At 44.0% G+C, this 72,089-nt stretch overlaps 1 pseudogene; it reads left to right on the top strand.

Annotated features, from left to right (window-relative positions):
* Nucleotides 1-13,633: 13,633 nt before the first annotated feature.
* Nucleotides 13,634-48,887, top strand: LOC121583531 (annotated as a pseudogene).
* The last annotated feature ends 23,202 nt before the right edge of the window (nt 48,888-72,089 follow it).

The raw sequence follows: 72,089 nt of genomic DNA on the forward strand, positions 1-72,089 counted from the left end.
GTTTTGTTGTTGTGTTGTGTTTAGCCTGAGGACTTCACGTTACGTTGTTTTGTTGTTTTGTGTTTAGCCTGAGGACTTCACGTTATATCGTTTTGTTGTTTTGTGTTTAGCCTGAGGACTTCACGTTACGTTGTTTTGTGTTTAGCCTGAGGACTTCACCTTAAGTTGTTTTGGGTTTAGCCTGAGGACTTCACGTTACGTTGTTTTGTGTTTAGCCTGAGGACTTCACGTTACGTTGTTTTGTGTTTAGCCTGAGGACTTCACGTTACGTTGTGTTGTGTTTAGCCTGAGGACTTCACGTTACGTTGTTTTGTTGTTTTGTGTTTAGCCTGAGGACTTCACGTTACGTTGTTGTGTTGTGTTGTGTTTAGCCTGAGGACTTCACATTACGTTGTTTTGTTGTTTTGTGTTTAGCCTGAGGACTTCACGCTACGTTGTTTTGTTGTTTTGTGTTTAGCCTGAGGACTTCACGTTACGTTGTTGTGTTGTGTTGTGTTTAGCCTGAGGACTTCACGTTACGTTGTTTTGTTGTTGTGTTGTGTTTAGCCTGAGGACTTCACGTTACGTTGTTTTGTTGTTTTGTGTTTAGCCTGAGGACTTCACGTTATATCGTTTTGTTGTTTTGTGTTTAGTCTGAGGACTTCACGTTACGTTGTTTTGTTGTTGTGTTGTGTTTAGCCTGAGGACTTCACGTTACGTTGTTTTGTTGTTTTGTGTTTAGCCTGAGGACTTCACATTACGTTGTTGTGTTGTTTTGTGTTTAGCCTGAGGACTTCAAGTTACGTTGTTGTGTTGTGTTGTGTTTAGCCTGAGGACTTCACCTTACGTTGTTTTGTGTTTAGCCTGAGGACTTCACGTTACGTTGTTTTGTTGTGTTGTGTTGTGTTTAGCCTGAGGACTTCACGTTACGTTGTTTTGTGTTTAGCCTGAGGACTTCACGTTACGTTGTTTTGTGTTTAGCCTGAGGACTTCACACTACGTTGTTTTGTGTTTAGCCTGAGGACTTCACGTTACGTTGTTTTGTTGTTTTGTGTTTAGCCTGAGGACTACACGTTATGTTGTTTTGTTGTTTTGTGTTTAGCCTGAGGACTTCACGTTACATTGTTTTGTGTTTAGCCTGAGGACTTCATGTTACGTTGTTTTGTTGTTTTGTGTTTAGCCTGAGGACTTCACGTTACGTTGTTTTGTTGTTTTTTGTTCAGCCTGAGGACTTCACGTTACGTTGTTTTGTGTTTAGCCTGAGGACTTCACGTTACGTTGTTTAGTTGTTTTGTGTTTAGCCTGAGGACTTCACGTTACGTTGTTGTGTTTAGCCTGAGGACTTCACGTTACGTTGTTGTGTTTAGCCTGAGGACTTCACGTTACGTTGTTTTGTTGTGTTGTGTTGTGTTTAGCCTGAGGACTTCACGTTACGTTGTTTTGTGTTTAGCCTGAGGACTTCACGTTACGTTGTTTTGTTGTTTTGTGTTTAGCCTGAGGACTTCACGTTATGTTGTTTTGTGTTTAGCCTGAGGACTTCACGATACGTTGTTTTGTGTTTAGCCTGAGGACTTCACGTTACGTTGTGTTGTGTTTAGCCTGAGGACTTCACGTTACGTTATTTTGTTGTTTTGTGTTTAGCCTGAGGACTTCACGTTACGTTGTTTTGTGTTTAGCCTAAGGACTTCATGTTACGTTGTTTTGTTGTTTTGTGTTTAGCCTGAGGACTTCACATTACGTTGTTTTGTTGTTTTGTGTTTAGCCTGAGGACTTCACGTTACGTTGCTTTGTGTTTAGCCTGAGGACTTCACATTACGTTGTTTTGTTGTTTTGTGTTTAGCCTGAGGACTTCACGTTACGTTGTTTTGTGTTTAGCCTGAGGACTTCACCTTAAGTTGTTTTGGGTTTAGCCTGAGGACTTCACGTTACGTTGTGTTGTGTTTAGCCTGAGGACTTCACGTTACGTTGTTTTGTTTTTTTGTGTTTAGCCTTAGGACTTCACGTTACGTTGTTTTGTGTTTAGCCTGAGGACTTCACGCTACGTTGTTTTGTTGTTTTGTGTTTAGCCTGAGGACTTCACGTTACGTTGTTGTGTTGTGTTGTGTTTAGCCTGAGGACTTCACGTTACGTTGTTTTGTTGTTGTGTTGTGTTTAGCCTGAGGACTTCACGTTACGTTGTTTTGTTGTTTTGTGTTTAGCCTGAGGACTTCACGTTATATCGTTTTGTTGTTTTGTGTTTAGCCTGAGGACTTCACGTTATGTTGTTGTGTTGTTTTGTGTTTAGCCTGAGGACTTCACGTTACGTTGTTGTGTTGTGTTGTGTTTAGCCTGAGGACTTCACGTTACGTTGTTTTGTTGTTGTGTTGTGTTTAGCCTGAGGACTTCACGTTACGTTGTTTTGTTGTTTTGTGTTTAGCCTGAGGACTTCACATTACGTTGTTGTGTTGTTTTGTGTTTAGCCTGAGGACTTCAAGTTACGTTGTTGTGTTGTGTTGTGTTTAGCCTGAGGACTTCACGTTACGTTTTTTTGTGTTTAGCCTGAGGACTTCACGTTACGTTGTTTTGTTGTGTTGTGTTGTGTTTAGCCTGAGGACTTCACGTTACGTTGTTTTGTGTTTAGCCTGAGGACTTCACGTTACGTTGTTTTGTGTTTAGCCTGAGGACTTCACGCTACGTTGTTTTGTGTTTAGCCTGAGGACTTCACGTTACGTTGTTTTGTGTTTAGCATAAGGACTTCATGTTACGTTGTTTTGTTGTTTTGTGTTTAGCCTGAGGACTTCACATTACGTTGTTTTGTTGTTTTGTGTTTAGCCTGAGGACTTCACGTTACGTTGTTTTGTGTTTAGCCTGAGGACTTCACATTACGTTGTTTTGTTGTTTTGTGTTTAGCCTGAGGACTTCACGTTACGTTGTTTTGTGTTTAGCCTGAGGACTTCACCTTAAGTTGTTTTGGGTTTAGCCTGAGGACTTCACGTTACGTTGTTTTGTGTTTAGCCTGAGGACTTCACATTACGTTGTTTTGTGTTTAGCCTGAGGACTTCACGTTACGTTGTGTTGTGTTTAGCCTGAGGACTTCACGTTACATTGTTTTGTTGTTTTGTGTTTAGCCTGAGGACTTCACGTTATATCGTTTTGTTGTTTTGTGTTTAGCCTGAGGACTTCACGTTACGTTGTTTTGTGTTTAGCCTGAGGACTTCACCTTAAGTTGTTTTGGGTTTAGCCTGAGGACTTCACGTTACGTTGTTTTGTGTTTAGCCTGAGGACTTCACGTTACGTTGTTTTGTGTTTAGCCTGAGGACTTCACGTTACGTTGTGTTGTGTTTAGCCTGAGGACTTCACGTTACGTTGTTTTGTTGTTTTGTGTTTAGCCTTAGGACTTCACGTTACGTTGTTTTGTGTTTAGCCTGAGGACTTCACGCTACGTTGTTTTGTTGTTTTGTGTTTAGCCTGAGGACTTCACGTTACGTTGTTGTGTTGTGTTGTGTTTAGCCTGAGGACTTCACGTTACGTTGTTTTGTTGTTGTGTTGTGTTTAGCCTGAGGACTTCACGTTACGTTGTTTTGTTGTTTTGTGTTTAGCCTGAGGACTTCACGTTATATCGTTTTGTTGTTTTGTGTTTAGCCTGAGGACTTCACGTTATGTTGTTGTGTTGTTTTGTGTTTAGCCTGAGGACTTCACGTTACGTTGTTGTGTTGTGTTGTGTTTAGCCTGAGGACTTCACGTTACGTTGTTTTGTTGTTGTGTTGTGTTTAGCCTGAGGACTTCACGTTACGTTGTTTTGTTGTTTTGTGTTTAGCCTGAGGACTTCACATTACGTTGTTGTGTTGTTTTGTGTTTAGCCTGAGGACTTCAAGTTACGTTGTTGTGTTGTGTTGTGTTTAGCCTGAGGACTTCACGTTACGTTTTTTTGTGTTTAGCCTGAGGACTTCACGTTACGTTGTTTTGTTGTGTTGTGTTGTGTTTAGCCTGAGGACTTCACGTTACGTTGTTTTGTGTTTAGCCTGAGGACTTCACGTTACGTTGTTTTGTGTTTAGCCTGAGGACTTCACGCTACGTTGTTTTGTGTTTAGCCTGAGGACTTCACGTTACGTTGTTTTGTGTTTAGCATAAGGACTTCATGTTACTTTGGTTTGTTGTTTTGTGTTTAGCCTGAGGACTTCACATTACGTTGTTTTGTTGTTTTGTGTTTAGCCTGAGGACTTCACGTTACGTTGTTTTGTGTTTAGCCTGAGGACTTCACATTACGTTGTTTTGTTGTTTTGTGTTTAGCCTGAGGACTTCACGTTACGTTGTTTTGTGTTTAGCCTGAGGACTTCACCTTAAGTTGTTTTGGGTTTAGCCTGAGGACTTCACGTTACGTTGTTTTGTGTTTAGCCTGAGGACTTCACTTTACGTTGTTTTGTGTTTAGCCTGAGGACTTCACGTTACGTTGTGTTGTGTTTAGCCTGAGGACTTCACGTTACGTTGTTTTGTTGTTTTGTGTTTAGCCTGAGGACTTCAAGTTACGTTGCTTTGTGTTTAGCCTGAGGACTTCACGTTACGTTGTTTTGTTGTTTTGTGTTTAGCCTGCGGACTTCACGTTACGTTGTTGTGTTGTGTTTAGCCTGAGGACTTCACGTTACGTTGTTTTGTGTTTAGCCTGAGGACTTCACATTACGTTGTTTTGTTGTTTTGTGTTTAGCCTGAGGACTTCACGTTACGTTGTTTTGTGTTTAGCCTGAGGACTTCACCTTAAGTTGTTTTGGGTTTAGCCTGAGGACTTCACGTTACGCTGTTTTGTGTTTAGCCTGAGGACTTCACGTTACGTTGTTTTGTGTTTAGCCTGAGGACTTCACGTTACGTTGTGTTGTGTTTAGCCTGAGGACTTCACGTTACGTTGTTTTGTTGTTTTGTGTTTAGCCTGAGGACTTCACGTATTGTTGCTTTGTGTTAAGCCTGAGGACTTCACGTTACGTTGTTTTGTTGTTTTGTGTTTAGCCTGCGGACTTCACGTTACGTTGTTGTGTTGTGTTTAGCCTGAGGACTTCACGTTACGTTGTTTTGTTGTTGTGTTGTGTTTAGCCTGAGGACTTCACGTTACGTTTTTTTGTTGTTTTGTGTTTATTCTGAGGACTTCACGTTATATCGTTTTGTTGTTTTGTGTTTAGCCTGAGGACTTCACGTTACGTTGTTTTGTGTTTAGCCTGAGGACTTCACCTTAAGTTGTTTTGGGTTTAGCCTGAGGACTTCACGTTACGTTGTTTTGTGTTTAGCCTGAGGACTTCACGTTACGTTGTTTTGTGTTTAGCCTGAGGACTTCACGTTACGTTGTGTTGTGTTTAGCCTGAGGACTTCACGTTACGTTGTTTTGTTGTTTTGTGTTTAGCCTGAGGACTTCACGCTACGTTGTTTTGTTGTTTTGTGTTTAGCCTGAGGACTTCACGTTACGTTGTTGTGTTGTGTTGTGTTTAGCCTGAGGACTTCACGTTACGTTGTTTTGTTGTTGTGTTGTGTTTAGCCTGAGGACTTCACGTTACGTTGTTTTGTTGTTTTGTGTTTAGCCTGAGGACTTCACGTTACGTTGTTGTGTTGTGTTGTGTTTAGCCTGAGGACTTCACGTTACGTTGTTGTGTTGTGTTGTGTTTAGCCTGAGGACTTCACGTTACGTTGTTTTGTTGTTGTGTTGTGTTTAGCCTGAGGACTTCACGTTACGTTGTTTTGTTGTTTTGTGTTTAGCCTGAGGACTTCACATTACGTTGTTGTGTTGTTTTGTGTTTAGCCTGAGGACTTCAAGTTACGTTGTTGTGTTGTGTTGTGTTTAGCCTGAGGACTTCACGTTACGTTGTTTTGTGTTTAGCCTGAGGACTTCACGTTACGTTGTTTTGTTGTGTTGTGTTGTGTTTAGCCTGAGGACTTCACGTTACGTTGTTTTGTGTTTAGCCTGAGGACTTCACATTACGTTGTTTTGTGTTTAGCCTGAGGACTTCACGCTACGTTGTTTTGTGTTTAGCCTGAGGACTTCACGTTACGTTGTTTTGTGTTTAGCCTGAGGACTACACGTTATGTTGTTTTGTTGTTTTGTGTTTAGCCTGAGGACTTCACGTTACATTGTTTTGTGTTTAGCCTGAGGACTTCATGTTATGTTGTTTTGTTGTTTTGTGTTTAGCCTGAGGACTTCACGTTACGTTGTTTTGTTGTTTTTTGTTTAGCCTGAGGACTTCACATTACGTTGTTTTGTGTTTAGCCTGGGGACTTCACATTACGATGTTTTGTGTTTAGCCTGAGGACTTCACGTTACGTTGTTTTGTGTTTAGCCTGAGGACTTCACGTTACGTTGTTTTGTGTTCAGCCTGAGGACTTCACGTTACTTTGTGTTGTGTTTAGCCTGAGGACTTCACGTTACGTTGTTTTGTTGTTTTGTGTTTAGCCTGAGGACTTCACGTTACGTTGTTTTGTGTTTAGCCTGAGGACTTCACGTTACGTTGTTTTGTTGTTTTGTGTTTAGCCTGAGGACTTCACGTTACGTTGTTGTGTTGTGTTGTGTTTAGCCTGAGGACTTCACGTTACGTTGTTTTGTTGTTTTGTGTTTAGCCTGAGGACTTCACGTTACATTGTTTTGTGTTTAGCCTGAGGACTTCACGTTACGTTGTTTTGTTGTTTTGTGTTTAGCCTGAGGACTTCACGTTACATTGTTTTGTGTTTAGCCTGAGGACTTCACGTTACGTTGTTGTGTTGTTTTGTGTTTAGCCTGAGGACTTCACGTTAGGTTGTTGTGTTGTGTTTAGCCTGAGGACTTCACGTTACTGTCACGCCCTGGCTCTGGGGACTCTGAAATGTTGAGCCAGGGTGTGGATTTTCTATGTTTAGTTTCACGGGGTAGCTTCTATGTTGTGTTTTCTATGTTTTGGGTTTTGTTCTAGATCATATAGATCTATGTTGGTCAGGGTGGTTCCCAATCAGAGGCAGCTGTTGCTCGTTGTCTCTGATTGGGAGCCATACTCAAAGTAGGCTGTTTTCAGCTATTCTTTGTGGGATCTTGTTCGTATTTGGTTTTGTGTTAAACCGTAGACATCACGTTATCGTCGGTTGTTTTGATCGTGTGATCATTCATTAAATAAATATGTTCACCCTCAACGCTGCGCCTTGGTCCGCTTCATCATGTGTCAACGATCGTGACAGAAGATCCCACCTCGACTGGATCAAGCAGCGTGACGAGGAGAGAGGATGGACGTGGGAGGAGATGAGTGCGAGTCTGGCAAGAGGGATGGAGGCTTTGGCCACGGGTAGGAGTGAAGCCCATACATTTTTTAGGGGGGGGCTAACGCCGTGGACGACGGGGCAGCAGGAGGACGCCAGGTTACGGGAGTCACTGGTCACCAGGGGGAAGGAGGTTGTAGAGGCACGGCGAGAGGTACTGGCGTGTGTTGCCAGTCCGGTCCGGCCTGTTCCTGATCCCCACGTAGGGCCAGTGGTGTGTGTTCCCAGTACGGTCCGGCCTGTTCCTGCCACTCGCACCAAGTCTACGGTGCGCGTCGCCAGCCCAGTCCGGCCCATTCCTGCTCCCCGCACCAAGTCAGGGGGTGCGCTCGACAGCCCGGCTCGGCCCGTTCCTGCTCCCCGCACCAAGTCAGGGGTGCGCTCGACAGCCCGGCTCGGCCCGTTCCTGCTCCCCGCACCAAGTCAGTGGTGCGCTCGTCAGCCCGGCTCGGCCCGCTCCTGCTCCCCACACCAAGCCAGTGGTGTGCGTCGTCCAGTCCGGCACGGCCCGTGCCTGTTCCACCGGTGGCTGGTCCGGCACCGGTCAGATGCTTCACGTCGGAGCTAGAGCAATCCGCTCCACCAGTGTTCAGTCCAGCTCCGGCCAGCAGGGCCAGACCGGACCAGGGGTAATGTGGGGGGTTAGAGAGGGAGTGGGGATCATGCCCAGAGCCGGATCCTCCGCCAAGGCGGAGTGCCCACCCGGTCCCTCCCCTGTGGTGTTCTGTTGGCGCGGTCGGAGTCCGCGCCTTTGGGGGGGGGGTACTGTCACGCCCTGGCTCTGGGGACTCTGAAATGTTGAGCCAGGGTGTGGATTTTCTATGTTTAGTTTCACGGGGTAGCTTCTATGTTGTGTTTTCTATGTTTTGGGTTTTGTTCTAGATCATATAGATCTATGTTGGTCAGGGTGGTTCCCAATCAGAGGCAGCTGTTGCTCGTTGTCTCTGATTGGGAGCCATACTTAGGTAGGCTGTTTTCAGCTATTCTTTGTGGGATCTTGTTCGTATTTGGTTTTGTGTTAAACCGTAGACATCACGTTATCGTCGGTTGTTTTGATCGTGTGATCATTCATTAAATAAATATGTTCACCCTCAACGCTGCGCCTTGGTCCGCTTCATCATGTGTCAACGATCGTGACAGAAGATCCCACCTCGACTGGATCAAGCAGCGTGACGAGGAGAGAGGATGGACGTGGGAGGAGATGAGTGCGAGTCTGGCAAGAGGGATGGAGGCTTTGGCCACGGGTAGGAGTGAAGCCCATACATTTTTTAGGGGGGGGCTAACGCCGTGGACGACGGGGCAGCAGGAGGACGCCAGGTTACGGGAGTCACTGGTCACCAGGGGGAAGGAGGTTGTAGAGGCACGGCGAGAGGTACTGGCGTGTGTTGCCAGTCCGGTCCGGCCTGTTCCTGATCCCCACGTAGGGCCAGTGGTGTGTGTTCCCAGTACGGTCCGGCCTGTTCCTGCCACTCGCACCAAGTCTACGGTGCGCGTCGCCAGCCCAGTCCGGCCCATTCCTGCTCCCCGCACCAAGTCAGGGGGTGCGCTCGACAGCCCGGCTCGGCCCGTTCCTGCTCCCCGCACCAAGTCAGGGGTGCGCTTCGACAGCCCGGCTCGGCCCGTTCCTGCTCCCCGCACCAAGTCAGTGGTGCGCTTCGTCAGCCCGGCTCGGCCCGCTCCTGCTCCCCACACCAAGCCAGTGGTGTGCGTCGTCAGTCCGGCACGGCCCGTGCCTGTTCCACCGGTGGCTGGTCCGGCACCGGTCAGATGCTTCACGTCGGAGCTAGAGCAATCCGCTCCACCAGTGTTCAGTCCAGCTCCGGCCAGCAGGGCCAGACCGGACCAGGGGTAATGTGGGGGGTTAGAGAGGGAGTGGGGATCATGCCTAGAGCCGGATCCTCCGCCAAGGCGGAGTGCCCACCCGGTCCCTCCCCTGTGGTGTTCTGTTGGCGCGGTCGGAGTCCGCGCCTTTGGGGGGGGGGGTACTGTCACGCCCTGGCTCTGGGGACTCTGAAATGTTGAGCCAGGGTGTGGATTTTCTATGTTTAGTTTCACGGGGTAGCTTCTATGTTGTGTTTTCTATGTTTTGGGTTTTGTTCTAGATCATATAGATCTATGTTGGTCAGGGTGGTTCCCAATCAGAGGCAGCTGTTGCTCGTTGTCTCTGATTGGGAGCCATACTTAGGTAGGCTGTTTTCAGCTATTCTTTGTGGGATCTTGTTCGTATTTGGTTTTGTGTTAAACCGTAGACATCACGTTATCGTCCGTTGTTTTGATCGTGTGATCATTCATTAAATAAATATGTTCACCCTCAACGCTGCGCCTTGGTCCGCTTCATCATGTGTCAACGATCGTGACAGTTACGTTGCTTTGTTGTGTTGTGTTTAGCCTGAGGACTTCACGTTACGTTGTTTTGTTGTTTTGTTTGTGTGTTTATTTTTGGATAATTAACATGTATGCATTTCACGCTGCGCCTTGGTCTGCATCGCAGTGCTAACTGTGCCACTAGAGATCCTGGTTCGAATCCAGGCTCTGTCGCAGCTGGCCGCGACCGGGAGACTCATGGGCGGCACACAATTGGCCCAGCGTCGTCCAGGGTAGGGGAGGGAATGGCCGGCAGGGATGTAGCTCAGTTGATAGAGCATGGCGTTTGCAACGCCAGGGTTGTGGGTTCGATTCCCACGGGGGGCCAGTATAAAAAAATAAAATAAAAAATGTATTCACTAACTGTAAGTCGCTCTGGATAAGAGCGTCTACTAAAATGTAAATGTAAATGTAAATGTAAATGTCTGACCCGTCCTTCAACGTGCGTGACATCTCCAGCTCTGTTGTGTATAATTTATTGTCAGAGATGCATGGGAAAGGCCTTTTGCTCAATATTTAATGTTCTCAGTTTCTCAGTAGTATTAGTAGTCCTAATTTCAGCTGACAAGTAATGAAATAACTTTGACTTATATGGGGGTTGTGTAGGGCATGTCGCTTGCCAGATGTAAACAAGCATAACATTAATCATATCATTGTTTAAGCATTTGTACAAGATGTACTTACAGTTCCAGTCAATACTTGGCTTGCCTTATGATCATGTTTAGTAAGAAACTACCTAAAGGCCACTCGTCTCCAGTGCCAAGAGTGTCTGTACTGGGAATTTGTTTTTATTAATAGTAATAGCTTTCCTATTGGGGTTCTACACTAAAGGACCTGCCTGCTGTGGCTGCACAGGAGAGAGAGACAGTCCAGCTGGCATCTTCAGTGGTCCTTAAACAAGCAGCTATATTCAGCAGGGAAATTATTTCACACCAGAGTTTATGACCACTGGAAAGAGCCATCTCATCTTCAATACAGTCATTCAGTCTAGGTTCAATCACACTATCCAGAGAACTGACCAGTGATGTATAATCAAGCCACATGGGGAGAGAGACTGAGAGAGGGAGGGAGGGACAGAGAGAGAAATTAACACAAAGACAGACACAAATGAGGAAGAGTAGGGTGAAGAGAACATATTATTTTGGTGAGCAGTTGTACTGGAGGGAGATGGACAGGGGTGGTGTGTATCAGTGGAATGCACCTTGTGTGTTTGTGTGTATCTGCCTTTTTTAATTTCCTGACCAACTCTTGAGACTTCACCTTAAAATAAAGACCATCAAGGTGACGTCCAGGTGGTTTCATACACAAACTGCCAACTCACCTCAGAGAGATGTAATGTGAAAACTACAACATGCAGATTATCTTCAGAGGTGCATACGCGTATATGTGTGAGAAAGACTGACATCAGCAGCTACCATTTGTCCAATTTGTTTACATTACATTACTGAATAGCATTCAATCAAATAATTTTCACTCATTGTTAATTTGCCACACCCAGTCTGATAAATGAGAAAACAATAAAACACAAAATCTATCAAAAAACACTCAGGTTATTATTTCGCTGGTCAATGACGGCAGGTTTAGTACCTAAATAACTACACCAGAACGTTAGTCAGCATTTTAACAATTCATCTCTGATGTAGGCTATAGTTCGGTTTCAGCATCTCAGTGGGCCTTTTCACATTAAACATCAGTCCAGGACTCAGAGCCCCAGTGAGAAACCAGAACCTCCAAATGGTGTCCACTGATGTCCACCTCCAAATGATGTCCACACTCTTACTGTTGAGAGTATGAATAGTAGAATACACAAGGTGCAATTTCAAAATTTGGTAGTACATCAGCAGTTTTCCAATTGCTATGTCAGTCACTGACAGACAGCCATGAAGCACGACTAGAAATAAACTAAAGTTCTCTTGAGTCATGTTTTGGGTCCATATAAAAAAAAAGATTGACGCAAGGGGTCGTGAGGTAGGGTGAGGTGTCGCAAGGGTTGCGAGGAGCCCCCAAAAGGCTAGAGTGAATGCATGTCTACATTGCCATTCTTTCATGTTTTATTGTCATTTGCACAAGTACAGTGAAATGCCTTTCTTGCAATCTCTTTCCCAACAATGCAGTAATCAATATCAGTAGTAATATAAAATAAAGTAAAGTAGAACAAAAACACAAGAGAAATAGAAATAATAAGAAGACGAGAAAGTAATTAAGCTTAATACAGGGTCATTTCAAGGGTCAGTGCCAATACCATATTTACAATGTGCAGGGATACTGGAGTGGTAGGGGTAGATATGACTAGGCATCAGGATATCAACAGAGTAGCAGCAGCGTATATGATGACTGTATGTGAGTGTGTGTGCGTGGTGTAGAGTCAGCATGAATATGTACAGATGTAGGATCTTAATTTGAGCCAGATTGCAACAGCAGGAAAATAATCCTGCAGCAACAGGAAATGTTAATTATTATGTGGATTATAAATAATGGACATTTTTGTAGGGGTTGATACATTTTTCATTTGGCAAATCAAGTCTGACATTTCAACGTGCAAATTACAAACTTTAGAAGCCTTTTTAAAACGCAAATACACTACACGTTTGCATTTCCTGCTGTGCAGGAAAATTCTCAGCAACAAAAGAGTGATGAAATTAAGATCCATAGACTGTTCTCTCTGATACTGCATGGCAAGCGGTACCAGTGCACCAAGTCTGGAACCAACAGGACCCTGAACAGCTCCTACCCCCAAGCCATACGACTGCTAAACAAGGCTGCTAAATAGCTAATCAAATGGCTACCTGAACTACCTGCATTGATGCTTTTTTGAACTAACTCTCTTGCACTTACTCACTGGACTCTACGCACACACACTCTACCCACACACACACACACACACACACACACACACACACACACGCAAATTGATGACACTCACACACATACTTTCACACTCACCACATACGCTGCTGCAACTGCTGTTAATCTTACTGTTCTTAGTAAACTGATGGAGAGAATTGTGTTTGAACAAATACAATGCAATTTTTTAAAAGAACAAGTTAACTACTTACTTTCAGCATGCATATAGGAAAGAGCACTTAACCTCTACGGGATCGGTGTCCCGTATACGGGACGGTTGAGCTAACGTGTGCTAATGTGAATAGCATGACTGTTGTAAGTAACAGCAAACTTTCCAGGACATAGACATGTCTTATATGGGTAGAAAGCTTACATTTTTGTTAATCTAACTGCACTGTCCAATTTACAGTAGCTATTACAGTGAAAAGATACCATGCTATTGTTTGAGGAGATTGCACAACAACCAAAAACTTATCACGGCAACTGGTTTGATACAATCACCTCTGAAGATAAATAAAGTACTTACATACAGTTCTCTTGCTCTGATTTATCATCCTGAGGGTCCCAGAGATAAAATGTAGCATAGTTTTGTTTGATAAAACCCATTTTTATATTCAAATGTAGGAACTGGGTTCCACAGTTTGAACCCTTGCTGTCTCTGGCTCCACACCCACCCGGCAATCTAGATGTGTGAAAGTGAGTGTATAAGCTAATGATCCATCATGTATGACATTCCTGGGAGTGTGTAAACTTACATTTTGTATTACCATATCATTTTTGTATGTTCTCTATAGTTATGTAGTTGAAAATGTTTCAATTGACCAATTCGGCACATTTGGGCAGACTTGATACAAAATACTCCAGTATTGCAACGCTTCACTGGATCAATCTGAAACTTTGCACACACACTGCTGTCATCTAGTGGCCAAAATCTAAATTGTGCCTAAACTGCAATATTATATTGTGGCCTTTCTCTTGCATTTCAAAGATGAAATAAAAAATAAATAAATAGCATGTTTTTTTGTTTGTATTATCTTTTACCAGATCTAATGTGTTATATTCTCCTACATGAATTTCACATTTCCACGAACTTCAAAGTGCTTCCATTCAAATGGTGTTAATTTCCCAGCCATCTTGTGGCAGTATTTAGGGAATTGTTCGCACCAAGTCTCGTAGAATCGGAGGTCAATCCCGCTGAAGTGGCGCCATCATGCCCAGACAACTGCAAGAAGGCTTTGGCTGTGTCGTAACGAATCGGTTTGACCAGCTATTGGATGATGAATCAGATCCGTTCGAGGTGTTAAAGGCGGTGGAGAACAACAAGAAAGAGGCGGCCGCAGCTGGTATCACCAAATCTGCAGCCCAAGCTGCTAAGCAGCCCAAGAAAGAGTCACAGAAGGACAGGAAGAATCCGCTCCTTGACAAGAAAGATGAAACTCAGGCTCCAGTACCTCTGAAGAAAGAAGTTATCAGGCAGGTGGGCTGGAGGCTGGACTAGCAGGGCCAGCCTGGCACCCAGGGCGGGCAGGGCGAAGGGCAGCCCTCCGGCGACAGGAGGCCGGACAACAGGAGACCCCCACGCGAGCGTCGCTTCGACAAATCCCTTCGAGGACAAACCCGATGGCGGAGAGAGAGGTGAGTTCTCTGCAGACAAGCCTCTAGGAGACCGGCCCCCCAGAGGGCGTGGTGGCACCCTGGTGGGCGTGGAGGACGGGGACGGGGCATGGGCCGGGGCAACGGCTTCGACAGACACAGCGGCGGCGACAAACCTCAGAAATCTGAGGAGAAGCGCGGCGGGAGTGGCACTCACAACCGGGAGAACCCCAAGGACGAAACGAGTGGTGATGCTGAACAGACTACTGCCCCTGAGGAAACCCCTGAGGGAGAGGAACACCCTCCTGCTGACTCTGAGAATAAGGAGAACGAAGTAGAGGAACCTAAGGAGGAGGGCCCCAAGGAGATGACCCTGGACGAATGGAAGGCCATGCAGGACAAGGGCCGTGCCAAGGTGGAGTTCAACATCCGCAAGCCCAATGAGGGCGCCGACAGCAAGTGGAACAAGGGCTACGTGCTGCACAAGTCCAAGAGCGAAGATGTCAGCGACGAAAAGCCTAAAGACAGACCAGCTGTGATTGATACTCCAGAGATTGAAGCAGATATGACCCCCTGTTCAAGGGAAACCCATGCGATTATTGTGGATAGTCAGATTAATATAATAGTTTGATTATATGGTGGTCCTCTGTAGCTCAGCTGGTAGAGCACGGCGCTTGTAATGCCAAGGTAGTGGGTTCGATCCCTGGGACCACCCATACACAAAAAAAATGTATGCACGCATGACTGTAAGTCGCTTTGGATAAAAGCGTCTGCTAAATGGCATATTATTATTATTATTTAAAATGTTTACATGCTTTGCAAGAAAAACAATTTCCTTAATAATCCTGTTTACATGGACACATCTGAAATCAGGCTACCTGATTGCACTGTGATAAATGCAGAAAATCGCCAATCAAAATAGATGCTCTACCATGTTATTTTTGGGAAGTATATTTGATTTTGAGTTCTGAGATTTAAAGTTTGTATTTGAAAACTCTTTCTAAGATGCATACATTCAGTTGTTCCGAACTCACTTCACTCACGCTAAAGAGGGAGGCTTGCGCTACCGGTGCTCGCAAGTGCAGATCAAATACACAGCTGGAACACCAATAAAGGTGTTAACATGTCCTAATAATTTGAAAGATTGCTCAGAAAACCTGGTGTTTTAATCGGCGTATGCTTACTAAACGCCGACAAAGATAAGCAGAGTAAGGTGATTACATGACTATTGCATAATCTGCCTACTGCCATAATCAGTTTAATATTGAATTAATCCTGTGTATGTAAACACACTCAATGTCACATTAATACAAAAGTCAGATGCATTGCACCATCACACGATAGCTTATGTAAATATCCAGTGCTCGTCAAATCTTCTGTATAGACCTGGGTCTATAATCTTAAAGGGCCCAGTAATTCCCAACTTATGTAGGCAAGGCCCAGACCTGAGTTCAAATACTATTTGAAATCTTACAAATACTTTGAATGTTTGCTTTAGCCTGCCTGTAGTGCCAGGTGGGCTGGATTTCAACTTCTGGGACTTTTATATTTGTTCCATTGCAAGAGGCAAGCTCAATCAAGCACAGCTAAAGCACTTCAAATTATTTCAAATAGTATTTGAACTCTGTCAATTATCCCTCTGTTATTCTTAGATGCTGAATGGCTGTGGCAGGTCTTGACAGGATTGGAGTGTGAAGAGCAAGATACACCAACTGTTAAGATTGAGTGTGAGCAATTCTGTGTCCATTGTCCCTCTACTGTGGGAGGTATAATGTTTAGTTTTTAAGGGTGCTGCTGGCTTTGATGGTGATGTATGTTTGCCTTTATGTGTGTGCATACAGTGTAGACGCACTGAGCACAACCACATAAACATTCCTTCTACCCAACAGTAGCCTGAATTCAGTCTTTAACATGGGAGGAAGAGCTCCACCCTCAAATCTTAAGTAGAAAGTTCCAGATTTTTAAGAATATGTAGCCTACATACTAATTTAGCACAAATAAATATAGAGCCTTCATTTCATTTCTGTCGAAGGGTTGTGATGAAAGAGAGAAAGAGAAGTGGATACTTTTCATTCTCAGAAATATGACAGTAGTAGCATTTGAATTAAATTCGGTACAACACATGCACACACACACACACACACACACTCCCTCTGTTTATTTTAGGGCCGAGCAACGAAGGTGGAATTTCACACCACACGACCCAGCCAATGCTCACATACCTACAGTATATACATAAATACACATACAGTACACCTATACAGTACACTTACTAACGCACGCAGACACCCCTCCCCCACACACATTTGTACACGCACACACACACACACTATATATACCCACACACACATAATATGCACACACATGCAAACTGATGACACACACACACACACACACACACACCCACACATAAACACACACTTAACATTACCATTCTCAATTCCAATACTAGTTTAATTCTGTGTATTCTGTCTGGAGTTTACTCTGACAGTATTTTTAACCTCTACGGGATCAGTGTCCCGTATACGGGATGTTTGAGCTAACGTGCGCTAATGTGATTAGCATGACTGTTGTAAGTAATAGCAAACTTTCCAGGACATAGACATGTCTTATATGGAAAGAAAGCTTAAATTCTTGTTAATCGAACTGCACTGTCCAATTTACAGTAGCAATTACAGTGAAAAAATACCATGCTAATGTTTGAGGAGAGTGCCCAACAACAACAAACTTATCATGGCAACTGGTTTGATACATTCACCTCTGAAGCTAAATAATGTACTTACATTCAGTAATCTTGCTCTGATTTGTCATCCTGAGGGTCCCAGAGATAAAATGTAGCTTAGTTTTGTTTGATAAAATCAATTTTTATATTCAAATGTAGGAACTGGGTTCTACAGTTTCAACTCTTGCAGTCTCTGGCTCACACCATATCATTTTTGTATGTTCTCTATAGTTATGTACTTGAAAATGCATCAATTGACCAATTCGGCACATTTGGGCAGACTTTATACAAAATAGTGCTTCACTGGATCAATCTGAAACTTTGCACACGCAAAAATAAATAGAAAACTAGATGGCAGCAGTGACTAGATGTTTTATTTTATTTTTTATTATCTTTTACCAGATCTAATGTGTTATATTCTCCTACATTAATTTCACATTTCCATAAACTTCAAAGTGTTTCCTTTCAAATGGTATCAAGAATATGCATATCCTTGCTTCAGGTTCTGAGCTACAGGCAGTTAGATTTGGGTATGTCATTTTAGGCGAAAATTGAAAAAAAGGGTCCGATCCTTAGTCTGTTGTCCTCTGTAGCTGAGTTGGTAGAGCATGGTGCTTGCAACTCCAGGATAGAGGGTTCGACTGTAAGTTGATTTGGATAAAAGCATCTGCTAAATGGCATACACAGTATATACACACACATACACACAGTCTTTCTCTCTCATTGTGGCAGCTAGAGTGTTCAGTGATACTTTTCTATAGCTATATTTGATATGTGCTGTTGCAGGGACTTGAATGGTCTATGTAAGATTTTCTTGTGTACAACCACAATGCAAATCACAACTTTACTACCATGCTCACATAGTGAGGTGCCCCATGAATTTACTGTAAAATAACACGTTTGATCTTGCAAATGAACATCAGGTAGAAATATCTGGTCCTTATGCCATCCACAAGTGAGGGAATGAGCCTCATTATGCATAAGGTGCTTAGATGTTTGTGAATTGGAACGCAAACAGATGAGAATATAAACAGCCCTAGCTCAGGTAGAGGAAGGAGTTAAAAGGCTCACCTACAGTTAAATTAAGCCTTTTGATGGCTGTTTTCTGTGAAACAAGTCTCAGTTGTGCCTTAGTGAGTGCCCTTTATAAGCCTGAGCTCTTACCCTACACAGGAGTGCTGTTCTATGGAGGAGGCAAACAGGTAAATCTCAGAAGTCAGTCTGTCTCTCGGACCTGTTTGGATTTGTGCAGGAAGTTTAGCAAGCGAATATAGGTGTGACTGTACTATGATATTAATGAGTTTTGCAGAAAGGCCCCATTCAAAATGGGCCCTGAAGAGAAAAAACCCACTGCTCCTCTGGGATTTTAGTTGGGCTAGCATCCTGCCCAGCCCTCTGAAATAAGGAATGGAATCAGATTTGATAAATTACTTTCTTATCTTCCCATTTCAGCTGCAGCAGAACGGGACAAAGAACTGTGGCAATTTGTTTGTTGCAACAAGTTCTGCTGTGAGCGGAAATAAAACTATGAATATACTGTATATAGAGAAAAATACATCTCCTCAGAAGGATAGACTCTAAACTAAGCAGCCAGGGGCGTTTAACAGGGTCTGGCTTTAGACAAGCCTGTTATTACTGGGTGGTTTACAGGGACAAGTGTGGTGGTTGGGTTCCAGCGGGGAGGATACATGAGACTGAAGGCAGAGGAGGACTGAATCGATGTTGGGAAATGACAGTGGTCTCCGCCTGTTTTCTGGCACCAAAAATACAGCTTAGGATGGCTAAGCATTGGGTTTGGGAACATATATATATAAACTTAATTATTGTATATACTTAAAGAAAAAAATAGAAGGCCTGTCATTATCCATCTTTCTCTCTAAAGTATTAGACTTTCAGTAGGCCTAACTGGCTCCGCATTTTATTGGTTCTTATTGTGGAAACATAACGCAGTTATTTTGAATGATAGCTCAGTGGACCAGAGGAGGCTGGTGGGAGGAGCTATAGCAGGACTGGCTCATTATAATGGTTGAAATGGAATAAATGGAATGTGTCAAACACATCAAACATATGGAAACCATGTTTGACTTTATTTATTTTTATTTCACCTTTATTTAACCAGGTAAGCCAGTTGAGAACAAGTTCTCATTTACAACTCCGTTCCATTAATTCCATTCCTGCCATTACTATGAGCCCGTCCTCCTATAGCTCCTCCCACCAGCCTCCACTGCAGTGGACCCTGTAAATCATGCTTAACTGGGGGTGGGTGGAGTCTCAAATAACTGTTGCGAGTTAGAATAGTAGAATACACAAGGTGCAATTTACAAATTTGGTTGTGCATGAGCAGTTTTTCTGTTGTTACACAATTAGCCCATGTCAGCATTCTTTTTTTTAGATTGGTAAGTTAGTCTAGCGGCCATCTATCTAAACTTGTAGTAATCATGGTTGAATTATCTAACGGGGGGCCCCCATCGATTTTGTTAGCCAGTCTCACTCATATTAAAACTGAAATCATTTCTCTCACCCTATGTCAAAATCTGTTGAATTGCACAAAATGTGTTATAACATATGGGGGGTGCAACTCATGATGAGTTCACCATTTTTGTGGCCCCCACCCCCATCAAAGTTGCCCATCCCTGATATAGACTGTGGACTCAATAACCTTTTAACTCTAAATAACATGAACTTTCTGCATACTACCACTAGAGGTTGCATACTACCACTAGAGGTTTCCGCATACTACCACTGCGGTCACTGTAACAAACTGGATTGTGCATTTTAAGCTTACAGTAACAAGTGCTTATGATAGCGAAAGGAATGTGTTACCATGAGAAACGCCTAACGCTCCACAGTATGTATCCCTATATTTTCTTTCACACATTTTTGGTAGTATATTTAACTCAAGTGACACACATAGGTTGCAAATAGAAGATTCAGAGGTAGTTTTTGAGTTTTCGAGATGGAGGTTTCATTGTTTGGTTGCTGGGTTTGGGAATTCTGTGGTGGGATTGTTGGTTTGTTGGTTGAGGACAGGCAAGCCGAACTTGGCCCTCCTTAGGCTAACACCTCCTCCCAGGTGTTTTGGGTAATGATGTGGGCAGCTAGCGGCCTCAGCTGCCAAACTCTCTCAGAGACTCCATTTACCTGTGTCCAGAAAAAACGGAGGCAAGAGGAGGAGACAGAGCGTGTTATGTGAAGGGGGAGTGAGAGGAGATACAGTAGGTAGTGGAACCAGCAGGAGAGAGGTATAGTGAGCTGCCAAGAATATAGGGAGATAATTAGAGGTATAGTGATTGGAAGGGTAATAGAGAGCGGTGTTGGAAAAAGTACCCAATTGTCATACTTGTATAAAAGTAAAGATACCTTAATAGAAAACGACTCAAGAAAAAGTTAAAATATACTTAAGTATCAAAAGTAAAAGTAAAAATATAAATCATTTCATGTTCCTTATATTAACCAAACCAGATGGAAAGCCAGGGGCACACTCCAACACATAATTTACAAACAAAGCATTTGTGTTTAGTGAGTCCGCCAGATCAGAGGCAGTAGGGATGACATGGGATGTTCTCTTGATAAGTGCGTGAATTGGACCATTTTCCTGTCCTGCTAAGCATTCGAAATGTAACAAGTACTTTTGGTTGTCAGGGAAAATGTGGGTAAAAAGTACATTATTTTCTTTAGGAAAGTAGTGGAGTAAAAGTAAAAGTAGTCAAAAATATAAATAGTAAAGTACAGATACCCCCAAAAACGGCTTAAGTAGTACTTTAAATTATTTTTACTTAAGTATTTTACACCACTGATAGAGAGGCAGCAAAAGACAGTGAGAGAAGAGAAAGGACATTCATAGCAAGTGAGAGGAAGTAAAAGAGCGAGAGAAGCAGTGGATGAGAGAAGGAGACATGAAAGAGATGGAAGGACAGCCACAGAGAGAGAAAGAGCACAAGAATCTGTCCCCTTTCCTTCCCTCCTCCACACCTTACGAGCTGACCATGAATCCAGCTTTTGTGATGTAACTGGTGTTGACCCTTGGAGGGGCCGAGGGTGTTTACCTGAACACGCAAGGAGCTCAGAGCGTTTCACAGGCTCTTGTGCTGTGAGAGGGCCAATGTTCAGGGCCACTAGAAATGATCCCGACTACTCACGCCTCCCTCCTCCCTCAGAAATACCAGCGGCAAATAGAGCCTGTATTCACCACAGTACTCTCTATGGTCACATAGCCCAGCACTGCAGATTCACATGGGTACAGCGCTGTAGGACTAGAGTGAAAGATATGGCCACTTTAACATAGCTGTGCTTATACTGTTAGAAAAGCTTGGTCAATCGATCAATAATATAATACTACTCTTAGTAAAAATGTTAATCTTTAATTTACTATCTGTAGAAACTATGAGAATAGAAAGGTTCAGAACGTTTGTGAAACATCACAGCACAGTTGAAAATATATATTGCAAGTAGAAATCAAAACTGGATGGTTTTCAGAGATACAGCTCTGGAAAAAATTAAGAGACCACTGCAAATGTTTCTTAAATCAGCATCTCTACATGTATGACAGCCATTCCATTCCAGTGTCTGTTGAATTCCAACACAGTCACACCTCATTCTACTGAATTAGGTTCTGATTAGGTGATCACCTGAACCAAATCTTATTTAACGAGGAAAAGTATAAAAAACGCTGCTGTGGTGTCACGAGAATGTCTATCTCTAATTCAACCTAAGCTTGAATCATTACCAGGGGTTGTAAGGCCCTGGTTTTAATCATAAATGATTCAAGGTCCACAACCAGCAAGAATGATCTGTATTTTTATTCATGGAGAGCTCTTGCGCCAAAAACCCATACATACTGTTTTATACCCCTTGACACACAAAGGCACTTTGCTCCGCCCACCTTTAGGAGGCTTTTTTTAACCCGTTTTCTCAGTCCACTTCACCATGGAATGTTTAGTCCCGCCCCCCTCTGTTAGTGGGTTGCCACTACATTATAACTCTAACACCGTTCACACATTTATACTGTATTTGGGGTGAAATCCTTTAGTCATTATTCTTAAAATACAAATTAATCCAACATGTGGTCATCACTATCCTCTTGCAATAGGACCAGCTGGATGGCAACAACAGTGCTAATAGTACCTGAAAAGTAATATGAATAAAAAAAGTACTATTGACCATGCCAAAAGAGCTGAAAAGGAACGTTTTGAGTGAGGAAAAGAAGGGTTCAATTCTGGCTTTACTGGCAGAGGATACAGTGAGCGTCAGGTTGCTTCCATCCTTAAAATTTCAAAGATGGCGGTTCATAAGAACAAGGTCAAGCAGCAGACATTGGGGACAACAAAGCTACAGACCGGCAGAGGGCGAAAACGACTCTCTACTGACCGGGATGACCGCCAACTCATTCGAATGTCACTCAACAACCGTAGGATGACATCAAGTGACCTACAAAAAGAATGGCAAACAGCAGCTGGGGTGAAGTGCACGGCGAGGACGGTTCGGAACAGGCTCCTAGGGGCAGGGCTGAAGTCGTGCAAAGCTAGAAAAAAGCCCTTCATCAATGAGAAGCAGAGAAGAGCCAGGCTGAGGTTTGCAAAAGACCATAAGGATTGGACTGTAGAGGACTGGAGTAAGGTCATCTTCTCTGATGAGTCCAATTTTCAGCTTTGCCCAACACCTGGTTGTCTAATGGTTAGATGGAGACCTGGAGAGGCCTACAAGCCACAGTGTCTCGCACCCACTGTGAAATTTGGTGGAGGATCGGTGATGATCTGGGGGTGCTTCAGCAAGGCTGGAATCGGGCAGATTTGTCTTTGTGAAGGACGCATGAATCAAGCCACGTACAAGGTTGTCCTGGAAGAAAACGTGCTTCCTTTTGCTCTGACATTGTTCCCCAACTCTGAGGATTGGTTTTTCCAGCAGGACAATGCGTCATGCCACACAGCCAGGTCAATCAAGGTGTGGATGGAGGACCACCAGATCAAGACCCTGCCATGGCCAGCCCAATCTCCAGACCTGGACCCCATTGAAAACTTCTGGAACGTGATCAAGAAGAAGATGGATGGTCACAAGCCATCAAACAAAGCCGAGTTGCTAGAATTTTTGCGCCAGGAGTGGCATAAAGTCACCCAACATCAATGTGAAAAACTGGTGGAAAACACGCCAAGACACATGAAAGCTGTGATTGAAAATCAGGGTTATTATACCAAATATTGATTTCTGAACTCTTCCTAAGTTAAAACATTAGTATTGTGTTGTTTAAAAATGAACATGAACTTATTTTCTTTGCATTATTCGAGGTCTAACAACACTTTTTTCGTTATTTTGACCAGTTTTCATTTTCTGCAAATAAATGCTCTAAATGACAATATTTTTATTTGGAATTTGGGAGAAATATTGTCAGTAGTTTATAGAATAAAACAAAAATGTTAATTTCACCCAAACACATACCTATAAATAGTAAAACCAGAGAAACATATATTTTTGTAGCGGTCTCTTAATTTTTTCCAGAGCAGTAGATGGGAGGGGTTGATGGTAGCTGAAGGGTGGGACTAAAAAAGATAACTAATGTAAAATGTAGCGTGTCCGTAAAATGTATATAGTATGTATAAGCTGGAAGTAGAAGTCTAAGTATTGTTTTCCATTAGTTTACTCCATTTAGGGGAGGGGTGGTAGGGTTAGGGGAAAATAATGAAGAAGGAATTAAAAATAATAATAATACATATACAGTAGTGCATTCGGAAAGTATTCAGACCCTTTTACTTTTTCCACATTTTGTTAGGTTACAGCATTATTCTAAAATGGATTAAATAAAAAAATGTCCTCATCAATCTAAACACAATACCCCATTATGACAAAGTGAAAACAGGTTTTTAGACATTTTTGCAAATTTACAAAAAAAAACAGAAATACCTTATTTACATAAGTATTCAGACCCTTTGCTATGAGACTCGAAATTAAGCTCAGGCGCATCCTGTTTCCATTGATCATCCTTGAGATGTTTCTACATCTTGATTGGAGTCCACCTGTGGTAAATTCAATTAATTGGACATGATTAGGAAAGGCACACACCTGTCTATATAAGGTTCCACAGTTGACAGTTCATGTCAGAGTAAAAACCAAGCCATGAAGTCGAAGGAATTGTCCGTAGAGCACCGAGACAGGAAAATGTGTGCAGCATTGAAGGTCCCCAAGAACACAGTGGCCTCCATCATTCTTAAATGGAAGAAGTTAGGAACCACCAAGACTCTTCCTAGAACTGGCCGCCCGGCCAAACTGAGCAATCGGGGGAGAAGGGCCTTGGTCAGGGAGGTGACCAAGAACCCGATGGCCACTCTGACAGAACTCCAGAGTTCCTCTGTGAAGATGGGAGAACCTTCCAGAAGGACAACCATCTCTGCAGCACTCCACCAATCAGGCCTTTATGGTAGAGTGGCCAGACGGAAGCCACTCCTCAGTAAAAGGCACATGACAGCCCGCTTGGAGCTTGCCAAAAGGCACCTAAAGGACTCTCAGACCATGAGAAACAAAATTCTCTGGTCGGATGAAACCAAGATTGAACTCTTTGGCCTGAATGCCAAGTGTCATGTCTGGAGGAAACCTGGCACCATCTCTAGTGTGAAGCATTGTGGTGGCAGCATCATGCTGTGGGGATGTTTTTCGGCAGCAGGGACTGGGAGACCAGTCAGGATAGAGGGAAAGATGAATGGAGCAAAGTACAGAGAGATCCTTGATGAAAACCTGCTCCAGAGTGCTCAGGACCTCAGACTGGGGTGAAAGTTCCCCTTCCAACAGGACAACGACCCTAAGCACACAGCCAAGACAATGCAGGAGTGGCTTCGGGACATGTCTCTGAATGTCCTTGAGTGGCGCAGCCAGTGCCCGGACTCGAACCTGATCGAACATCTCTGGAGAGACCTGAAAATAGCTGTGCAGCGATACTTCCCCTTTAACCTGACAGAGGTTGAGAGGATCTGCAGAGAAGAATGGGAGAAACTCCCCTAATACAGCTGTGCCAAGCTTGTAGCGTCATACCCAAGAAGACCTTAGGCTGTAATCATTGCCAAAGGTGCTTCTACAAACTACTGAGTAAATGGACTGAATACTTTTGTAAATGTTATATTTCAGTTTTTTTTATTTTTAATATATTTGCAAAAAATTGGGTCATCATGGGGCATTGTGTGTAGATTGATGAGGAAAAAAACTATTTATTCCATTTTAGAATAAGGCTGTAACGTAACAAAATGTTGAAAAAGTCAAGGGGTCTGAATACTTTCCAAATACTATATGCATATACACGGTACCAGTCAAAAGTTTGGAAACACCTACTCTTTCAAGGGTTTTTCTTAATTTGTAAAATTTTTTCTACATTGTAGAATAATAGTGAAGACGCATATGGAATCATGTAGTAACCATAAAAGTGTTAAACAAATCATAATATATTTTATATTTGAGATTCTTCAATGTAGCCACCCTTTGCCTTGATGACAGCTTTGCACACTCTTGGCATTCTCTCAACCAGCTTCACCTGGAATGCTTTTCCAACAGTCTTGAAGTTGTTCCCACATATGCTGAGCACTTGTTGGCTGCTTTTCCTTCAATCTGCGGTCCAACTCATCCCAAAACGTCTCAATTGGGTTGAGGTCAGGTGATTGTGGAGGCCAGATCATCTGATGCGGCACTCCATCACTCGCCTTCTTGGTCAAATAGCCCTTACACAGCCTGGAGGTGTGTTGGGTCATTGTCCTGTTGAAAAACAAATGATAGTCCCACTAAGCCCAAACGAGATGGGATGGCGTATCGCTGCAGAATGCTGTGGTAGCCATGCTGGTTAAGTGTGCCTTGAATTCTAAATAAATCACAGACAGTGTCACCAGCAAAGCACACCCACACAATCACACCTCCTCCGCCATGCTTCATGGTGGGAACCACACATGCGGAGAGCATCCGTTCACCTACTCTACGTCTCACAAAGACATGGCAGTTGGAATCAGAAATCTCAAATTTGGACTCATCAGACAAAAGGATAGATCTCTACCGGTCTAATGTCCATTGCTCGTGTTTCTTGGCCCAAGCAAGTCTTTTCTTATTATTGGTGTCCTTTAGTAGTGTTTTCTTTGCAGCAAATAGACCATGGAGGCCTGATTCACGCAGTGTCCTCTGAACAGTTGATGTTGAGATGTGTCTGTTACTTGAACTCTGTGAAGCATTTATTTGGTCTGCAATTTCTGAGGCTGGTAACTCTAATGAACTTATCCTCTGCAGCAGAGGTAACTCTGAGTCTTCCTTTCCTGTGGTGGTAATCATGAGAGCCAGTTTCATCATAGTTCTTGATGGTTTTTGCGACTGCACTTGAAGAAACGTTCAAAGTTCTTGATATTTTCCGGATTTACTGTCTTAAAGTAATGATGGACTGCCGTTTCTCTTTGCTTATTTGAGCTGTTCTTGCCATAATATTGCATTGGTCTTTTTCCAGAATAGGGATATCTCCTGTATACCACCTCTACCTTGTCACAACACAACTAATTGGCTCAAACGCATTCCGAAGGAAAGAAATTCCACAAATTAACTTATAAGAAGGCACATCTGTTAATTGAAATGCATTCCAGGTGACTACCTCATGAAGCTGGTTGAGAGAATGCCAAGAGTGTGCAAAGCTGTCATCAAGGCAAATGGTGGATACTTTGAAGAATATAAAATATATTTTCATTTGTTTAACAATTTTTTGGTTACTACATGATTCCATATGTGTTATTTAATAGTTTTGAGGTCTTCATTATTATTTTACAATGTAGAAAATAGTAAAAAATTAAGAAAAACCCTGGAATGAGTAGGTGTTTCCAAACTTTTGACTGGTACTATATATATATATACACTACCGTTCAAAAGTTTGGTGTCACTTAGAAATGTCAGTGTTTTCGAAAGAAAAGCAATGTTTTTGTCCATTAAAATAACATCAAATTGATCAGAAATACAGTGTAGACATTGTTAATGTTGTAAATGGTTATTGTAGCTGGATACGGATGTTTTTTAATGGAATATCTACATAGGCATACAGAGGCCCATTAACAGTAACCATCAGTCCTGTCACGGATGCCGCCGAGGCTGCTCCTCCTCCTTGCTCGGGCAGGCTTCGGCGTTCGTCGTCCCCGGAGTACTAGCTGCTACCGTTTGATGTTTTAAATGTTTGTTTTGTCATGTCTAGTTAGTGCACCTGTTTCGTATTCTGTATTGATTATGTCACCTATAAGTTCCCCTATGTTATGTTTGTATTTTGTGTGTTATTGTCCGCCTGTCATGTATGTATAGGTTCTGTGACCTTGGCTTTTCGTGTGATTTACGCACTCGCGTATTTGTTGCGCCTCTTGTGTTTTTGGAGGCTGTTATTTTGTGTGTACCTAAAGAGGTGTTTAGTAAAGTCGTCTTGACTATTCCTCTGTGTCCTGCGCTTGACTCCACCACCGCATCCACATCAGCATCCTGACAGAATAACACACCACCTATGGAGTCAGCAGGAGCAGCGGCGGTGACGGAGTCACTGGAGGATCGGGTCAGCAGCCAGGACGCCATGATCCAGCGACTCGGCTCCGCCATGCAAGGCGTCATGGACACACTGCGCCGATGGGAAAGAGAAGGCCTGCCCACACCTCCTCCTACCTTACCACCACCATCGGTCAGCCCCATCATACCAGCTCCGGAGTCCAGTGGGATTCGGCTCTCGCTCCCGAGGGCATATGATGGCACCGCAGCCGGGTGTCAGGGGTTCCTCCTTCAGGTGGAGCTCTACCTGGCAACCATGCACCCGGCGCCCTCAGGATACGAGAGCGTTTCCGCCCTCATCTCCTGTCTCTCCGGCAAGGCGTTGGAGTGGGCCAATGCCGAATGGAGGGGAATAGACGCCGCCACCATCAGCTACGCGGAGAGACAGGAGATGAGGGCGGAAACGCTCTCGTATCCTGAGGGCGCCGGGTGTATGGTTGCCAGGTAGAGCTCCACCTGAAGGAGGAACCCCTGTTCCACCTCCGACAGGGGAAGAGGAGCGCACAGGAGTTCGCCCTGGACTTCCGGACTCTAGCGGCAGATGCGGGGTGGAATGAGAGGGCCCTCATCGACCACTATCGGTGCAGCCTGCGAGAGGACGTTCGACGAGAGTTGGCCTGCAGGGACACCAATCTAACCTTCGACCAGTTGGTGGACATGTCAATCCGTCTGGATACCCTGCTGGCTACCCGCGGACGTCCGGAGTTGGGGCCGTCCATTCCATCCCCCAGCACCTCCGAGCCGAGCCCTATGGAGCTCGGGGGTGCTGGCGCTAGAGCGAGGAGGAGAGAGATCCGGAGGGAGGTCGTCTCCTACACCAACTATGGCCGTAGAGGACACACTGCGGTTCGGTGCAGGGGAGGGCCTCCAGGGGATTGAGGCAACAGGTCACGCACTGGGGAGTCATTCCAGGTGAGTAGGCACCCAACTCGCCCAGAGCTCTCTGTTGTTCATCTGTGTATACCTGTAGTATTTCCCCAGGTTGCAGCTCATTCCCAGCATAAGGCGCTAGTCGATTCAGGCGCAGATGGGAATTTTATAGATCGTAATTTTTGTGTTAAGTTAGGGATTCCCCTCCTACCAGTAGATGTGCCTTTCCCTATTCATGCCCTAGATAGCCGTCCGTTGGGATCTGGTTTGATTAGGGAGGTCACAGCACCACTAAAGATGAAGGCGCAGGGGGGTCATGAGGAGATCATTCAGTTATATCTGATCGACTCTCCTGCGTATCCCGTGGTGCTGGGGCTTCCTTGGTTAATCGCCCATGACCCCACCATTTCGTGGCAACAGAGGGCTCTCAAGGAGTGGTCTGACCAGTGTGTTGGGCGATGTCTAGGTGTTTCCGTAGGGGCGACCACGGTGGAAAGTCCGAACCAGTTGCCCGCACTGCACATTCCTCCTGAGTATGAGGATTTGGCACTCGTGTTCAGCAAGACTAGGGCGACGCGATTGCCACCTCATAGACAGGGGGATTGTGCGATAGACCTCCAGGCAGGCGCTGCACTTCCGCAGAGTCATGTGTATCCTCTGTCTCAAGAGGAGAAGGTGGCTATGGAGACATACATAGCCGAGTCTCTGAGACAGGGATACATACGGCCCTCCACTTCCCCTGCATCCTCGAGTTTCTTTTTTGTGAAGAAGAAGGATGGAGGGTTGCGCCCGTGTATTGATTACCGAAGTCTCAATCAGATCACTGTGAAATACAGTTATCCACTCCCTCTGATTGCGAGTATGACGGAATCATTACATGGAGCGCGTTTCTTCACAAAACTGGATCTCAGGAGCGCCTTCAACTTGGTGCGCATTAGGGAGGGAGATGAATGGAAGACAGCATTTAGTACCACCTCGGGTCACTATGAGTATCTCGTCATGACATACGGGTTAATGAATGCTCCTTCAGTCTTCCAATCCTTTGTGGACGAGATCTTCCGGGATTTGCATGGGCAGGGTGTAGTAGTGTATATTGACGACATACTAGTTTACTCTTCTACACGAGCCGAGCATGTAGCCCTGGTGCGTCGAGTATTGGGTAGGCTGTTGGAGCATGACTTGTATGTCAAGGCAGAGAAATGTCTGTTTTTCCAGGAGTCCATCTCCTTCCTGGGCCATCGATTGTCCGCGTCAGGGGTGGAGATGGAGATTGACCGCGTTTCAGCCGTGCGTAATTGGCAGACTCCAACCACGGTTAAGGAAGTGCAGCGTTTTTTGGGTTTTGCCAATTACTACCGGAGGTTTATCCGGGGTTTTGGACAGGTAGCAGCTCCCAACACCTCCCTGCTGAAGGGGGGCCCGGTGCGTTTGCAGTGGTCAGCTGAGGCGGACAGGGCGTTTGGTAAACTGAAGGACCTGTTCACCTCTGCTCCGGTGCTGGCGCATCCGGATCCCGCTTTAGCGTTCCAGGTGGAGGTGGACGCGTCAGAGGCCGGTATTGGGGCTGTACTGTCTCAACGCTCAGGCACGCCCCCTAAACTCCGGCCCTGCGCTTTTTACTCTAAGAAGCTCAGCCCGGCGGAACGTAATTATGACGTGGGGGACAGGGAGCTGCTAGCCATGGTTCAAGCCCTAAAGGTGTGGAGGCATTGGCTTGAGGGGGCTAAACACCCTTTCCTCATTCTGACTGACCATCGTAACCTGGAGTACATCCGGGCAGCTAGGAGACTGAACCCTCGTCAGGCTAGGTGGGCCATGTTTCTTGCCCGGTTTGTATTTAAGCTCACGTATATATACCAGGGTCACAGAACGTGAAGGCAGACGATATGACACAGAGGAGAGGTCCATTGAGCCCACTCCCATACTTCCGGAGTCTTGTCTGGTGGCACCGGTGGTGTGGGAGTTCGATGCGGAGATCGAGCGGGCGTTACGTACAGACCCTACTCCTCCTGAGTGTCCAGAGGGGCGGAAGTACGTGCCGCTCGAGATCCGTGATCGACTGATATATTGGACTCACACGTCACCCTCCTCTGGTCATCTGGGTATAGGTCGAACGGTGCACTGCCTTAGCGGGAAGTACTGGTGGCCCACCTTGGCCAAGGACGTGAGGGTTTACGTTTCTTCCTGTTCGGCGTGCGCTCAGTGTAAGGCGCATAGACACCTGCCCAGAGGGAAGTTACAACCTCTACCCGTTCCACAACGGCTGTGGTCTCACCTATCGGTGGACTTTCTCACGGACCTTCCCCCCTCCCAGGGGAATACCACGATCTTGGTCGTTGTGGATCGGTTTTCTAAGGCCTGCCGTCTCATTCCAATGCCAGGTCTCCCTACTGCCCTACAAATTGCTGAGGCCCTGTTTACACACGTCTTCCGGCACTACGGGGTGCCTGAGGATATAGTGTCTGATCGGGGACCCCAGTTCACCTCTAGAGTCTGGAGGGCGTTTATGGAACGTTTGGGGGTCTCGATTAGCCTTACCTCGGGTTTTCACCCTGAGAGTAATGGGCAGGAGGAGAGAGTAAACCAGGATGTGGGTAGGTTTCTGAGGTCCTATTGCCAGGACCGGCAGGAGGAGTGGTCGGGGTATATCCCCTGGGCAGAGATAGCCCAAAACTCACTTCGCCACTCCTCCACTAATCTTACTCCTTTTCAGTGTGTGTTGGGGTATCAGCCGGTCCTGGCACCCTGGCATCAGAGCCAGATCGAGGCTCCTGCGGTGGATGAGTGGTTTCGGCGCTCGGAGGAGACTAGGAACGCTGCACATGTCCATCTGCAGCGGGCTATCAGTAGGCATAAGGTGAGCGCCGATCGCCACCGCAGTTAGGGTCCAGTTTATGCACCTGGAGATCGAGTCTGGCTCTCGACTCGAAACCTGCCCCTTCGCCTGCCCTGCCGGAAGCTGGGTCGGCAGTTTGTGGGGCCATTTAAAGTCCTGAGGAGATTGAACAAGGTATGTTATAGGTTACAACTGCCCATAAATTACCGCATTAACCCCTCATTCCATGTGTCTCTCCTCAGGCCGGTGGTAGCTGGTCCACTCCAGGAGAATGAGATACAAGAGGCTCCTCCGCCCCCACTGGACATCGAGGGGGCTCCGGCATACTCAGTCCGTTCCATCGTGGATTCGAGACGTCGGATGGGGGGTCTGCAGTATCTCGTGGAGTGGGAGGGGTACGGTGCTGTGTCCCTAGTAGGGACATCCTAGATCCCTCCCTCTTGACGGAGTTCCACCGGAGTCATCCGACTCGCCCTGCTCCGCGTCCTCCTGGCCGTCCCCGAGGCCAGGGTCGGCGCACGGGGTACTGTCACGGATTCTGCCGAGGCTGCTCCTCCTCCTTGCTGGGGCAGGCTTCGGCGTTCGTCGTCCCCGGAGTACTAGCTACTGCCGATCGATGTTTCGGTGTTTGTCTTGTTTTGTCTTGAGTAGTTACACCTGTTGTCTATTATGTTTGATTGTATATCCTATAATTACCCTTGTCTCACGTTTGGTATTTGTGTGTTATTGTTTTGTGTCTAGGCGGTATCGGCATCGCTTTTGTATTATTACGTGTATGGTGTTTTTTCCCTCCTGGTTCAGAGTTTTTGTTTTGTTCTTTACATTTAGTAAAGTACGTCTGCTAGTATCTCTGTGTCCTACGCTTGACTTCACTCACCGCATACACGTCGCTCCTGACACTTTGTTGGCAATGACACAGGTCAAACGTTTTCTGTAAGTCTTCACAAGGTTTTCACACACTGTTGCTGGTATTTTAGCCCATTCCTCCATGCAGATCTCCTCTAGAGCAGTGATGTTTTGGGGCTGTCGCTGGGCAACACGGACTTTCAACTCCCTCCAAAGATGTTCTATGGTGTTGAGATCTGGAGACTGGCTTGGCCACTCCAGGACCTTGAAATGCTTCTTACGAAGCCACTCCTTCGTTGCCCGGGCGGTGTGTTTGGGATCATTGTCATGCTGAAAGACCCAGCCACGTTTCATCTTCAATGCCCTTGCTGATGGAAGGAGGTTTTCACTCAAAATCTCACGATACATGGCCCCATTCATTCTTTCCTTTACACGGATCAGTCGTCCTGGTCCCTTTGCAGAAAAACAGCCCCAAAGCATGATGTTTCCATGCTTCACAGTAGGTATGGTGTTCTTTGGATGCAACTCAGCATTCTTTGTCCTCCAAACACGACGAGTTGAGTTTTTACCAAAAAGTTCTATTTTGGTTTCATCTGACCATATGACATTCTCCCTATCCTCTTCTGGATCATCCAAATGCACTCTAGCAAACTTCAGACGGGCCTGGACATGTACTGGCTTAAGCAGGGGGACATGTCTGGCACTGCAGGATTTGAGTCCCTGGCGGCGTAGTGTGTTACTGATGGTAGGCTTTGTTACTTTGGTCCCAGCTCTCTGCAGGTCATTCACTAGGTCCCCCCGTGTGGTTCTGGGATTTCTGCTCATCATTCTTGTGATCATTTTGACCCCACGGAGTGAGATCTTGCGTGGAACCCCAGATCGAGGGAGATTATCAGTGGTCTTGTATGTCTTCCATTTCCTAATAATGGCTCCCACAGTTGATTTCTTCAAACCAAGCTGCTTACCTATTGCAGATTCAGTCTTCCCAGCCTGGTGCAGGTCTACAATTTTGTTTCTGGTGTCCTTTGACAGCTCTTTGGTCTTGGCCATAGTGGAGTTTGGAGTGTGACTGTTTGAGGTTGTGGACAGGTGTCTTTTATACTGATAACAAGTTCAAACAGGTGCCATTAATACAGGTAACGAGTGGAGGACAGAGGAGCCTCTTAAAGAATAAGTTACAGGTCTGTGAGAGCCAGAAATCGTGCTTGTTTGTAGGTGACCAAATACTTATTTTCCACCATAATTTGCAAATAAATTCATAAAAAATCCTACAATGTGATTTTCTGGATTCTTTTTCCTCAATTTGTCTGTCATAGTTGACGTGTACCTATGATGAAAATTACAGGCCTCTCTCATCTTTTTAAGTGGGAGAACTTGCACAATTGGTGGCTGACTAAATACTTTTTTCCCCCACTGTATTTGGTAGTAGAGTAGTGGCCTGAGGGCACATACTTAATGTGTTGGGAAAAGTGCTATGAAATGTAATGCCATGTAATATTTGTAGTTGTATGTAACTGCCTTAATGTTGCATGACCCCAGGAAGAGTAGCTGCTGCCTTGGCAACAGATAATGGGGATCCTTAATGAATACAAATACAAATACATTCACAATCCATGTGTCACTTGTCTCAAGGCTTAAATATTCTTATTTAACCTTTACCTACACTGATTGAAGTGGATTTAACAGGTGACATCAATAATGGATCATAGCTTTCAGCTGGATTCACCTCGTCAGTCTATGTCGTGGAAAGAGCAGTTGCTCCTAATGTTTTGTACACTCAATGTACAGTTGGCCTATTTGGTAGCAGTTTTAATGATGTTGTGGAGCAAGTTCACTCCATCAAAAGGGCAGTATTTTATGTAGTGTAACGATTTCCAAAATGTTTTATTAGTAATGCATTGCTTGAATTTAAGCTGTCAAATAGATTTATTTAATGCAGAGTAAAAAAAACAAAAACATTTGCAGATTTATGAGAAGGAAATTATGCTGATTCAATTTGGTGACACAGGTTCCAACAAATAGTCTTTGTGTTTTGTGTGTCATAAATGTTTCACATGGAACAAGAATTACCTCACTTTCAGGATGAGTTCCAGTTGGTTATCAGATAAAGAGATACTTCGTTAGTACTATAGAAAATAGGCAGGTTTTAAGTTCACTTTTACCAGTGGAAAACCAGTGGTGGAAAAAGTACTCAATTGTCATACTTGAGTAAAAGTAAATCAAATTCCTTATATTAAGCAAACCAGACGGCACGACTTTCTTGTTTTTTGTTTATTTACGGACAGCACACTCCAACACTCATTTACAAGCACAGTATTTGTGCTTAGCGAGTCCGCCAGATCAGAGGCAGAAGGGATGACAATGCGTGATATAGATAGGTGCATGAATTGGACCATATTGCTGTCCTGCCTGAGAATTCGAAATGTAACCAGTAGTTTTGGGAGCAAAAAGTACATATTTTCTTTAGGAATGTAGTGGAGTAAAAGTAAACATTTTTCAAAATATAAATGTTAAAGTACAGATACCCCCAGCAACTACATACAGTGGCTTGCGAAAGTATTCACTGCCCTTGGCATTTTTCCTATTTTGTTGCCTTACAACCTGGAATTAAAATTGATTTTCTGGGGATTTGTATCTATTTGATTTACACAACATGCCTACCACTTTGAAAATGCAAATTGCATTTATTTATTGTGAAACAAAAAAAAACAGAACTTGAGCGTGCATAACTATTCACCCCCCAAAGTAAATACTTTGTAGAGACACCTTTGGCAGCAATTACAATCGCAAGTCTCTTGGGGTATGTCTCTATAAGCTTGGCACATCTAGTCACTGGGATTTTTGCCCATTCTTCAAGGCAAAACTGCTCCAGCTCCTTCAAGTTGGATGGGTTCCGCTGTGGTACAGCAATCTTTAAGTCATACCACAGATTCTCAATTGGATTGAGGTCTGGGCCATTCCAAGACATTTAAATGTTTCCCCTTAAACCACTCGAGTGTTGCTTTTGCAGTATGCTTAGGGTCATTGTCCTGCTGGAAGGTGAACCTCTGTCCTAGTCTCAAATGTCTGGAAGACTGAAACAGGTTTCCCTCAATAATTTCCCTGTATTTAGCGCCATCCATCATTCCTTCAATTCTGACCAGTTTCCCAGTCCCTGACGATGAAAAACATCCCCACAGCATGCTTCACTGTGGGGATGGTGTTCTCGGGGTGATGAGAGGTGTTGGGTTTGCGCCAGACATAGCGTTTTCCTTGATGGCCAAAAAGCTCAATTTTAGTCTCATCTTACCAGAGCACCTTCTTCCATATGTTTGGGCGTCTCCCACATGCCTTTTTCTTTAAACAATGGCTTTTTTTCTGGCCACTCTTCCGTAAAGTCCAGCTCTGTGGCTTAAAGTGGTCCTATGGACAGATACTCCAATCTCCGCTGTGAAGCTTTGCAGCTCCTTCAGGGTTATCTTTGGTCTCTTTGTTGCCTCTCTGATTAATGCCCTCCTTGCCTGGTCCGTGAGTTTTGGTGGGTGGCCCTCTCTTGGCAGGTTTGTTGTGGTGCCATATTCTTTAATTTTTTTATAATGTATTTAATGGTGCTCCGTGGGATGTTCAAAGTTTCTGATGTTTTTTTATAACCCAACCCTGATCTGTACTTCTCCACAACTTTGTCTCTGACCTGTTTGGAGAGCTCATTGGTCTTCATGGTGCCGCTTGCTTGGTGGTGCCCCTTGCTTAGTGGTGTTGCAGACTCTGGGGCCTTTCAGAACAGGTGTATATATACTGAGATCATGTGACAGATCATGTGACACTTAAATTGCACACAGGTGGACTTTATTTAACTCATTATGTGACTTCTGATGGTAATTGGTTGCACCAGATCTTATTTAGGGGCTTCATAGCAAAGGGGGCGAATACATATGCACGCACCACTTTTCCGTTATTTATTTTGAGAATTTTTTAAAATAAGTTGTTTTTTTCATTTCACTTTTGGACTATTTTGTGTATGTCCATTACATGAAATCCAAATAAAAATCAATTTAAATGACAGGCTGTAATGCAACAAAATAGGAAAAACGCCAAGGGGGATGAATACTTTTGCAATGCACTGTAGTAGTACTTTAAAGTATTTTTACTTAAGTACTTTACACCACTGTGGAAAACTGAGCACATTCAGTGCAACTGAATCAGTGTACGATACAGAGCCTTCATCAGCCTCTCTCAGCTATGTCATACTATCCTGAAACCCCCAAAAGCCAATGATCCTGCAATTGGAGATCTCTGTAAGTAGTCAAGGCTCTTCTAGCTCACCCAGCAATTCTGCTTCAGCTCTGACGGTAAAGACATAAGACCTTAAAGATCAGAATCTGCATTGTCATTATCCTTTCTACTAGTTCAGAGAGACTTCCTTTTCCAAATAAAACAACCACAAAAAAAAGTATTTTCTTCCTTACAACTTCTTAAAACAAAAAGGGTTAAAGACGGGGAGTGGTACCTGTTAAAATTATATTGCAACAATTATAACATGAATTCTAAGCCCTCTGCACTTTCTGAAGAGCAGCATAACACTTAAAATAAAGTACTGTAGGGCCATTTTGAGAATCCCCAGTCTGCAATCATGGCAGGAGCGTGAATAGGCGAGGATTACACCAGGAGCAATAAACCACAATGGGTTCGACACAGGCCTCAGACCAGAGAGAGAGGAGTAAGGGTGCTTATTTGTCTCTGAGAAAATAAGCATGCAGTTTGACGAACACGTCGCATTCCACTAATCTCCACATGAAATGGTTTTTAGCAACAGCAGGCCCATCATACATAACGAAATACTACGGTCGTAAACAGGAAGCCTGCGTATTATTATGGTTGTTATTTTATTTTGGTTTAAAGAAATGATGAGTGTGTTTGGGAAGGCCTGTTATAGTAAGCCAGCTCTAAGGATGGTGCTGTGCCAAGGTGCTGGTCCTTGTGCCAAGCCAACCACTGAGCGCGGGGGACAGAGGAAGCACGGTATAAGACTAGCACACTCAGTCCAGTCCAGGCAGTATTTCATGAACTCACTGATTTATTACCCACATTATTACATGTGACATTTTATGTTGCAACCCAATTTCCCAATTTTTTATTAATAATTTATTGACAAATTATGGACTTTTTGGTACCATTTGTGTGTACAAGACAACGTAGCCTATCTGGGGTAAGAGGATATGAAGATTGGCTTAAGTGAAGACTTGGCCATGTCTGGTCAATGGTCAGGAGGTATGATGTTACACTTAAAGAGGAGATACAGTATGTGAGGTAGCTATATATTTGTGTAGTTAATTCTGGGATGTGCATGTCAATATACATTTGATGATTTGAACACTGCAGACAGATTATTGTGCCAGCTCTGGTTTCGTTTATCCCCTGGATAAAAACTACTGGCCCTACAATTGATAACATTTTTAGGGTCAGGAGTTACCCAGCTGGTTCTGATTAAGTGCTTTGATCCCCCATGATTGACTGGTCTGTTAGTCTATGTCCTTCTATTGCCTTTTGTACTGTATGTACACATCACTTGCATTTCACTCACTCCTGAAAAAAAACACACAAAAAAACATATCAACATAAATTATATCACTACTCACACACACGCATACACACACACACACACACACACACACACACACACACACACACACACACACACACACACACACACACACACACACACACACACACACACACACACACACACACACACAAACAATGTCCATATGTTTACCCCTTCATTCTAAACCAGCGGTCAAAGGTGACCACAGGGAAAAGACATCAAACACACAAACACATAGACCGTAGAGGGACTCTTAATTTCCTGTTTAAATGTATGGAATGGGAAAACAGTACAGTATAGTACTCTCTTGCCCGAAGCATGTGGCCAGAGATACACTCCCTTCACCACTCATGTCAAGCCATATCCTCAATCACATAGGGTTTTTGCTCAGATTCGCCAAAATACACTCCTGTCTTCAAAGTATAATCTCCATTGGATTGTCCTGGATAATAAATAATGCAATGTAGATAATCCATTGAAGCTAGTGTACAGTGTTCATCATATGACCAATTGGTAAACTGATCAGGTGTCCAGTTTATCAGGTTCTCAAGTGAGTTTCTTGTGTACTTGACATTGACCAGCAGGGGTTTCTGTGATTGAATCCCAATCCTAAGTCCACCCCTAATAGGCCTACCACAAGGCAATTCGTGTGGATCCAAAAGGATTGGATATACTGTAAATGGTAAGGTTATGGGTAGTTTTAGAATTTCGGTGGCATTTGCTTCCCTCGCCTTTTAAAAAATACTTTAAAATGTTTATAAACATAATGCAGTAGTGATGAGTAGAGTTGTAGTGACATGTTTTGGGGATTTAGAGATATTTATCTATTATTTTGAATGCTAGAAAGTAAAGAAAGGTATTTAAATAAAAACAAATGCTATTAAAATATACAGTGCATTCAGAAAGTATTTCCATTGATCATCCTTGACATGTTTCTACAACTTGATTGGAGTCCACCTGTGGTAAATTCAATTGTTTGGACATGATTTGGAAAGGCACACACCTGTCAATATAAGGTCCCACAGTTGACAGTGCATGTCAGAGCAAAAACCGAGCAATGAGGTTGAAGGAATTGTCCGTAGAGCTCAGAGACAGGATTGTGTCGAGGCACAGATCTGGGGAAGGGTACCAAAAAATTTCTGTAGCATTGAAGGTCCCCAAGAACACAGTGGCCTCCGTCATTCTTAAATGGAAGACTCTGCCTAGAGCTGGCCGCCCGGCCAAACTGAGCAATCGGGGAAGAAGGGCCTTGGTCATGGAGGTGACCAAGAACCCGATGGTCACTCTGACAGAGCTCCAGAGTTCCTCTGTGGAGATGGCAGAACCTTCCAGAAGGAAAACCATCTCTGCAGCACTCCACCAATCAGGCCTTTATGGTAGAGTGGCCAGAAGGAAGCCCCTCCTCAGTAAAAGGAACCTAACAGCCCACTTGGAGTTTGCCAAAAGTCACCTAAAGGACTCTCAGACCATGATAAACAAGATTCTCTGGTCTGATGAAACCAAGATTGAACTCTTTGACCTGAATGCCAAGCGTCACGTCTGGAGGAAACCAGGCACCGCTCATCACCTGGCCAATACATTCCCTACGGTGAAGCATGGTGGTGGCAGCACCATGCTGTGGGGATGTTTTTCAGGCATAGCCAAGAAGACTAAAGGCTGTAATCGCTGCCAAAGATGCTTCAACAAAGTACTGAGTAAAGGGTCTGAATACTTATGTAAATGTGATATTACAGATTTTATTTCAAAAATTCTAAAAACCTGTTTTTGCTTTGTCATTATGGGGTATTGTGTGTAGATTGATGAGGAAAATAAAACAATTGAATCCATTTTAGAATAAGGCTGTAACGCAACAAAATGTGGAAAAAGTGAAGGGGTCTGAATACTTTCCGAACACACTGTATGTGTCCCTAAGTTTTATGTCATTGATGTTAGTCAACTGTAGCTCAGTTGGTAGAGCATGGTGCTTGCAACACCAGGGTTGTGGGTTCGTTTCCCACGGGGGGCCAGTATGAAAAATGTATGCACTCACTAACTGTAAGTCGCTCTGGATAAGAGCTTCTGCTAAATGACTAAAATGTAAAATATAATGTTACCACCTTGAAAAAACTCATTACAAAGATATTGTGACCTTGAGCATTCCCTCCAGTGGCAAACTCTTATTAAATACAATTATTAGCTAATCACACCCTTTAAGCATGTCATAAATTTGAGGATTCCATTGATAATTTATTATTGTAAGTCTTATAACACTTATTGTAAGTCGCTCTGGATAGGATTGTCTGCTAAATGACACAAATGTAAATGTGAAATGTAATAATTTGGTGTGTCTAAATACTAACTGTCATTGGTGTTACTCAGTTTAAGTGAAAGTAAATTACATTGTGAGAAAAATCTATCATATCACTTTAGTAAAACATTTTTTAAAGGGTTAGGACTTTAGATTTGAGCATCTGTGGCTCCATTTAAGAAAATCCTCAATTAACTCAAATGTATCATTTGTGTTACTACTCCTACTGGTGGTGCGATGTTATCATAATCATACAAATTATTTAAAGTCATTAAGCTGTCATATTAGTTGATGTAGAATGGAAAGATTTACCCAAATACAATCACATTTTTTGTTACCTTTATTTTAACAGGGAGTCAACACTGAGACACCAGGGTCTCATTTCCAGGTGAGCACACAATACACATCCAAATACAATATACACATTTAAAACTACACATCCATATATACACATTAAAATACACAAAAATACACAAAAAGCTAAACACAATCGTAAAAAAAAACATACACATTCTTTTGCAAAAAGGTCCCCTTACAGCCGTTTGAAATGCCCTAGGGGCACCAATTATTCCAACTTTGTTTCATAGAAATAGTGATGATTATGGTCAGCTTCCTTCTCTTGGAACGGAGTTAGATACAGTGGGGAAAAAAAGTATTTAGTCAGCCACCATTTGTGCAAGTTCTCCCACTTAAAAAAATGAGAGAGGCCTGTAATTTTCATCATAGGTACACGTCAACTATGACAGACAAAATGAGATTTTTTTTTCTCCAGAAAATCACATTGTAGGATTTTTAATGAATTTATTTGCAAATTATGGTGGAAAATAAGTATTTGGTCAATAACAAAAGTTTCTCAATACTTTGTTATATACCCTTTGTTGGCAATGACACAGGTCAAACGTTTTCTGTAAGTCTTCACAAGGTTTTCCCACACTGTTGCTGGTATTTTGGCCCATTCCTCCATGCAGATCTCCTCTAGAGCAGTGATGTTTTGGGGCTGTCGCTGGGCAACACGGACTTTCAACTCCCTCCAAAGATGTTCTATGGTGTTGAGATCTGGAGACTGGCTTGGCCACTCCAGGACCTTGAAATGCTTCTTACGAAGCCACTCCTTCGTTGCCCGGGCAGTGTGTTTGGGATCATTGTCATGCTGAAAGACCCAGCCACATTTCATCTTCAATGCCCTTACTGATGGAAGGAGGTTTACACTCAAAATCTCACGATACATGGCCCCATTCATTCTTTCCTTTACATGGATCAGTCGTCCTGGTCCCTTTGCAGAAAAACAGCCCCAAAGCATGATGTTTCCACCCCCATGCTTCACAGTAGGTATGGTGTTCTTTGGATGCAACTCAGCATTCTTTGTCCTCCAAACACGACGAGTTGAGTTTTTACCAAAAAGTTATATTTTTGTTTCATCTGACCATATGACATCTCCCAATCCTCTTCTGGATCATCCAAATGCACTCTAGCAAACTTCAGACGGGCCTGGACATGTACTGGCTTAAGCAGGGGGACACGTCTTGCACTGCAGGATTTGAGTCCCTGGCGGCGTAGTGTGTTACTGATGGTAGGCTGTTACTTTGGTCCCAGCTCTCTGCAGGTCATTCACTAGGTCCCCCCGTGTGGTTCTGGGATTTCTGCTCACCGTTCTTGTGATCATTTTGACCCCACGGGGTGAGATCTTGTGTGGAGCCCCAGATCGAGGGAGATTATCAGTGGTCTTGTATGTCTTCCATTTCCTAATAATTGCTCCCACAGTTGATTTCTTCAAACCAAGCTGCTTACCTATTGCAGATTCAGTCTTCCCAGCCTGGTGCAGGTCTACAATTTTGTTTCTGGTGTCCTTTGACAGCTCTTTGGTCTTAGCCATAGTGAAGTTTGGAGTGATACTGTTTGAGGTTGTGGACAGGTGTCTTTTATACTGATAACAAGTTCAAACAGGTGCCATTAATACAGGTAACGAGTGGATGACAGAGGAGCCTCTTAAAGAAGAAGTTACAGGTCTGTGAGAGCCAGAAATCGTGTTTGTTTGTAGGTGACCAAATACTTATTTTCCACCATAATTTGCAAATAAATTCATTAAAAATCCTACAATGTGATTTTCTGGAGAAAAAAAATCTCAATTTGTCTGTCATAGTTGACGTGTACCTATGATGAAGATTACAGGCCTCTCTCATCTTTTTAAGTGGGAGAACTTGCACAATTGGTGGCTGACTAAATACTTTTTTCCCCCACTGTAGTTAAGGAATAGGAGAGCTATCTCTTCTAACTGCCATCTCTACCACGAAGTCTCCTCAGAGATTGCCATGGAGCGAACAATCCAGATATTATACAGCCTCACTCCACACAGACTGCCTTGGGTTTCTCGTCTGCTGTGGTAACCAATTTTGTTGTTGTGGGAGTTAAGATATTTTTATTGACTTAAGAACATACACAAACATCAACACGTTGGTGTAAACAATTTAAACAGGACTCATATCTCCACCTAGCTTGATCTCACAATGACTTCAAGGATAGGACAGGGTCACGCCCTCATTGCTCCACCCTTAACTTCTGGACTTGTCTCCGTGCTGTTTGTTTCTACTTGACTGTATGCCAAACTTTTCGTTTTTTATATTTAACAAATTTACCAACGTCGTACTTTTTTCCTCGCTCAACTTTTTTCATTCAACTTTTTCACCCCGGACACTTTATCTGGACATGGTTCCACAGGACCTCCACCAGCTGGAAAAAGCTAAGTAGTAACATTAACACTATGCCATCTAATTGCAGTCGCTGTACTCATAATATACAGGACAACTATCTCCTTATGGTGAGGATAGCTGTGTTGCAAGCACAGCTTCAGATGCAATCGTTAGGCAAGGGCAATTTAAGTGTAGGAAAGGACGAAACAGCGTCTGTGCCACCAGTAAGTACAGATAGTAGTATAAATCCCCCTGCACAGTCCCCGCAGTCGGACAATTTTCTCAAGGCTTCTGGAAAGAAATGCTGTCGGCATGCTCAACCGGTGTCACTCATTCAGCCGACAGAAACTTTCAACCGGTTCTCCCCATTAAGGAATGAGTCGGATTCAGAGGCCGAGCCTTCTCAGGTTTCTCCTCCACTCGTTACGGGGTCTGAGCCACCGAAGCCTCCCACCATTAGCTCTGACAAATTGAAAACCCCAGTCATTGGCAACTCCATTACCCGCAATATTAGACTTAAAAAGAATCATCCAGCGATCATACACTGTTTACCAGGGGGCAGGGCTACCGACGTAAAGGCTCAGCTGAAGATGGTGCTGGCTAAGGCTAAAACTGGCGAGTGTAGAGAGTATAGCGATATTGTTATCAACGTCGGCACCAACGATGTTAGTCACCAAGTGCAACATAGCTTCAGCGTGTAAATCAGCTAGAAAGATGTCGGCATCGAGTAATTGTCTCTGGCCCCCTTCCAGTTAGGGGGAGTGATGAGCTCTACAGCAGTCTCACAACTCAATCGCTGGTTGAAAACAGTTTTCTGCCCCTCCAAAAAGATAGAATTTGTGTTCCTTTTTCCTTCTTCCTTTTTTGTCGGAATAAAACAGGATATAAAACAGGATATAATGAGGACTACATTAAATATATCTTGCATGTAATGGACATAAAGAACTGGTCTTGCGATACATATAGGATCGGCCTAATATTGTGTATAAGAGGTCATACAATAAGTTTTGTAGTGATTCCTATGTTGTTGATGTGAAGAATATTTGTTGGTCTGTGGTGTGTAATGACGAGCAACCAGACGCTGCACTTGACACATTTATGAAGCAACACAAACATAGACACATGCATACAAACACACGATAACATACGCACTATACACACGTACACATGGATTTTGTGTTATAGATATGTTGTTGTAGAGTAGAGGCCTGAGGGCACACACTTAATATGTTGTGAAATCTGTTATGAATGTATTGTAATGTTTTTAAAATAATAGATCTACGAGGCTTTGAATGTGTTAGTGAAGGGTGGCAGTATTGAATTATGTTATCATGGGACTGCCCATATTTCCCTCTGCTCTAGGCCAATTGACTGCCAAGGGTTTGCCTTAGGAAGCAAAGGTGTGTCATGAGTCAGGGAGATGGTCTGATGGTATTAGTGACAATAGACCTAGATATGGGGGAGGTTTTAGTGGGTGGAATGTTAGGACAATTGGAAGATTACTAAGTTGCAGCTACAGTATGCTTAACAGTGCAAATATTATGGTACAGCTATATGGACACTTAATCATCATGGTGCTTTTTAATGGTAAGTTTACAAATATTGGTTGAGGTAAGTATAATTGAAACTTGGTTATGGTAAGTAGGGAAATAAGTATAGCCAGTTACAATTGTAATGGCTTAGCAGATCATAAAAAAAGAAGATACATTTTTACCTGGCTAAAAGAGAAAGAATATAATATCTATTGTTGACAGGAAACTCACTCTACAAATATAGATGAGGTTGAGTGGAAAAAGGACTGGGAGGGAGAAATATATTTTTGTCATGGGCAAAGAAACTCAAAAGGGGTGATTATACTAATTAATAAAAATGCTGATCCAATTGTGCAAACTTTGCAAACAGATCCTCAAGGAAGATGGATTCTTTTAAATATGCTATTGGACCAAAAACAGGCTAATTCATCTATATGGGCTAAATAATGATGATCCACACGCCTTCGAAAATATATATAATAATCTACTGAGCTCACAAGCAACGAATGAATCTATTATTATGGTGGGAGATTATAATACGGTTTTAAGTACCTCAATGGATCGTAAAGGAAATCACACTACGTCAAGCACTTAAGGAGATCACAAATATCATGGATACAATAGAACTTGTGGATATAAGGAGGCTGAAAAACCCTGACCTAGTGAGATATACATGGAGAGGCTTAATCAAGCTAGCCGTCTTGATTACTTCCTGGTCTCATTTTGTTGGCATCAAAAGTAAAAAAAAGTATTAATAAGAGACCGAATGCAATCGGACCACCATCTAATTGGCCTCCATACAACTCTTATAGAATTTCCACGTGGACGGGGATATTGGAAATGTAATCAATGCCTATTGGATGACAATTTGTTCTTAACTAAGACAAAATCATTCATCATTTACTTTTTTCTGCACAACATAGGTACAGCAGATCCCCTTATTGTACGGGACACTTTTAAATGTACTTTTAGAGGCCATTCAATACAATACTCATCATTAAATCAAAAGCAGTTTAGGTCAAAAGAGATTAGACTAATAAAGGAAATAGAGGAAATAACAGCGCAGGTAGATGGTAATAAAACTGTACTATAGAGGCACAAAATAGTTTAGAGGAAAAACAAAAAGAATTGGAGGTACTTATTCAAGAATGATCAAGATGTAATGTATTACAAAACTAAAGCTAATTGGATGGAAAATTGTGAAAATTGCACTACATTTTTCTTGAATCTTCAACATAGAAATGCTACCAAAAATAATTTACAGAAACTCGTTACAAATGATGGAGTCCTCCATGATTCACCAAATTATATTTTGAAAGAGGAAGCAAAATATTTTAAGCATGTTTCTTTTCAGTCTCCTCAATTTCCACTGAAATATGTTAACTGTAAGGATTTATTTCCTAATAATAATGTAAAATTAACAAATTTACAGAAAGACCTGTGTGAAGGCCAACTTACAACAGGAAACTTTTGAGGCCGTTAAATCTTTTCAGTCTGGACAAATACCAGGTCTTGATGGTATACCAGTAGAGGTATATCAGACCTTTTTTTGATGTACTCAAAGATCCATTATTAGCATGTTTTAACTACTCCTATAAAAATGGTGGACTTTCAGGTACTCAACAAGAAGGTCTGATTTAATTCCTACTAAAACAGGACCCAGGTGGTAAGTATAAAGATTCAGTCCATTTAAAATACTGGAGGCCTCTCACACTTCAATGTTGTGATGCAAAAATCCTGGCAAAATGCATAGCACATAGAATAAAAAAGGTTTTACCAGAAATTGTTCATCCTGATCAGCCACCAATTGTGCAAGTTCTCCCACTTAAAAAGATGAGAGAGGCCTGTAATTTTCATCATAGGTACACGTCAACTATGACAGACAAATTGAGGAAAAAAAATCCCAATCACATTGTAGGATTTTTATTGAATTTATTTGCAAATTATGGTGGAAAATAAGTATTTGGTCACCTACAAACAAGCAAGATTTCTGGCTCTCACAGACCTGTAACTTCTTCTTTAAGAGGCTCCTCTGTCCTCCACTCGTTACCTGTATTAATGGCACCTGTTTGAACTTGTTATCAGTATAAAAGACACCTGTCCACAACCTCAAACAGTCACACTCCAAACTCCACTATGGCCAAGACCAAAGAGCTGTCAAAGGACACCAGAAACAAAATTGTAGACCTGCACCAGGCTGGGAAGACTGAATCTGCAATAGGTAAGCAGCTTGGTTTGAAGAAATCAACTGTGGGAGCAATTATTAGGAAATGGAAGACATACAAGACCACTGATAATCTCCCTCGATCTGGGGCTCCACGCAAGATCTCACACCGTGGGGTCAAAATGATCACAAGAACGGTGAGCAAATATCCCAGAACCACACGGGGGGACCTAGTGAATGACCTGCAGAGAGCTGGGACCAAAGTAACAAAGCCTACCATCAGTAACACACTACGCTGCCAGGGACTCAAATCCTGCAGTGCCAGACATGTCCCCCTGCTTAAGCCAGTACATGTCCAGGCCCGTCTGAAGTTTGCTAGAGTGCATTTGGATGATCCAGAAGAGGATTGGGAGAATGTCACATGGTCAGATGAAACCAAAATATAACTTTTTGGTAAAAACTCAACTCGTCGTGTTTGGAGGACAAAGAATGCTGAGTTGCATCCAAAGAACACCATACCTACTGTGAAGCATGGGGGTGGAAACATCATGCTTTGGGGCTGTTTTTATGCAAGGGACCAGGACGACTGATCCGTGTAAAGGAAAGAATGAATGGGGCCATGTATCGTGAGATTTTGAGTGAAAACCTCCTTCCATCAGCAAGGGCATTGAAGATGAAACGTGGCTGGGTCTTTCAGCATGACAATGATCCCAAACACACCGCCCGGGCAACGAAGGAGTGGCTTCGTAAGAAGCATTTCAAGGTCCTGGAGTGGCCTAGCCAGTCTCCAGATCTCAACCCCATAGAAAATCTTTGGAGGGAGTTGAAAGTCCGTGTTGCCCAGCGACAGCCCCAAAACATCACTGCTCTAGAGGAGATCTGCATGGAGGAATGGGCCAAAATACCAGCAACAGTGTGTGAAAACATTGTGAAGACTTACAGAAAACGTTTGTTCTGTATCATTCCCAACAAAGGGTATATAACAAAGTATTGAGAAACTTTTGTTATTGACCAAATACTTATTTTCCACCATAATTTGTAAATAAATTCATTAAAAATCCTACAATGTGATTTCCTGGATTTTTTTTCCTCATTTTGTCTGTCATAGTTGACGTGTACCTATGATGAATATTACAGGCCTCTCTCATCTTTTTAAGTGGGAGAACTTGCACAATTGGTGGCTGTCTAAATACTTTTTTTCCCCACTGTATGACAATTACTTGAAACAATTAAACATTATGAAACATCAAAGATACCAGGCCTGGTCTTCATAGCAGAATTTGAAAAGGCGTTTGATAAAGTATGACTAGAATTTATATATAAATGCCTGGATTACTTTAATTTTGGTGAATCTCTTTTTACAATGGGTTAAAGTTATGTACAGCATCCCCAGATGTAAAATAGTAAATAATGGTTACATCTCAGAAAGTATTGAGCTTTTAAGAGGAGTAAAACAAGGCTGTCCGTTGTCTCCATATCTATTTATTATGGCCATTGAAATGCTAGCTATTAAAATTAGATCCAACAAGAAATACAAGGGGTTAGAAATCCAGGGGATAAAAACAAAAGTGTCAACGTATGCCGATGACTCAAGTTTTTTCTTAAGTCCGCAATCTGGATCCCTGCACAGTCTCATTGAAGATCTTGATCACTTTTCTAGCAATCTCTGGACTAAAACCTAAATACGACAAGTGTACCATATTACGTATTGGAACGTTAAAAAGACACGAACTGGCAACAGTCAAACTGAAAACACTGGTATAAATACACAGGGGATAATGGGGACAAATGGGAGACACCTGGTGGGGGGTTGAGGCAAGCACAAGACAGGTGAAACCGATCAGGGTGTGACAGTAAGTTCATTTATATTTTTTGAGATGTGAATACCAAGTATGTCTACTTCACCATCCGCCCATTTTATTGGTTAACCTTGTAGTTTCCCTCTCCCCTTACTCGCACCATCTCCATGCCACCCTGCTGTGGGGGAACCAGTCGAAATCTCTCTGTGTACTCATCGAGTCAGGGGCCGATGAGAGTTTTCTTGACACTACCCTGGCATCCGAACTGGACTTCCCCACTCAGCCCCTCTCCATTCCCATGGATGTTAGAGCGCTGGACGGGCGCTCTATAGGCAGGGTCACCCACAATACCACTCCCATCAACCTACGAGTGTCAGGGAACCACAGCGAGGCTATCCAATTCCTGCTTATTAAGTCCCCTGAGGTTGTCTTGGCTCCTCATCAACTGGACTGCTGGTGCCATCATGGGCTGGAGCCTGTTCTGCCACGCCCATTGCCTGAAGTCGGCGCAGCCTGCCCCGGGACGTCTTCCTGTGGGCTCGGAAATTGCCCCGGACCTCTCTGCCATTCCCACAGAGTACCAGGACCCCCGGGAGGTTTTTAGTAAGGCCCGGTCACTTCGCTTCCTCCGCACCGACCCTATGACTGCGGGATTTACCTTCTCCCGGGAACCACACCACCACGGGGACGACTGTTTTCAATGTCGGGTCCGGAGACCAAGGCCATGGATACCTACATCGAGGACTCCCTGGCTGCAGGGTGTATCCGGCCTTCTGCCTCCCCCGCCGGCGCAGGGTTCTTCTTTGTGGAGAAGAAGGACAAAACCTGCACCCGTGCATCGACTACCAGGGCCTCAATGACATCACTGTTAAGAACCACTACCCGTTACCACTCATCGCCTCGGCCTTCGAGCCGCTCCAGGGGGCCACCGTTTTTTCCAAGTTGGACCTGCGGAACGCCTACCACCTGGTGCGGATACTGGGAAGGGGACAAGTGGAAGACTGCCTTCAACAAGGCCAGCGGTAACTACGAATATCTGGTCATGCCATTTGGTCTAACCAACGCTACGGCTGTGTTCCAGGCCCTGGTTAATGACGTTCCCGCGACATGTTGAACTGGTTTGTCTTCGTCTACCTTGACGACATCCTCGTTTTCTCCCGCTCAGCCCAAGAACACGTGCTCCACATCAGACAGGTCCTCCAGCGCCTCCTGGAGAACCAGCTTTTTGTTAAAGCAGAAAAGTGCGAATTCCATCGCTCCACCATCCCCTTCCTTGGTTACATCATCGCTGTGGGGAATATACAGATGGATCCCGGAAAGGTGAGAGCTGTGGTGGATTGGCCCCAACCTACGTCCAGAGTGCAGCTGCAACGTTTCTGGGATTTGCCCATTTTTATCACTGCTTTATCCGGGGTTACAGCACCCTGGCTATCTCCCCTGTCTGCACTCACGTCTCTCAAGGTTCCGTTCACATGGTCCCCAGCTGCGGACCGGGCGTTCCGGGACCTCAAACACTGCTCCCAGTGTTCACCACAGCTCCCATATTAGTTTATCCTGACCCGTCCTGTCAGTTCATGGTGGAGGCCGACGCTTCGGATGTCGGAGTAGGGGCTGTCCTGTTCCAGCGTTCTGCCCTGGACCTCAAGCTGCAGGTCCGTGAGGCGCAGCATTCCCAGCCGAACACCGGGGGTGGGGGGCAGTTAACCGGATGTTTGTTCCTGACGCTGTCCACCCCTCGGTCCTGGAGTGGGCTTTCCTGCCACCCGGGTTCCCATCGGACCATGGCTGTTGTGCGACAACGCTTTTGGTGGCCTACCATGGTCCCTGACGTCTCCGCGTTCATTACCGCCTCCACGATCTGTGCGCAGAATAAGAATCCTCGGCAAGCTTCCTCACTGTCCCTGGTCACACATATCGCTGGACTTCGTCACTGGTCTCCCCCGTCTGATGGCAACACCGTCATCCTTACTGTGGTGGACCGGTTTTCCAAAGCCGTCCATTTCATTCCTCTCCTCAAACTACTCTCTGCCAAAGAGACGGCCCAGCTCATGGTGCAGCACTTGTTCCGGATCCATGGACTCCCGGTGGACATCGTGTCCGACCGGGATCCTCAGTTCTCGTCCCGGTTCTGGAAGGCGTTCTGCATGCTCATTGGGTCGTCGGCCAGCCTGTCCTCTGGGTTCCACCCCAAGTCGGAGCGAGCCAATCAGGACCTGGAGACGACTCTTCGCTGCCTTGTTTCCACCAACCCCACCACCTGGAGCCAGCAACTCATGTGGGTTGAGTACACCTGCAACACCCTTCCCTGCTCTGCCACTGGTCTCTCACCTTTTGAGTGTTCCCTGGGATATCAGCCCCCGCTCTTCCCGGTGCAAGAGGAAGAGGTCGGCATACCCTCAGCCCAGATGTTCGTCCACCGCTGTCGCCGTACCTGGAAGAGAGTCCGGTCGGCTCTTCTCAAAACCACCTCCAGGTATCGACGACAGGCGGACCGCAACCGGACCCCGCTCCCCGGTATCGTCTCGGGCAGAGGGTATGGGTGTCCACTCAGGATCTGCACCTCCGGTTGAAGTCCCGCAAACTTTTCCCCCCATTTTATCGGCCCTTTCCCCATCTCCAAAATTATTACATTTACATTTACATCATTTAGCAGACGCTCTTATCCAGAGCGACTTACAAATTCCCCCTCTGCTGTTCATCTTCTGTTGCCCCTTACCCTCCGTATACATCCCACTTTTCATGTGTCTAGTGTTAATGTCTCACAGTCCTTTGGCTCCTGTTTCCAGGCCCGCACCTCTCCCCAGTCTCATCGACGGCCAACAGGCATACACGGTGAGGCGCCTCCTGAAGGTTTGACTGCAGGGCAGGGGATTCCAGTACTTGGTTGACTGGGAAGGTTATGGCCCGGAGGAGAGGTGCTGGGTCCCCGCTAGGGACATCCTGGACCCAGGCCTCATCGCTGAATTCCACCGCCGGCACCCCAGGTCAACCAGGTATGAGCCCAGGCAGCAGCTACTATTCCTGGGGTCCTGCAACATTAAGGCAGTTATATACAATTACAAATATTACACGGCATTACATTTCATAACACTTGACCTAATACATTTAGAGTGTTCCCTCAGGCCACCACTCCACTATCACATATTTACAATACAACATCCATGTGTACGTGTGTGTTGATTGAATGTCTATATGTATGTGTGTATGTGCCTGTGTCTCTTCACAGTCCCCACTGTTCCACACAGTGTATTTTCACCTGTTTTAACCCTCCCGTTGTCCTAGGATCAAAATGACCCGCCACTGTGTTGAACCAACTTTATTTAATTTTTATATTTTTGGGATCATTTGTGAGAAGGAGGCAGTGAGACTTTAAAGAAAGTATCACTGCCTCCTTCTCACAAATGATCCAAAAAATATAAAAATTAAATAAAGTTGGTTCAACACAGTGGCGGGTCATTTTGACCCTAGGACAACGGGAGGGTTAAAAAATCTGATTCTACTGCTTGCATCAGTTACCTGATGTGGAATAGAGTTCCATGTAGTCATGGCTCTACGTAGTACTGTGTGCCTCCCATAATCCGATCTGGACTTGGGGACTGTGAAGAGACCTCTGGTGGCATATCTTGTGGGGTATGCATGGGTGTCCTAGATGTGTGCCAGTATTCCAAACAGACAGCTCGGTACATTCAGCTCGTCGACACCTCACACAAAAACAAGCAGTGATGAAGTCAATCTCTCTTCCACTCTGAGCCAGGAGAGACTGACATGCATGTCATCAATGTTGGCTCTCCATGTACATTTAAGGGCCAGCCGTGATGCCCTGTTCTGAGCCAACTGCAATTTTCCCAAGTCCCTCTTTGTGGCACCTAACCACACTACTGAACAGTAGTCTAGGTGCGACAAAACTAGGGCCTGTAGGACCTGCCTTGTTGATAGTGTTGTTAAGAAGGCAGTGCAGCGCTTAATTATGGACATACTTCTCCCCATCTTAGCTACTGTTGTATCAATATGCTTTGACCATGACAGTCTACAATCCAGGGTTATCCCAAGCGGTTTAGTCACCTCAACTTGATCAATTTCCACATGATTCATTACGAGATGTAGTTGAGATTTAGGGTTTAGTGAATGATTTGACCCAAATGCAGTGCTTTTAGTTTTGGAAATATTCAGGACTAACTTATTCCTTGCCACCCATTCCGAAACTAACTGCATCTCTTTGTTAAATGTTGCAGTTATTTCAGTTGCTGTAGTAGCTGACGTCTATAGTGTTGAGTCATCCGCATACATAGACACACTGGCTTTACTCAAAGTGGCATGTCGTTATTAAAGATGGAAAAAAGCAAGGGGCCTAGACAGCTGCCCTGGGGAATTCCTGATTCTACCTGGATTATGTTTGAGAGGCTTCCATTAAAGAATACCTTCTGTGTTCTGTTAGACAAGTAACTCTTTATCCACATTATAGCAGGGGGTCTAAAGCCATAATACATACATTTTCCCAGCAGCAGACTATGATCGATAATGTCAAAAGTCTAACAAAACAGCCCCCACAATCTTTTTATCATCAATTTCTCTCAGCCATTCATCAGTCATTTGTGTAAGTGCTCTGCTTGTTGACTGTCCTTCTCTATAAGCATGCTGAAAGTCTGTTCTCAATTTGTTTACAGTAAAATAGCATTGAATCTGGTCAAACACCATTTTTTCCAATGGTTTACTAAGGGTTGGTAACAGGCTAATTGGTCGGCTTTTTGAGCCAGTAAAGGGGGCTTTACTATTCTTAGGTAGCGGAAGGATGTTTGCTTCCCTCCAAGCCTGGGGGCACACATTCTAGTAGGATTAAATAGAAAATATGGCAAATATGAGTGGCAATATTGTCCGCTCTCAACCTCAGCAATTTTCCATCCAAGTTGTCTGACCCCAGTGGCTTGTCATTGTTAATAGACAACAAAAATTTGTTCACCTCTTTCACACTGACTTTATGGAATTCAAAATTACAATGCTTGTCATTCATAATTTGGTCAGATATACTTGGATGTGTAGTGTCAGCAATTGTTGCTGGCATGTCATGCCTAAGTTTGCTAATCTTGCCAATGAATAAAAAAATAAAAAATAAAGTACTTGTTAATATCAGCTGGTTTGTGAAGAATGAGCCATCTGATTCAATGAATGATGGAGCTGAGTTTGCCTTTTTTCCCAAAATGTCATTTAAGGTGCTCCAAAGCTTTTTACTATCATTCTTTATGTCATTTATCCTTGTTTCATAGTGTTATTTATTTTTATTTTTATTCAGTTTAGTCACATGATTTTTCAATTTGCAATACGTTTGCCAATCGGTTGTGCAGCCAGACTTATTTGCCATTCCTTTTACCTCATCCCTCTCAACCATACAATTTTTCAATTCCTCAACAATACACAGGGATTTAACAGTTTGCACAGTCATTTTCTTTATGGGTGCAAGCTTATTAGTAACTGGAATAAGCAATTTCATAAATGTGTCAAGTGCAGTGTCTGTTTGCTCCTCATTACACACCACGGATCAACATTTATTATTTACATCAACAACATAGGAATCACTACAAAACTTAATGTATGACCTCTTATACACAATATCAGGCCCAACCTTTGGAACTTTGGTTTTCCTAGATATGGCTACTATATTGTGATCACTACATCCAATCGATTTGGATACTGCTTTCAAACAAATCTCTGCAGCATTAGGAAAGATATGATCAATACATGTTGATGATTTAATTATTGTACTGTTTGTAACCACCCTGGTAGGTTGACTGATAACCTGAACCAATTTGCAGGCACTGGTTACAGTTTGAAGCTTTCTCTTGAGTGGGCAGCCTGATGAAAGCCAGTCAATATTTAAATCACCCAGAAAGTATACCTCTCTATTGATATCACATACATTATCAAGCTTTTCACACGATATTATAACCGCGATCGATAAAAGACAGTACTGTGCAGCCGTCTTCATTGACCTGGCCAAGGCTTTCGACTCTGTCAATCAACACATTCTTATTGGCAGACTAAATAGCCTTGGTTTCTCAAATGACTGCCTCGCCTGGTTCACCAACTACTTCTCAGATAGAGTTCAATGTGTCAAATCAGGGGCCTGTTGTCTGGACCTCTGGCAGTCTCTATGGGGGTGCCACAGGGTTCAATTCTCCGGCCGACTCTATTCTCTGTGTATATCAATGATGTCACTCTTGCTGCTGGTGACTCTCAGATCCACCTCTATGCAGACGGCACCATTTTGTATACATCTGGCCCTTCATTGGACACTGTGTTCACAAACCTCCAAATGAGCTTCAATGCCATACAACACTCCTTCCGTAGCCTCCAATTGCTCTTAAACGCTAGTAAAACTAAATACATTCTCTTCAATCGAACGATGCTTGCACCCGCCCGCCCGACTAGAATCACTGCTCTCGGCAGGTCTGACTTAGAATATGTGGACAACTACAAATACCTAGGTGTCTGGTTAGACCGTAAACTCTCCTTCCAAACTCACATTAAGCATCTCCAATCCAAAGTTAAATCTAGAATCTGCTTCTTATTTCGCAACAAAGCCTCCTTCACTCATGCTGCCAAACATGCCCTCGTAAAACTGACTATCCTACCGATCCTTGACTTCGGCGATGTCATTTACAAAATAGCCTCCAACACTCTACTCAGCAATATACTACCCACCATTGTGACTTGTACGCTCTAGTTGGCTGGCCTTCACTACATATTCGTCGCCGAACCCACTGGCTCCAGGTCATCTATAAATCACTGCTAGGCAAATCCCTGCCTTATCTTAGCAACACCCATCCGTAGTATGCGCTCCAGCAGGTATATCTCACTGGTCATCCCCAAAGCCAACACCTCCTTTGGCCGCCATTCCTTCCAGTTCTCTGCTACCAATGAATTGGAACGGACTGCAAAAATCTCTGAAGCTGGAGACTCTTATCTCCCTCACTAACTTTAAGCATCAGTTGTCAGAGCAGCTTACCGATCACTGCACCTGTACACAGCCCATCTGTAATTAGCCCACCCAACTACCTCATCCCCATATTGTTATTTATTTTGCTCATTTGCACACCAGTATCTCTGTTTGCACATCATATTCTGCACATCTATCACTCCAGTGTTAATACTAAATTGTAATTATTTTGCACTATTGCCTATTTATTGCCTTAACTCCATAACTTACTTCATTTGCACACACTGTTTATAGATTTTCTATTGTGTTATTCTCCTGAGTGGCGCAGTGGTCTAAGGCACTGCATCGCAGTGCTAACTGTGCCACTAGAAATCCTGGTTCGAATCCAGGCTCTGTCGCAGCCGGCCGTGACCGGGAGACTCATGGGCGGCGCACAATTGGCCCAGGGTAGGGGAGGGAATGGCCGGCAGGGATGTAGCTCAGTTGATAGAGCATGGTGTTTGCAACGCCAGGGTTGTGGGTTTGATTCCCACGGGGGGCCAGTATAAAAATATATATATATATATATGTATTCACTAACTGTAAGTCGCTCTGGATAAGAGTGTCCGCTAAATGACTAAAATGTAAATGTTATTGACTGTATGTTTTGTTTATTCCATATGTAACTCTGTGTTGTTGTTGTTTTTATCGCACTGCTTTGCTTTATCTTGGCCAGGTCGCAGTTGTAAATGAGAACTTGTCCTCAACTGGCCTACCTGGTTAAATAAAGGTGGTCTATAGCACTTGGTGGTCTATAGCAGCTTCCCACCATAATTGGCTTTACGTGAGGCAGATGAACCTGTAGCCATATTACTTCAACAGTATTTAACATGAGATCCTGTCTAATCTTCACAGGAATGTAGTTCTGAATATAAACAGCAACACCTCCTCCATTGGCATTTCTATCTTTTCTGTAAATGTTATAACCTTGTCCAAGGCTACCGCTGTATCATCAAAGGTATTATCTAAGTGAGTTTCAGAGATAGTCAGAATATGAATGTCATCTGTTACTAGCAAATTATTGATTTCATGAACCTTGTTTCTTAAGCTACATATGTTAATGTGGGATATTTTGAGCACTTTTCTTCTGGGATGCTTACTTGTTTTTATTGCTTTACTGGGAAGCTTAGCAGCAGTAGATGTGCTCATGTTCTTTATGTTAGTGCACGGTGAGCTGCACACAGTGGACTGCCTCCTCGGGCACACCGGCTCAGTGCTAACAGCATAAATCTGGTTCCTAGGCACATGATCACTGCACACAACAGCTGCTGCAGGATCAGCAGAGGCACCCAGGGCATCTAGAGGGACACAAACTTGGTTACCCACATTGTGTCTACCGACGCCCCTGATGTAATGTACATTTGCTGAAGCATTTTGACAACTCTGTGTCACAATGGTAGGGATTAGCTGAGCTGGGTTTGGGTCATTGCTAAGCCATTGTCTCAACGCAGCCTGATGAATTTGCTGTGTTAAATGAGGCCTCTCCTCCTGGTTACACTAGTGACCATATCCCCTACACATCCCGCAAAGGCGGAGGTGTTGCTAACATTTATGACAGCAAATTTCAATTTAGCAAAAAAATGACTGCGTTTTCATCTTTTGAGCTTCTAGTCATGAAATCTATACAGCCTACTCAATCACTTTTTAGAGCTACTGTTTACAGGCCTCCTGGGCCGTATACAGCGTTCCTCACTGAGTTCCCTGAATTCCTATCAGACCTTGTAGTCATGGCAGATAATAATCACATTTTTGTGACTTTAATATTCACATGGAAAAGTCCACAGACCCACTCCAAAAGGCTTTCGGAGCCATCATCGACTCAGTGGGTTTTGTCCAACATGTCTCCGAACCTACTCATTGCCAAAGTCATACCCTGGATCTAGTTTTGTCCCGTGGAATAAATATTGTGGATCTAAATGTTTTTCCTCATAATCCTGGACTATCCGACCACCATCTTATTACGTTGTGCAATAGCAACAAATAATCTGCTCAGACCCCAACCAAGGATCATCAACAGCCGTGCTATAAATCCTTGGACAACCCAAAGATTCCCTCCACCTACCCAAGGACGTCGGAGTACAAAAATCAGTTAAGCACCTAACTGAGGGTCTAAATGTAACCTTGCGTAATACCCTAGATGCAGTCGCACCCCTAAAAACAAAAAAACATTTGTCACAAGAAATTTGCTCCCAAGTATACAGAAAATACCTGAGCCCTGAAGCAAGCTTCCAGAAAATTGGAACAGAAATGGCACTGCACCAAACTGGAAGTCTTCCGTCTAGCTTGGAAAGACAGTACCGTGCAAGCCCTCACTGCTGCTCGATCATCCTATTTTTCCAACCTAATTGAGGAGAATAAGAACAATCCAAAAATTATTTTTGATACTGTTGCAAAGCTAACTAACAAGCAGCATTCAACAAGAGGATTGCTTTCACTTCAGCAGTGATAAATTCATGAACTTCTTTGTTGAAAAGATCATGATCATTAGAAAGCAAGTTACGGACTCCTCTTTGAATCTGCGTATTTCTCCAAACCTCAGTTGTCCTGAGTCTGCCAGAACTGTGAAGACCTAGGATCAATGGAGACACTCAAGTTTTTTTATCCTCTATCTCTTGACACATTCATGAAAATAGACATGGCCTCTAAACCGTCAAACTTCATACTGGACCCTATTTCAACTAAACTACTGAAAGAGCTACTTTCTATGTTGAACATAATAAATGGCTCCCTATCCACCGGATGTGTACCAAACTCACTAAAAGTGGCAGTAATAAAGCCTCTCTTGAAAAAGCTTAACCTTGACCCTGAAAATGTAAAAAACTATCGGCCTATATCGAATCTCCCATTACTCCAAAAAAATTTTGGAAAACCTGTTGTGAAGCTACTCAATGCCTTCCTGAAGACAAATAATGTATACGAAATGCTTCAGTCTGGTTTTAGACCCCATCATAGCACTGAGACTGCACTCGTGAAGGTGGTGAATGACCTTTTAATGGCGTCAGACCAAGGCTCTGCATCTGTCCTCGTGCTCCTAGACCTTAGGGCTGCTTTTGACACCATTGATCACCACATTATTTTGGAGAGATTAGAAACCCTAATTGGTCTACACAGACAAGTTCTTGCCTGGTTTAGATCTTATCTTTTGGAAAGATATCAGTTTGTCTCTGTGGATGGTTTGTACGTTTTGGCGTTCCTCAAGGTTCTGTTTTAGGATCACTATTGTTTTCACTATATATTCTACCTCTTGGTGATGTCATTTGGAAACACAATGTCAACTTTCACTGCTATGCGGACGACCCACAGCTGTACATTTCGATGAAACATGGTGAAACCTCAAAATTGCCTACCCGGAAGCCTGTGTTTCAGACATAAGGAAGTGGATGGCGGCAAATGTTTTACTTTAAAACTCGGACAAAATAAAGATGCTAGTTCTAGGTCCCAAGAAACAAAGAGATCTGTTGTTGGATCTGACAATTCATCTTGATGGTTGAACAGTCGTCTCAAATAAAACTGTGAAGGCCCTCTGCGTTACTCTGGACCCTGAACTCTCTTTTGAGGAATAGTTCTAGGGCAGCTTTTTTCCATCTTCGTAACATTGTAAAAATCTAACGTTTTGTCCAAAAATTATGCAGATAAGATCATCCATGCTTTCCTGTTAAGGCTAGGGTTGATTTCAAGGTCTTACTGCTAACCTACAAAGAATTACATGGGCTTGCTCCTACCTATCTCTCTGATTTGGTCCTGCCGTACATACCTACACATACGCTACGATCACAAGACGCAGGCCTACTTATTGTGCCTAGAATTTCTAAGCAAACAGCTGGAGGCAGGGCTTTCTCCTGTAGGGCTCAATTTTTATGGAATGGTCTGCCTATGTGAGAGAAGCATACTCGGTCTCGACCTTTAAGTCATTACTGAAGACTCATCTCTTCAGTAGGTCATATGATTGAGTGTAGTCTGGCCCAGGGGTGCAAAGGTGAACAAGGCACTGGAGCGACGAACCACCCTTGCTGTCTCTGCCCTCTCTCCACTGGGATTCTCTGCCTCTGACCCTATTACGGGGGCTGAGTCACTGGCTTACTAGTGCTCTTCCATGCCGTCCCTAGGAGGGGTGCGTCACTTGAGTGGGTTGGGTCACAGAGTTGATCTTCCTGTCCGGTTTTGCGCCCCCTCTGGCTCGTGCGGTGGAGGAGATCTTCGTGGGCTATACTCAGCCTTGTCTCAGTGTAGTAAGTTGGTGGTCTGTTGATATCCCTCTAGTGGTGTGGGGGCTGTGCTTTGGCAAAGTGGTTTGGGTTATATCCTGCCTGGTTGGCCCTGTCCGGCGTTATCGTCGGACGGGGCCATAGTGTCCCCCGACCCACCCCTGTCTCAGTCTCCAGTATCTATGCTGCAATAGTCCATGTGCCGGGGGGCTAGGGTCAGTCTGTTATATCTGGTGTAATTATCCTGTCGTGTGTGAATTTGAGTATGCTCCCTCTAATTCTCTCTCTCTCCCTCTCTCCCTCCCCTCCTGGATGACCTGAGCCCTAGGATCATGCCTCAGGACTACCTGGTCGTGCTGCTGCTCCAGTTTCAACTGTTCTGCCTGCGGCTAGGGAACCCTGACCTGTTCACCGGACGTGCTACCTTGTCCTGTACCTGCTGTTTTCGACTCTCTCTCTCTATACCACACCTGCTGTCTCGACCTCTGAATGCTCGGCTATGAAAAGCCAACTGACATTTACTCCTGAGGTACTGACCTGTTGCACCCTCTGATTATTGTTTGGCCCTGCTGGTCATCTATGAACGTTTGAACATCTTGAAGAACAATATGGCCTTAAATGGCCATGTACTCTTATAATCTCCACCCGGCACAGACAGAAGAGGACTGGCCACCCCTCAGAGCCTGGTTCCTCTCTAGGTTTCTTCCTAGGTTCGTGCCTTTCTAGGGAGTTTTTCCTAACCACCGTGCTTCTACATCTGCATTGCTTGCTGTTTGGGGTTTTAGGCTGGGTTTCTGTATAGCACTTTGTGACGTCTGCTGTTGTAAAAAAGGCTTTATAAATACATTTTATTAATGCAAGAACCTCGAAGGGTTAAGACCAGGATTCAATCAGATCAGCGGTAACCTGTGGTAATCGACAAATGCATAGCTTATCATTGCTTTTGTTTAGGCGGTGTCGGAGGTGTAACTGCATTGTAGCTGTCAAATCGGTGAGCTCTTGTAGTCATTGTTATGAAACCACACCCGTCCTTATATCAATTTAGACTGAGAAAGTGTAGGCTATATAGAAATAATGACACCCGCAAAACACCAGTCTCAACGTCAACAGTGAAGAGGTGACTCCGAGGTGACTCTGACCTTCTAGGCAGAGTTGCAAAGAAAAAGCCATATCTCAGACTGGCCAATAAAAAGCAAAGATTAAGATGGGCAGTCTGAGATATGGCTTTTTCTTTACAACTCTGCCTAGAAGGTCAGCATCCCGGAGTCACCTCTTCACTGTTGACGTTGAGACTGGTGTTTTGCGGGTACTATTTAATGAAGCTTCCAGTTGAGGACCTGTGAGGCGTCTGTTTCTCAAACTAGACACTCTAATGTATTTGTCCTCTTGCTCAGTTGTGCACCGGGGCCTCCCACTCCTCTTTCTATTCTGGTTAGAGACAGTTTGCGCTGTTCTGTGAAGGGAGTAGTACACAGCGTTGTACAAGATCTCCCGTTTCTTGGCAATTTCTCGCATGGAATAGCCTTAATTTCTCAGAACAAATTTCTCAGACTGACGAGTTTCAGAGGAAAGTTATTTGTTTCTGGCCATTTTGAGCATGTAATCGAACCCACAATTGCTTATGCTCCAGATACTCAACTAGTCTCAAGAAGGCCAGTTTTATTGATTCTTTAATCAGCACAACAGTTTTCAGCTGTGCTAACATAATTGCAAAAGGGTTTTCTAATGATCAATTAGCCTTTTAAAATGATAAACCTGGATTAGCAAACACAATATGCCATTGGAACACAGGACTGATGGTTGCTGATAATGGGCCTCTGCACGCCTATATAAATATTCCATAAAAAATCAGCCATTTCCAGCTACAATAGCCATTTGCAACATTAACAATGTCTACACCGTATTTCTGATGAATTTGATGTTATTTTAATGGACAAAAAAATTATTTTCTTTCGAAAACAAGGACATTTCTAAGTGACCCCAAACTTTTGAACAGTAGTGTATGTGTAGAGTGCGTGTCTTGTCATGTGTATGTGTGCCCCCCCACACACACCTCGTGGGAAAAATATTTTAGTGACCCCCCTCTTGGTGGCAGAGAGTACAAGTTGCAGCTTTAGAGTTAATGTCCTGCAATTTGACAAATTGTTCCATGGGGCAAAGAGAAAACTTTGCCATTTTAACAGTAAAAACATGCAATTATACAAATTTTGCCACGGGGCAGAGAGAATAATTGCAGTTTTAAAGATAATTTCCTGCAGTTCTACACATTTTGTCATGACTTATGCCATGTTTGTGCCGAGGACACAACAGTGGTAGGCCTGATCACCGACAACGATGAGACAGCCTATAGGGAGGAGGTCAGAGACCTGGCCGTGTGGTGCCAGGACAACAACCTCTCCCTCAACGTGACCAAGACAAAGGAGATGATTGTGGACTACTGGAAAAAAAAGAGGACTGAGCATGCCCCCATTCTCATCGACGGGGCTGTAGTGGAACAGGTTGAGATCTTCAAGTTCCTTGGTGTCCACATCACCAACGAACTATCATGGTCCAAACACACCAAGACAGTCGTGAAGAGGGCATGACAAAGCCTATTCCCCCTCAGGAGACTGAAAAGATTTGGCATGGGTCCTCAGATCCTCAAAAAATTATACAGCTGCACCATCGAGAGCATCCTGACTGGTTGCATCACCGCCTGGTATGGCAACTGCTTGGCCTCCGACCACAAGGCACTACAGAGGGTAGTGCGTATGGCCCAGTACATCACTGGGGCCAAGCTTCCTGCCATCCAGGACCTCTATACCAGGCGGTGTCAGAGGAAAGCCCTCAAAATTGTCAAAGACTCCAGCCACCCTAGTCATAGACTGTTCTCTCTGCTACCGCACGGCAAGCGGTACCGGAGTGCCAAGTCTAGGTCCAAAAGACTTCTCAACAGCTTCTACCCCCAAGCCTTAAGACTCCTGAACAGCTAATCATGGCTACCCTGACTATTTGCACTGCCCCCCCACCCCATCCTTTTACGCTGCTGCTACTCTGTTAATTATTTATGCATAGTCACTTTAACTCTGCCCACATGTACATATTACTTCAACTACCTCACTAGCCGGTGCCCCCGCACATTGACTCTGCACCGGTACCCCCCTGTATATATAGCCTCCCTACTGTTATTTTATTTTACTTTTTTTCTCAACACTTTTTTGTTGTTGTTTTATTTGTACTTTTTTGTTAAAAATAAATGCACTGTTGGTTAAGGGCTGTAAGTAAGCATTTCACTGTAATGTCTGCACCTGTGGTATTCGGCGCATGTGGCCAATAAAATTTTATTTGATTTTATTTGATCTGTACTCCTTAGTCTTCATGGTGCCGCTTGCTTGGTGGTGCCCCTTGCTTAGTGGTGTTGCAGACTCTGGGGCCTTTCAGAACAGGTGTATATATACTGAGATCATGTGACAGATCATGTGACACTTAGATTGCACACAGGTGGACTTTATTTACATTTTACATTTTACATTTTAGTCATTTAGCAGATGCTCTTATCCAGAGCGACTTACAGTTAGTGAGTGCATACATTTTTCATACTAATTATGTGACTTCTGAAGGTAATTGGTTGCACCAGATTTTATTTAGGGGCTTCATAGCAAAGGGGGTGAACACATATGCACGCACCACTTTTCCGTTATATATTTTTTTGAATTTTTTGAAACAAGTTATTTTTTTCATTTCACTTCACCAATTTTGACTATTTTGTTTATGTCCATTACATGAAATCCACATAAAAATCAATTTAAATTACAGGTTGTAATGCAACAAAATAGGACAAACGCCAAGGGGGATGAATACTTTTGCAAAGCACTGTATTACTTCAGTCTCCTCTGTTTTCCACTATCACTAATTGCTAATTGCCTAGCAGATGTGAAGAGCACGCCTCCCGGTACTAATTGCTGACTGCCTAGGAGAAACCACTCCCCCTCCATGTAAGCGGCAGTCGTGTCAGCGGTGGTCTCGTCGCCAAAACTAAGATGGTTCTGCCGAGTTGTTCTGCAGAGTTGTTCGAGAAAGGACAGAGAGGAAGGCTCCACACCACTCTCTCACTTACCTAATTATTTTCTGATTAACTCATTTAGCTCTTTTATAGCTTCGTTAAATATGTGTGTGTATTCTATACCTGTTCGCTTCTCTCCCTGTAGACTTTACAGACGCTCCCCACCCCTTGACTGCAACCCTTCTAATTTAGTGTACCCTGCGCACACAACCCATGTGGAGTTCCTGGTCTCCGGCAGCGTTTTGGACTGCTGATCTGAAGTCAAGAACCCTGAGTTCTTAGCTTATGCTGCCGTTCAGTCCCTAGACTTTTTGGCCCTGATGGAGACATGGATCACCCCAGGGTGAGAACACTTCTACTGCAGCTTCTCTCTCTTAATTTGACTACGCGTTCTCTCATAGTCCGAGAGCATCTGGTCATCGCGGAGGTGGCACAGGGATATTGCCATCTTCAATAAGTTAAATAAGCATTTTCATATTGCAATTGGACAGAGTCACACAGCCCGGTGTACTTCAAGTATTCTCTTGAGACCCAAAGAACCACTCCATAAGCCCAGGACACAGAGACAGCACCCATAGAGACATGCTCTAGCCTGACAAGTGCTCACACTGCCCATCAGACCTCTGAGAAAAACTCACACACACAGCCAAGATGGAGTGACACAGTGTGTGGCTTACAGACGCAAGGAGCCTGCAATAGATACCGGCGTTCGAACCATCAAAGAACCGTCAGACCTAGAGCTCTGAAACGTTTTAAACCTGTTATATAGCTTAAGTCGGTACTGCACAATAAGTTATGTGGCTCTAGGAGGTTCTCCGGCTGAGAAACAGCCTTGTCCATTTGCAATATATTCAATACATTTTTAACATCATGAAAAGGACGACATTTAGAAAAGTCCCAGAATCACAAGACTAGGTGCATTGAAACCGCCTTGGCCCATAGAAACGGACCCTACAAGTTTCTGGCCGTTAGCTCATTCAGGGACCCTGTAGCAACAGGGTCCCCTACATTTTCAGAACTAATGAAGGTCGCTGCTCGGGCTCCGAACTGGACCCACAGCTCGAATGTAACTACGTGTTTTAAGGTTTTTTATGGTTTTAACAGAAGGTGCTATGAATTTTGGGCCAGCTACTCCTACTGCTCTCTCCTCGTCTGACCATGTGTTCTCGCATACCCCGAGAGCATCTGGTCAGAGGGGTGGTGGCACAGGAATCCTCATCTCTCCCAAGTGGACATTCTCAATTTTCCCCCTAACCCATCTGTCTATCTCCTCATTTGAATTCCATGCTGTCACAGTCACTAGCCCATTTAAGCTTAATATCCTTGTCATCTATCGCCCTCCAGGTTCCCTTGGAGAGTTCATCAATGAGCTTGACGCCTTGATAAGTTCCTTTCCTGAGGATGGCTCACCCCTCACAGTTTTGGGGGATTTCAACCTCCCTACGTCTACATTTGACTCATTTCTCTCTGCCTCCTTCTTTCCACTCCTCTCCTCTTTTGACCTCACCCTCTCACCGTCCCCCCCTACTCACAAGGCAGGCAATACGATTGATCTCATCTTTACTAGATGCTGCTCTTCTACTAATCTCACTGCAACTACCCTCCATGTCTCCGACCACTACTTTGTATCCTTTTCTCTCTCGCTCTCCTCCAACACTACTCACTCTGCCCCTACACAGATGGTAATGCGCCGCCGCAACCTTCGCTCTCTCTCTCCCACTACTCTCTCCTCTTCCATCCTATCATCTCTTCCCTCTGCTCAATCCTTCTCCCTCCAATCTCCTGATTCTGCCTCCTCAACCCTCCTCTCCTCCCTTTCTGCATCCTTTGACTCTCTGTGTCCCCTATCCTCCCGGCCGGCTCGGTCCTCCCCTCCAGCTCCGTGGCTTGATGACTCATTGCGAGCTCACAGAACAGAGCTCCGGGCAGCTGAGCGGAAATGGAAGAAAACTAGACTCCCTGTGGACCTGTCATCTTTTCACTCCCTCCTCTCTACATTTTCTTCATCTGTTTCTGCTGCTAAGGCCACTTTCTACCACTCTAAATTCCAAGCATCTGCCTCTAACCCTAGGAAGCTCTTTGCCACATTCTCCTCCCTGCTGAATCCTCCCCCCTCCTCCCTCTCTGTGGATGACTTCGTCAACCACTTTGAAAAGAAGGTTGACGACATCCGATCCTCGTTGGTTAAGTCTAATGACACTGCTGGTCCTGCTCACACTGCCCTACCCTATGCTTTGACTTCTTTCTCCCCTCTCTCTCCAGATAAAATCTTGCGACTTGTGACTGCAGGCCGCCCAACAACCTGCCCGCTTGACCCCATCCCCTCCTCTCTTCTCCAGACCATCTCCGGTGACCTTCTCCCCTACCTCACCTCGCTGATCAACTCATCCTTGACCGCTGGCTATGTCCCCTCCGTCTTCAAGAGAGCGAGAGTTGCACCCCTTCTCAAAAAACCAACACTCGATCCCTCTGATGTCAACAACTACAGACCAGTAGTATCCCTTCTTTCTTTTCTTTCCAAAACTATTGAGCGTGCCGTCTTTAGCCAACTCTCTTGCTATCTCTCTCAGAATGACCTTCTTGATCCAAACCAGTCAGGTTTCAGGACTGGTCATTCAACTGAGACTGCTCTTCTCTGTGTCACGGAGGCTCTCCGCACTGCTAAAGCTAACTCTCTCTCCTCTGCTCTTGTCCTTCTAGACCTGTCTGCTGCCTTTGATACTGTGAACCATCAGATCCTCCTCTCCACCCTCTCCGAGCTGGGCATCTCTGGCGCGGCTCACTCGTGGATTGGGTCCTACCTGACCGGTCGCTCCTACCAAGTGGCGTGGCGAGAAGCTGTCTCCGCACCACGTGCTCTCACCACTGGTGTCCCCCAGGGCTCAGTTCTAGGCCCTCTCCTATTCTCGCTATACACCAAGTCACTTGGCTCTGTCATATCCTCACATGGCCTCTCCTATCATTGCTACGCTGACGATACACAACTAATCTTCTCCTTTCCCCCTTCTGATAACCAGGTGGCAAATCGCATCTCTGCATGTCTGGCAGACATATCAGTATGGATGACGGATCACCACCTCAAGCTGAACCTTGGCAAGACGGAGCTGCTCTTCCTCCCGGGGAAGGACTGCCCGTTCCATGATCTCGCCATCACGGTTGACAACTCCGTTGTGTCCTCCTCCCAGAGTGCGAAGAGCCTTGGCGTGACCCTGAACAACACCCTGTCGTTCTCCGCTAACATCAAGGCGGTGACCCGATCCTGCAGGTTCATGCTCTACAACATTCGGAGAGTACGACCCTGCCTTACACAGGAAGCAGCACAGGTCCTAATCCAGGCACTTGTCATCTCCCGTCTGGATTACTGCAACTCGCTGTTGGCTGGGCTCCCTGCCTGTGCCATTAAACCCCTACAACTCATCCAGATTGCCGCAGCCCGTCTGGTGTTCAACCTTCCCAAGTTCTCTCACGTCACCCCGCTCCTCCGCACACTCCACTGGCTTCCAGTTGAAGCTCGCATCTGTTACAAGACCATGGTGCTTGCCTATGGAGCTGTGAGGGGAACGGCACCTCCGTACCTTCAGGCACTGATCAGTCCCTACACCCAAACGAGGGCATTGCGTTCATCCACCTCTGGCCTGCTGGCTCCCTTCCTCTGCGGAAGCATAGTTCCCGCTCAGCCCAGTCAAAACTGTTCGCTGCTCTGGCACCCCAATGGTGGAACAAGCTCCCTCACGAGGCCAGGACAGCGGAGTCACTCACCACCTTCCGGAGACATTTGAAACCCCACCTCTTTAAGGAATACCTGGGATAGGATAAAGTAATCCTTCTACCCCCCTCCCCTAAAAAAAAAAAAAAAAAAAAAAATTGTAAAGTGGTTATCCCACTGGCTATAGGGTGAATGCACCAATTTGTAAGTCGCTCTGGATAAGAGCGTCTGCTAAATGACGTAAATGTAAATGTAAATGTTATCTTCGAAACGAGTTGGACAAAGTAAGTTTGGTGTCAGTATGTATCAGTTTGGTGTCAGTATGATATCTTATTGACTGATGGCTGACTTGATGGCTGACTGTCCAATTGCAGTATAATATATTGGCATTGTCCATATGTTATATTGATAATGGACAGCCTCCATTACACATATGTTTAAACAGGGAGTTACCATCACCAAATGGACAGGTTAAATTATCACTGAACAGCAAACAAACGGCATCATTCCGTGTCTCTGCATGGGGGACCATGTATTCTATTCACGTTGATATCTATAGAGCTACCGGTGACCCTGAACACGTGGCAAAAGGAATTTTGCAAATTGCATAAACAGAAGCAGAGTTAGAGCATAATCTGTAATCCAATGTTATCCTAAGGGAACAACTCGGATGGGTCAAACTACATGAACAGAAGCAGAGTTAGGCCATACTGACTTCAAAGAGGTTCATGTAGTTTGACCCATCCGAGTTGTTCCCTTAGGAATTGGATTACAGATTACGCTCTAACTCTGCTTCCATGCATGCAATTTGTAAAGTTCCTTTTGCCACGTGTTTCATGGTCACTGGTAGCTCTACAGATATCAATATGAATAGAATACATGGTTCCCTTCATATCCTAAATGGAAAGTATGAACTTGCAATATATCATATGGCAAATGCCATTGTAACATATTGCAATTGGACAGCAATCAAGTCAGCCATCTCATTGCTTAAAATCATCATAAACAGTCAAAGGACAGCACATATGAATTGTATTTGTACAGTAGAGTGTCCCAGTAGTGGACTTTATAGGTTTAAACCCTTTAACTACATGTCCAATTCGTGATGGTAAATGCCCATTGTAATATATGGGAAATGGACAATGTCCATTTCCAATATGTTTCAACAGGAATTTACCATCACCAAATGGACAGGCTAAAATCAACACCAACGAGCAAGGGGGAGGAACAACTATCACTGCTAGGCCGTTCCGAGTTCAATGATGTGTCCCACTTGACCATAGCTCACTGGGTCTGACCGCAGCGACTGTGCAAATAAATAGGCCTGGAATGAAGCCTGAATAGTAGTGATTTCAACATGCTCTTGACATTTTATGGCCTCTGGTTCATGCAGAGACACGCCGTTTTCAACTGGGGTCATCTTAGGGAGGTTGGGGAGGACAAGCCATAGAGTTATTATAGCTGCGTGCGGCGGTTCATTCAGTTTAACCATCTGAGTTGTTCCCTTAGGATAACATCGGGATGGTGTTCTTGGGGTCTTAGGCAGCATTCCTCCTCCTCCAAACACGGCGAGTTGAGTTGATGCCAAAGAGCTCGATTTTGGTCTCATCTGACCACAACACTTTCACCCAGTTCTCCTCTGAATCATTCAGATGTTCATTGGCAAACTTCAGACAGGCATGTATATGTGCTTTCTTGAGCAGGGGGACCTTGCGGGCGCTGCAGGATTTCAGTCCTTCACGGCGTAGTGTGTTACCAATTGTTTTCTTGGTGACTATGGTCCCAGCTGCCTTGAGATCATTGACAAGATCCTCCCGTGTAGTTCTGGGCTGATTCCTCACCATTCTCATGATCATTGCAACTCCACAAGGTGAGATCTTGCATGGAGCCCCAGGCCGAGGGAGATTGACAGTTATTTTGTGTTTCTTCCATTTGCGAATAATCACACCAACTGTTGTCACCTTCTCACCAGGCTGCTTGGCGATGGTCTTGTAGCCCATTCCAGCCTTGTGTAGGTCTACAATCTTGTCCCTGACATCCTTGGAGAGCTCTTTGGTCTTGGCCATGGTGGAGAATTTGGAATCTGATGGATTGATTGCTTCTGTGGACAGGTGTCTTTTATATAGGTAACAAACTGAGATTAGGAGCACTCCCTTTAAGAGTGTGCTCCTAATCTCAGCTCGTTACCTGTATAAAAGTCACCTGGGAGCCAGAAATCTTTCTGATTGAGAGGGTGTCAAATACTTATTTCCCTCATTAAAATGCAAATCAATTTATAACATTTTTGACATGCGTTTTTCTGGATTTCTTTGTTGTTATTCTGTTTCTCACTGTTCAAATAAACCTACCATTAAAATTATAGACTGATCACTTCTTTGTCAGTGGGCAAATGTACAAAATCAGCAGGGGATCAAATACTTTTTTCCCTCACTGTAGATGAGATGGGTTGAGTGGAGCTGAAGGATGGGACTAAAAACAAACAAAAGATAACTATTGTAAAATATACGGTGTCCGTGAAATGTATATAGTATGTGTAAGCTGGAAGTAGAAGCATGAGTGTTATTGTCCATTAGTTTACTCCAATTAGGGGAGGGATCGTAGGGTTAGGGGAAAATAATAAAGGAAAATATATTTTAAAATATACACTACCGGTCAAAAGTTTTTAGAACACCTACTCATTCAAGTTTTTATTTTATTTGTACTATTTACTGCATTGTAGAATAATAGTGAATACATATATGGAATCATGTAGTAACCAAAAAAGTGTTAAACAAATCAAAATATATTTTATATTTGAGATTCTTCAAATAGCCAACCTTTGTCTTGATGACAGCTTTGCACACTCTTGGCATTCTCTCAACCAGCTTCACCTGGAATGCTTTTCCAACAGTCTTGAAGGAGTTCCCACATATGCTGAGCACTTGTTGGCTGCTTTTCCTTCACTCTGCGGTCCGACTCATCCCAAACCATCTCAATTTGGTTGAGGTCGGGGGGTTGTGGAGGCCAGGTTATCTGATGCAGCAATCCATAACTCTCCTTCTTGGTAAAATAGCCCATTCACAGCCTGGAGGTGTGCTGGGTCATTGACCTGTTGAAAAACAAATGATAGTCGCACTAAGCCCACACTAGATGGGATGGCGTATCGCTGCAGAATGCTGAGGTAGCCATGCTGGTTAAGTGTGCCTTGAATTCTAAATAAATCACAGACATTGTCACCAGCAAAGCACCCCCACACCATAACACCTCCTACTCCATGCTTTACGGTGGGAAATACACATGCAGAGATCATCCGTTCACCCACACCGCGTCTCACAAAGACACGGCGGTTGGAACCTAAAATCCCTAATTTGTTCTCCAGACCAAAGAACACATTTCCACCGGTCTAATGTCCATTGCTCGTGTTTCTTGGCCCAAGCTAGTCTCCTCTTCTCATTGGTGTCCTTTAGTAGTGGTTTCTTTGCAGCTATTTGACCATGAAGGCCTGATTTACACAGTTTCCTCTGAACAGTTGCTGTTGAGATGTGTCTGTTACTTGAACTCCGTGAAGCATTTATTTTGGCTGCAATTTCTGAGGCTGGTAACACTAATTAACGTATCCTCTGCAGCAGAGGTAACTCTGGGTCTTTCATTCCTGTGGCGGTAATCATGAGAGCCAGTTTCATCATAGCGTGTGATGTTTTTTGTGACTGCACTTGAAGAAACGTTCAAAGTTGTTGAAACGTTCCATGTTGACTGACCTTCATGTCTTAAAGTAATGATGGACTGTCGTTTCTCTTTGCTTATTTGAGCTGTTCTTGCCATAATATGGACTTGGTCTTTTACCAAATAGGGCTATCTTCTGTATACCCCCCTTGTCACAACACAACTGGCTCAAACACATTAAGAAGGAAAGAAATTCCACAAAATAACTTTTAAGAATGCACACCTATTAATTGAAATGCATTCCAGGTGACTACCTCATGAAGCTGGTTGAGAGAATGCCAAGAGTGTGCAAAGATGTCATCAAGGCAAAGGGTGGCTATTTGAATGATCTCACATATAAAATATAGTTGGATTTGTTTAACACTCTTTTGGTTAGTACATGATTCCATGTGTGTTATTTCATCATTTTGATGTCTTCAATATTATTCTACAATGTAGAAAATAGTAAAAATAAAGAAAAACCCTTGAATGAGTAGGTGTTCTAAAACGTTTGACCGGTAGTGTATATATTTACAAAAAAAATATGGGGGATTGGAAATGATGCAGACAATTACATTGATGGAAGCCACAATCTATCTGCAATATTAAAGCTGATCTACCCCCTAAACAAATATATAGTGTCCCCCCCACTTCTAAAACCAAAGTTGCGCCCCTGAATGGAACTAGGAAGCACTGAATTGAGTGACATATGTTGTCATTTGTGTAAATAGAATTCTATCCGAAAGCGATCCATTCCTGGTGCTTTTCTCAGCGCAAATGTTTTAGCAGTGTCTAACATTTACTTTTGGGTGATATCTGATTTTAGTGAGTCTTTTTTGTCTGCTGATTATTTCTTCAGGGTTGTTGAGTCTAAGAAAGATGTAGGATCAGTCCAACTGTTAATTCTGATCTATATAGATTTTCATAGAAGCTTTTAAAATAGTAATTAAACGCGTTGTTATTTCTAATTAACGCATTTGTATCTTTGTCTTTTAAAATGAAAACTGGTTTGGCATGTATTGTATTTTGTTCTTTACCTTGTAAATATTTTTTTTTCTAAAATGTTTTTTCTAACTCAGATTTTGCTTTTGCAGAGTATAAGATTATCATTCCCCTAATGTACGCCTTAAAAACATCCCATTTTGTGTCTTGAAGATTTTCTGTTCATTCTCCATATTCTGTCATTAAGTGTATTATATGTTGTTGTAGTTAAGTATGATGCCAGAAAATTATCCGATATCACTATGTCATTGATTTTTGAACCCAGTAAGTTGTTCAGAGCATTTTTTTTTTCATGTAGTCAATTCTTGAATAGCTTTTCTTTGAGAAAAAAAAGAGTAGCCTTTGTAGCTGGGAATAGTCATCTCCAGGTGTCCTGTAAATTATTTGTAGAGATTACATTTTTCTGCCTCTTTGGAGGTTCCTTGAATTTGGAGAGAGCCTGTGCACATTCCATGTAATAAGTTGGATTTTGTTGGTCTTTACTATACAATCAAAGTTAACCTTGTCTATCATTGAAGAACCTGATAAAACATTTTAGCAGACTGTCGTATGAGGGCATTGGGCATTCCATGAAATGGGAGAGTCATAGTACGAATACATAGTTACTATATACATTACATAT

This window comes from Coregonus clupeaformis, chromosome 15, assembly GCF_020615455.1.
Source record: "Coregonus clupeaformis isolate EN_2021a chromosome 15, ASM2061545v1, whole genome shotgun sequence".
NCBI classification, from domain to species: domain Eukaryota; kingdom Metazoa; phylum Chordata; class Actinopteri; order Salmoniformes; family Salmonidae; genus Coregonus; species Coregonus clupeaformis.